The sequence below is a fragment of the Lepidochelys kempii genome, chromosome 22, assembly GCF_965140285.1.
Source record: "Lepidochelys kempii isolate rLepKem1 chromosome 22, rLepKem1.hap1, whole genome shotgun sequence".
Classification (NCBI taxonomy): Eukaryota; Metazoa; Chordata; order Testudines; family Cheloniidae; genus Lepidochelys; species Lepidochelys kempii.
In genome coordinates this window covers 3,687,340-3,758,026 of record NC_136401.1, presented here as the reverse complement: position 1 = coordinate 3,758,026, position 70,687 = coordinate 3,687,340, and the positions used below count along the sequence as shown (strand labels likewise).

At 59.4% G+C, this 70,687-nt stretch overlaps 3 non-coding genes and 1 pseudogene across 3 annotated transcripts; 3 read left to right on the top strand and 1 right to left on the bottom strand.

The window, feature by feature from the left end:
* Window positions 1-10,835: 10,835 nt before the first annotated feature.
* TRNAR-CCU (transfer RNA arginine (anticodon CCU)) lies at window positions 10,836-10,908 on the bottom strand. The gene has a single exon. It is a non-coding gene; the product is annotated as a tRNA-Arg (tRNA).
* A 9,625-nt stretch (window positions 10,909-20,533) lies between these two features.
* On the top strand, window positions 20,534-20,607 carry TRNAN-GUU (transfer RNA asparagine (anticodon GUU)). The gene has a single exon. It is a non-coding gene; the product is annotated as a tRNA-Asn (tRNA).
* Window positions 20,608-31,914: 11,307 nt separating this feature from the next.
* TRNAF-GAA (transfer RNA phenylalanine (anticodon GAA)) lies at window positions 31,915-31,987 on the top strand. The gene has a single exon. It is a non-coding gene; the product is annotated as a tRNA-Phe (tRNA).
* A 1,428-nt stretch (window positions 31,988-33,415) lies between these two features.
* Window positions 33,416-33,622, top strand: LOC140901790 (U2 spliceosomal RNA; annotated as a pseudogene).
* Window positions 33,623-70,687: the final 37,065 nt, after the last annotated feature.

Here is a 70,687-nt window from a genome sequence, read left to right as displayed (position 1 = left end):
TTCCTGGCGAAACCGGCTTTGGCTCCAGGCTGGGAAATGGGGACAATGGCTGGTGCTGGTGATGCAAGTGAAGCCGACACACACACTGTGTCTCCCTCACAGGTCGAAACCCGCCCACAGCCCACAGGGCAGCCCCTGCTTCCGGCGCTCCAGTCCTTAGAGCAGTCGGAGGTGAGCCGAGAATGGGAGCCTGCCTAGCAGCCTGGCAGCTGCCTATTTGGGTTCAGCTGGAAGCCCGACAAGCCGGGATCCCCAGAGGCCTCAGCCAGAGATACAGCTATGGCAGAGATGGGGTGGGGCACCCAATTCCTCCCCCTCCTCATATGAACTCTGCTGGAGGGACAGGCCCGGCAGTGCGCATGCCGCACCCTTGATTGGGGCAATGGAAGGGGATTTAGCCCACGTCAATCGGACCCATCAACATTTTTCTGTAGAAGCTATTTTTGATGGAAAAGTTCATTTTCCGTTAAATGCTTTCCACACAAACGTTCGGTTTTTACAGAAAAAATGGAAAACCCCAAATTGAAAACTTTCCACCCAAAACCTTTTGGGTTTGCAATGAAAATGTTCAGTGTGACAACCAAAAGTCGCTCTCAAGTGACCTCGTTCCAGGCTCCGCACAAAGGGGACTGGCTGCTTGGGCCCCAGGTGGGAATCCCCTCTCTTTAGAGCAATGCAAAGTGGGCAGGGGGCGGCTCTGGGCCTGTTCCCACCCATGGCATAGAGGTGCCTTGGTGCAGAATAAAAAGTGCTGTTGGCCTGGAGCAGGAAGGTAACAAGAGAGGCAGAGTCTCTAGGAGAGAAAAGTTCTCCAGCCGCGTATTGCCCAGCACACTTTGGCCAGCCTCCTAGGTAGGGTCTGCTCCTTGAGCTGTACTGGATAGAATTTATTTAGTGCGTGCAACTGGATATATAATGAGCCGACTTCAAAGCACTCGCCCCACACCCCCTTGCAGGTGCAGCATCCTGCTGTCAGTCCCTGCGCTGCAATGCTCGTGTTGGAAACAAACCATCTTCTCCGTGCCTGGGCACAACAATTCCTCTCTGCTGCCAATTCTGCCAGGTCTGGGCAGGTAGCACAGGCCTCCCAGGCTGCTGGAGAGTTCAGGCAGCTCATGGTTGCACATGGTTGTATGTAAGACTGAACAGTCCCCTGGGGTCCCTAGAATGGGCTGCAACAGCACACGGCGTAACTTCGGGGACTCTCAGCAAAAGGGGCTAAGAGCCGTGCTGTTCTCCTTGTAGGACTCACAAGAGATTCTTTCCATACATGGTATTTTGCAAGTTCCCCCCGGCGTGACCAAATCTGCATTTGGAGTTTGAAATGAAGGAATCAAAGCAGAACTCCCAAGCCTGGAAGTCTGGCTCTACACCAGGCAGAAAGGTTCCTCAGCTGGGTTTTTTTAGTTTCTGACCTCTTTGCCCATGTGCAGCAAGTGGATGGACAAGCAGACCCCCGGGGCTCCCAGCATCATGACTGGAGAAGTGAAGAGGATTGTCCCAGTGGGCTTTGAAGACTTCAAAAAAGCTGGGATCATCTGTTCTACTCAAAAGCCTTTCTATTGGCAGTGCCTAGCTGGGGGGTCACATCACGGACAGAACCTGCTCTCGGGAAAGTAAGTGACTCCAAAGCGACAGGGGCTCCTCTTGGGGTATCATTTATTCAAAGAGACCAACATCCTACGGGCCTGGCTATGCTATGGGTGCGACAACAACACAGCGACATATCGCAGCATCTGTAGCGCTGGAGTGTAGACACTTCCTGCATTGAGAGATGGGGGTTACCGCGATGGTGGGAATCCACTTCTCCAAGTGGTGGTAGCTAGGTTGATAGAAGAATTCTGCTGTCACCCCTCACCATGTCTACACCAGGGGCTAGGTCGGCTTAGCTACGGCGCTCGGGTGGGTAAATTCCCGCCCCGCCCAAGACATAGCTAGGTCAATCTGAATTTTAAGTGTAGACCAGCCCTGAAACAGACAAATAAATGCACATGGCCATAAAACAATCAGGTTAGATAGATAGATAGATAGATAGATAGATAGATAGATAGATAGATAGATAGATAGATAGATAGATAGATAGATAGATAGATAGATAGATATCTGAGTGAGTGAGTTTTGGTTTGCTCACATCTAATTCTCAGTTGCTGATCTCTGGGGTCCAGAGGCACCATTTCTTTCATGCTCCATGCATTTTAAGATACAGCTTCAATGTCTTTCTTTCATTTTTATAACTAGGGGGATGCCATTTGAGGGCTGTGAAGCCTTCCCCACTTCAGCTTGGAAATTGTGAATACTTTGCCGGACACTTTAGTTCTGAGGTAACTAAATATTAATACAATAATGTTACATGATCAAACATTTAATTCTTTCCCCCCCAGTATTTCTACCCATATAGATGCCCGTATAGCTGCTACACTTTGTCCTGCTTTCCCTCCAGCTGCATAACTCCTTCTAATGGAGGAAATTGGGTATCCAGAAAATGAACACAGTGGCCACTTGTCAAAATTTTGGTTTACATGACTTGCCAAACGTAACACAAGAACTCTGGGGCAGAGGCAAAATCCAGTTTACCTGGGCAGCATTCATCTGTCTAAACTATGGGACCAGCCTTTCTCCTTCTGAAATTCTCTGCCTCCTTCACTGCGCACTTTCCAACTTCTGCAGCACATGAGGCTGGGGTCCTACAGACGACAGCCTCCTTCAGTCCACAGCTTGATTTGTCCCCGCAGCACTATCCATTCTGTGCACTGGATGAGGCCGGGATTCCGTGGGAAAGTGTGTGACCGTGCAACTAACGCATATGCTTCCTGGCAGGTGCCATCCACAGATGCTCCTTACAACCTGCCTGAGCAGCGTCTACTCAGCCTGAGTTGCGAGCGGGTGCACAAGGCGCCAGCCCTGCTTTCAATCTGTTTTATGCACGTTTAAAAGAAGACAGGTGCCCACACGGATGGCCACATTTTAGCAGTGTCAGGCCAAGGACCGAATGTCTCTTTCACCCCAACGGGTGACCCTCCAAGGTGAGTTCTGGTGAAGAGCCAGAGGCCCTGGGACTTGGTGCCCCAGCTGATGGCAGGACCCAAAGCTCCCAGCAGAGAGGGCAGCTTTTGGTGACCCGAACCTCCATCTTGTTGAGCCTGTTGGCTCTGTAGCTGCTTCCGCACTCGGGGGTGGTTTGCCAAATTCTGCTGTGGAATCAGTCGGCCTCGGTGTCATTTGCTGCACTGCCCCCTGCTCAGAACTGCTCTCTTCAGCCCTGGTGAGAGGGACTGCATCTAGTCGTTTCATTCCACCCCAACACAGGGAAATAAACTTCCCCTTTCCCCCGGGCCTTAGGCCAACCCCTGTCACTGGCTACATGTGAAACAAGAGCTGATGGAGATTATTCAAACTATTTCATGTTGCCAGGTGTTGTAAAGCATGAGAAAAATCTTTGCCACCACCTGACATATCTCTCATTACCATGGAATTTGGCTTCTACATGAGACAGGTATAAAAGCTGGGATTGATCACGCGTGGCACAGAATGCCTGCTTTCCTCCTTTCATGTACGCAGGGCACCCCAAACAGTCCAGCATGGCTGACCTGCCACATCTGAGCCAAGGGATAGCAGGGGAATCTCACTGGCCCACTTTGGAGTGGCCCCTGTATTAGAGAGTTGGAATCACAACTGGTTTAGAAATCGAACCATGCACTGATGTCCCATTCTGGTTGTCAGGGGCTCCCAGGAACACATGGGAATGGGAGATGCAAATAGAAGAAAAGTGAATGAGTGCTGGTGTAAGGAAATCTGCAGGAGCCTCCGGGAGTTCACTGTCCACATCCAGAGGGACTTTGGATCCATTTAGACAAATTGCCTTTGAAAATCTCAGCCTAGATCATCAACACTTTAAGCACAAAGAAAAGGAGTACTTGTGGCACCTTAGAGACTAACCAATTTATTTGAGCATGAGCTTTCGTGAGCTACAGCTCACTTCATCGGATGCATACCGTGGAAACTGCAGCAGACTTTATATACATACAGAGAATATGAAACAATACCTCCTCCCACCCCACTGTCCTGCTGGTAATAGCTTATCTAAAGTGATCATCAAGTTGGGCCATTTCCAGCACAAATCCAGGTTTTCTCACCCTCCACCCCCCCACACAAATTCACTCTCCTGCTGGTGATAGCCCATCCAAAGTGACAACTCTCCACACAATGTGCATGACAATCAAGTTGGGCCATTTCCTGCACAAATCCAGGTTCTCTCACCCCCCCACACCCCTCCCAAAAACCACACACACAAACTCACTATCCCACTGGCAATAGCTCATCCAAAGTGACCACTCTCCCCACAATGCGCATGATAATCAAGGTGGGCCACCCCCAGTACAAATCCAGGCCTTCTCACCCCCCCCCCCACCTCCATACACACACAAACTCACTTTCCTGCTGGCAATAGCTCATCCAAACTGACCACTCTCAAAGTTTAAATCCAAGTTAAACCAGAACATCTGGGGGAGGGGGGGTAGGAAAAAACAAGGGGAAATAGGCTACCTTGCATAATGACTTAGCCACTCCCAGTCTCTATTTAAGCCTAAATGAATAGTATCCAATTTGCAAATGAATTCCAATTCAGCAGTTTCTCGCTGGAGTCTGGATTTGAAGTTTTTTTGTTTTAAGATAGCGACCTTCATGTCTGTGATTGCGTGACCAGAGAGATTGAAGTGTTCTCCGACTGGTTTATGAATGTTATAATTCTTGACATCTGATTTGTGTCCATTTATTCTTTTACGTAGAGACTGTCCAGTTTGACCAATGTAAATGGCAGAGGGGCATTGCTGGCACATGATGGCATATATCACATTGGTGGATGTGCAGGTGAACGAGCCTCTGATAGTGTGGCTGATGTTATTAGGCCCTGTGATGGTGTCCCCTGAATAGATATGTAGGCACAGTTGGCAACGGGCTTTGTTGCAAGGATAGGTTCCTGGGTTAGTGGTTCTGTTGTGTGGTATGTGGTTGTTGGTGAGTATTTGCTTCAGGTTGCAGGGCTGTCTGTAGGCAAGGACTGGCCTGTCTCCCAAGATTTGTGAGAGTGTTGGGTCATCCTTTAGGATAGGTTGTAGATCCTTAATAATGCATTGGAGGGGTTTTAGTTGGGGCTGAAGGTGACGGCTAGTGGCGTTCTGTTATTTTCTTTGTTAGGCCTGTCCTGTAGTAGGTAACTGCTGGGAACTCTTCTGGCTCTATCAATCTGTTTCTTTACTTCCGCAGGTGGGTATTGTAGTTGTAAGAAAGCTTGACAGAGATCTTGTAGGTGTTTTTCTCTGTCTGAGGGGTTGGAGCAAATGCGGTTGTATCGCAGAGCTTGGCTGTAGACGATGGATCGTGTGGTGTGGTCAGGGTGAAAGCTGGAGGCATGCAGGTAGGAATAGCGGTCAGTAGGTTTCCGGTATAGGGTGGTGTTTATGTGACCATTGTTTATTAGCACTGTAGTGTCCAGGAAGTGGATCTCTTGTGTGGACTGGACCAGGCTGAGGTTGATGGTGGGATGGAAATTGTTGAAATCATGGTGGAATTCTTCAAGGGCTTCTTTTCCATGGGTCCAGATGATGAAGATGTCATCAATATAGCGCAAGTAGAGTAGGGGCTTTAGGGGACGAGAGCTGAGGAAGTGTTGTTCTAAGTCAGCCATAAAAATGTTGGCATACTGTGGGGCCATGCGGGTACCCATAGCAGTGCCGCTGATCTGAAGGTATACATTGTCCCCAAATGTAAAATAGTTATGGGTAAGGACAAAGTCACAAAGTTCAGCCACCAGGTTAGCCGTGACATTATCGGGGATAGTGTTCTTGACGGCTTGTAGCTCCATCTTTGTGTGGAATGTTGGTGTAGAGGGCTTCTACATCCATAGTGGCCAGGATGGTGTTATCAGGAAGATCACCGATGGATTGAAGTTTTCTCAGGAAGTCAGTGGTGTCTCGAAGGTAGCTGGGAGTGCTGGTAGCGTAGGGCCTGAGGAGGGAGTCTACATAGCCAGACAATCCTGCTGTCAGGGTGCCAATGCCTGAGATGATGGGGCGCCCAGGATTTCCAGGTTTATGGATCTTGGGTAGTAGATAGAATATCCCAGGTCGGGGTTCCAGGGGTGTGTCTGTGCGGATTTGATCTTGTGCTTTTTCAAGAAGTTTCTTAAGCAAATGCTGTAGTTGCTTTTGGTAACTCTCAGTGGGATCATAGGGTAATGGCTTGTAGAAACTCGTGTTGGAGAGCTGCCGAGCAGCCTCTTGTTCATATTCCGACCTATTCATGATGACAACAGCACCTCCTTTGTCAGCCTTTTTGATTATGATGTCAGAGTTGTTTCTGAGGCTGTGGATGGCATTGCGTTCCGCATGGCTGAGGTTATGGGGCAAGTGATGCTGCTTTTCCACAATTTCAGCCCGTGCACGTCGGCGGAAGCAGTCTATGTAGAAGTCCAGTCTGCTGTTTCGACCTTCAGGAGGAGTCCACCTAGAATCCCTCTTTCTGTAGTGTTGGTAGGGAGACCTCTGTGGATTAGTATGTTGTTCAGAGGTATTTTGGAAATATTCCTTGAGTCGGAGATGTCGAAAATAGGATTCTAGGTCACCACAGAACTGTATCATGTTCGTGGGGGTGGAGGGGCAGAAGGAGAGGCCCCGAGATAGGACAGATTCTTCTGCTGGGTTAAGAGTATAGTTGGATAGATTAACAATATTGCTGGGTGGGTTAAGGGAACCATTGCTGTGGTCTCTTGTGGCATGTAGTAGTTTAGAAAGTTTAGTGTCCTTTTTCTTTTGTAGAGAAGCAAAGTGTGCGTTGTAAATCGCTTGTCTAGTTTTAGTAAAATCCAGCCACGAGGAAGTTTGTGTGGAAGGTTGGTTTTTTATGAGAGTATCCATTTTTGAGAGCTCATTCTTAATCTTTCCCTGTTTGCTGTAGAGGATGTTGATCAGGTGATTCCGCAGTTTCTTTGAGAGCGTGTGGCACAAGCTATCAGCGTAGTCTGTGTGGTATGTAGATTGTAATGGATTTTTTACCTTCAGTCCTTTTGGTACGATGTCCATCTGTTTGCATTTGGAAAGGAAGATGATGTCTGTCTGTATCTGTACAAGTTTTTTCATGCAGTTGATAGATTTCCACTCCATACGGCTAAATGCAGTGCCTTGCATAATGACAGGTTTCAGAGTAACAGCCGTGTTAGTCTGTATTCGCAAAAAGAAAAGGAGGACTTGTGGCACCTTAGAGACTAACCAATTTATCTGAGCATGAGCTTTCGTGAGCTACAGCTCACTTCATCGAATGCATACCGTGGAAACTGCAGCAGACTTTATATACACACAGAGAATATGAAACAATACCTCCTCCCACCCCACTGTCCTGCTGGTAATAGCTTATCTAAAGTGATCATCAAGTTGGGCCATTTCCAGCACAAATCCAGGTTTTCTCGCCCTCCACCCCCCCACACAAATTCACTCTCCTGCTGGTGATAGCCCATCCAAAGTGACAACTCTCCACACAATGTGCATGACAATCAAGTTGGGCCATTTCCTGCACAAATCCAGGTTCTCTCACCCCCCACACCCCTCCCAAAAACCACACACACAAACTCACTATCCCGCTGGCAATAGCTCATCCAAAGTGAAGAGTGTCTTTAACAGCCATAAGATAAAGTGCCATTCGATACCTGTTAACTGCAGGCAGCCCCAGGTGTGCCAGAGATGCGGCGTCTGCAGTCACTCGCATGTTCAGAGACACTCTACCTGGACGATTGCCTGAGGGCAGTAGGTTTGTGGGTCGTTTCGCAGGAGGAGTCAGTGTTCATGAGGACAGACTAGTTTTGCCAGGGACTCTCAGGATAGAACCTTTCTGTTCTTTAAACAGGCATGAGACGCTGTTAGAACAGAGCATTGTCTGAATGTTGGAACCTATAGAAATTGTAAATATGGGCACCTGGAGCCGTAATGACTAGTGCACTTGTCATAGCACGCGCCAGTGTCCCACTCCACACGCCTGAATGCTTGGGGTGAGCACTGAGCACGCCAGCTCTTCTAATGGGTTAGATTTCAGAAGATCTCCAGGCTGTCCTCTGTCAGTGACATGCTCATCACAAAGGAAAAGGACAATATTTTACTAGAAAGTCCTGATGATTTTGTAAAGCTTTAGAGATACAAGTTCACAGATAGTGTTAATGAGCTTTGGTTCTGCTGCCAACATCCACTGAAGCCAAACCATGCCGTGAATCATTTTGCGATCTGCCGTCGTTGCGGTTGTGAGGTTTTCCACCCAGAGGAATTGTTCCCTGGTTGGGATGGGGAACGGTGAAGTGCTGGCTGGGTCTGCCAGCTAGCTCTGCAGATGTGAATCCCCTCCGCTGTCTTGCATCTTCCACCATTTCCCTTGACACCCAGTGTGCACTCGCACTCTGCATGCCCCTTGCCAGAGGGTCCGGGGGGGCACTCAGATTCTGAGCTGGGACCCTGTCTATTGTCTGTATTCTACTGGAGATGTCTATTATAGACCCTGGGGCTGGCTTCTCTATGGAGACTGACTGCTCTATGGGGCAGGGACTGTGTGCTACAGTGTTTGTACAGCCCCTGGCCCAATGGCACTGCATGCTGGGTTGATCTCTAGGCACCACTGTAATAACTGTGATTAAAAATAATATCAGAGTCCAGTTGAGATCCTCCTGCAGAGATCGAGAGCTACAGGTCCTCCCCTCACCCTGGAACTGAGTCAATCCATTGAGTATTATATGCTCAGGACTGCGACATATAATAATTGTAAGGGACTCACTTATTACAGAATTAGTTTTATTCATCATTAATAAAGACATCTTGGAAAAGATTGAAAAGCCCAGATTTGGAGCTAGTCTCCTTTCAGACATAGCAAGGCAACAAAAATGATACAAGGTTTAAAAAAACCTGATCTCTGAGGAATGATTTAAAAAATGAGGCACATTGAGGCCTTGTCTACACTAAAAAATTGTTTGTTCGATGTACAAAGTTCCACGGAGCTGCCAGTGCCAGGGAACCCAGAGATCCCGATGATATTTGGATGACAGTTTCAGGAAAGAAGGTAGAAAGTGGCCCAGGGAGGCGGAGTGAGTGGTATCTCGTAGCTGTGTAAGGTCAGGATGTTGCAGTAGGATCTCAGTTGGCTGGGTGGCAAATGCACTTAACTTGAGAGGGCCTTGGGCTGGGACCCGGTGGAGTTAGCTGGGCCCTTCCAAAGTGGCCCCTGGATCTGGCAATTAGGCCTTGCAACCCTGAACCAAAGGGTGGCCATATTGACACTGGCCATTAGGTCATTCATCCCTGTACTTCACGGTGCCATATTGACTCAAGCCGTTAGACCACACAATCCTGAACCCAAGGACAGCCATGTTGACTCTGGACTTAGTGCACCTAAATCTTGAGTTCAAGAACAGTCTAACCTTTCCAGTGATATCTCACATGACCCATCTTGCATAAAACACATATTAGTAATGCCATATGTATATCATAACAATATCTCTCTGAAGAATATGGGGCATAGGATCACAGCACCTCTGGCAGAGCAACTGCTAGCAGGGACCAGGGGAAGCTAGAGAGAGCTCCTGGCTGGTTGTTGGGACTTGCAGGCTTGAGACCCTGAGAAAAGGGCGAACAACATGCTGGGACTGCATGAAGAAGCTGTTTCTACAGGATGCCTGGGCTGGAACCCAGAGTACTGTGGGCCTGGTTCCCTGCCACTCACCACTGGGGACATGGCTGGATTTGGAGATACCCACCCCCTGCCCCATCACCCTGGAAGGAAGGAGCACAGATCACGGCATGGCCGGATGGCCGAGTCATAAAGAGGATGCCGCTGTACTTGGACTAAGGTGGGTCTGCAAGCGGCGACAACGATGGACAAGGCACCACCAGGAGAGGGAACTCCGGCTGAGTGAGCTAATCACTGAGACAAACAGCGGGAGGCGCCACCCTGGTGAGTGAACCCCCTTACAGGGCCTGAGTGCACGCCCTCCTCTTTCTGGGGTCTGGCCACTCTCTGCCAAGCGAGGCTGAGCTGCTCTGTGAGCCCGTCCAGAGATCTGATACTACCCAGATACATGAGTGTCCTCAGGGCAACACGGTTGCAAAAGTGAGTAGCAGCACGCTGCAGCACACACCACACTTGCTGGCTCAGCCATGTGCACGCTGGGGTGGCCACCTCCCCATTGATGAGACCTGGTACCACCATCTTCCTGGAGCTGCAGCCTGCCCTGCTGCCATCCCTGCCTGTGTTGCTGTTGTCTTCTCTAGCAGTTGACTGGAAGGTGCGCATTGGCCCATGCCATGTGGCCATGTTGTCTCGAAGGGCAAGACACCCTTTATTCCATAACATAATTAAGGAAAATATTTCTCAATGAACTCTCAGTAAAAGGTCAGAAACAGCCAGTGTCTGCATCATGCTAAGGGCATTGGTATTTTCTTTAAATTTGCCAGACTAACCTAACTAACATCTAACACACATTTGAACCTCTTCTTTTCACACCATTGCTCATCCTCAAGCTCTGCTTTGTCTCCAGACAGATCCATTCTCTTTCAGGACGGCCTTGCTCTTTCCATCTGTTTTGTTCATTGACACATTGGAGTAAACACTCCCCTTCACTCTGTTCTCAGACAAACACTAATATTAACTGTTTGCTACTGATGGGTTTAGAAAGCGTTTGTCAAGTGGAAGATGATATTTGTGGGGGATTGTTCCCAAGATCCAGTACTTTGTGTTTCAACATCTCCCAGCTTCCTTGGTGAAAATAAGACCAAGGTTTCCTTGCAATATAGAAGAAGAAAGCAGCTTTTCACCCCAGATGGGACTTGGACCCACAATCTCTGGCTTAGGAAGCCAATGCCTTATCCATTTGGCCACTGGGGCCCTGCTGCATAAGTGAAGGAGGGATGGAAATTCCCTCTCATAATTGCACATTCCTCACATTCACTTGGAACCAAATACTCCCTTTATGCACTTTACATAACTGTCTGCATCCCCTGGCACGAGGCAACGAGCACCACCTTTCTGCCAGCCATCTTTAGAGAAGAACCCCACCCTAGAGTCACACCTCCCTCCTCCAGCACCTCCATGTCCTGGCTCTGCGTGCCAGTAGGATGATTAGTGGGCGAATCTGGGGCTGGAAGGGGGGTCAGGTCAGCCTGTAAGGAATAACCAGGTGAGACAGACCCAGGGGGAGGCTGTGGGCTGCTGTACAATTGGATCAAGTGACAGCTGGCCGAGTTCCAGGAGATGAGGCTGCAGCTGGACGATTTGAGCAGGATCACCAAGTGAGGGGAGGGGCGGCCTCTCCGAACATTTTTGCGGCCTGCAGGGAATGGAGGCAAAGCAGGGGGATGCAGGGACTCAGGGCAGGACCCTCAGATCCGGTACTGCAGGGCTACAGTTGATGGAGGAGAGAGAGTCCTGCAAGAGGAAGCAGCCGGAGGGAAGCAATAAGTGCAGAGTGCTAGCCAGCCAGCTGAGAATCACAGGGGTCCAGAAATGGAAATGCTAGCAGGTCCCATGGTGTAATGGTCAGCACGCAAAACTCTGAATCCTGCGATCTGAGTTCAAATCCCAGTGGGACCTCCTGGGGCTATGTTGGTTTGCTGCAAAGCCTTAGAGTTTAGGGTGCTTGGTTTCTGTGTCTCTGGGTAAACCAGAGTGATTTTTTTCCCTCTTCCTGGGCGACTGATGCCCACTGGAGATAGGTCTTTGGTCCAGCTGGTTCAATGGTCTGGCCACAATAGGTTGGGGCCCTGGAACTTAACAGTCTGGCTAGAGACACCTGAACATTGTGTTTCTTGCTGCTTCACCTGATGCACACAAGTTTGGTCCTTGTACCTGCAGTTGCCAACCTCTTCCTCTTGCCCACATGGTGCCTGAATAAAGAAGTGCCAGGGACAGGCTTCATAGTCAGGGCTAGGCAGGAGGGAGGAAGTGTCCCACGCTGGAGCCCAGCACACCTCTCCTCATCTGGGCACCTAGAGCAGAGGCGGCTGGTGCTGACAGCTCCAAGGGAAGGCTTAAAAGGCACAGAGCAACCGTGGGTGGGGCAAGAGGAGAGGAGGAACATGCCTATGTGTGGCCAGCAGACAGCCACAGAGACAAACAGACAGCCTACTCCCTGCTCCCTGGCATGCCGATCCCACACTGAAGGCCACCCACAGACCAGCATTCTCTCTGAGGCCAGCATCACAAGGTGGTAGGAAACCACGGCCAGTCCAGCAGTGAGGCCTCTGACCGTTCCCGCTCAAGGGGTACTTTTGGTGGTGGCGCAGGAGATATTTCCCCAAGAGGCTTTTCCCCAGCTTCTGAGAAGCACCCAGGGCTTGCTCTTGCGGTGGACGGGTGAATACATTTAGGCAGCCTGGCTAGTTCAGCTGGCTGCACATAGAATCATAGAATCACAGAATATCCGGGTTGGAAGGGACCTCAGGAGGTCATCTAGTCCAACGCCCTGCTCAAAGCAGGACCAATCCCCAAGTAAATCATCCCAGCCAGGGCTTTGTCAAGCCTGACCTTAAAAACTTCGAAAGAACGAGATTCCACCACCTCCCTAGGTAATGCATTCCAGTGTTTCACCACCCTCCTAGTGAAAAAGGTTTTCCTAATATCCAACCTAAACCTCCCCCACAGCAACTTGAGACCATTACTCCTTGTTCTGTAATCCGCTACCACTGGGAACAGTCTAGATCCATCCTCTTTGGAACCTCCTTTCAGGTAATTGAAAGCAGCTATCAAATCCCCCCTCATTCTTCTCTTCTGCAGACTAAACAATCCCAGTTCCCTCAGCCTCTCCTCATAAGTCATGTGTTCCGGTCCCCTAATCATTTTTGTTGCCCTCTGCTAGACTCCTTCCAATTTTTCCACATCCTTCTTGTAGTGTGGGGCCCAAAACTGGACACAGTACTCCAGGTGAGGCCTCACCGATGTCAAAGAGAGGGGAACGATCACGTCCCTCGATCTGCTGGCAATGCCCCTATTTATACATCCCAAAATGCCATTGGCCTTCTTGGCAACAAGGGCACACTGCTGACTCATATCCAGTTCTTGTCCACTGTAACCCCTCGGTCCTTTTCTGCAGAACTGCTGCCTAGCCATTCGGTCCCTAGTCTGTAGCAGTGCATGGGATTCTTCCGTCCTAAGTGCAGGACTCTGCACTTGTCTTTATTGAACCTCATCAGATTTCTTTTGGCCCAATCCTCCAATTTGTCTAGGTCCCTCTGTATCCTACCCCTACTCTCCAGTGTATCTACCTCTCCTCCCAGTTTAGTGTCATCTGCAAACTTGCTGAAGGTGCAATCCACACCATCCTGCAGATCATTTATGAAGATATTGAACAAAACTGGCCCCAGGACCGACCCTTGGGGCACTCCACTTGATACCGGCTGCCAACTAGACATGGAGCCGTTGATCACTACCTGACAATCTAGCCAACTTTCTATCCACCTTATCGTCCATTCATCCAGCCCATACTTCTTTCACTTGCTGGCAAGAATACTGTGGGAGACCGTGTCAAAAGCTTTGCCAAAGTCAAGGAACAACACGTCCACTGCTTTCCCCTCATCCACAGAACCAGTTATCTCATCATAGAGGGCAATTAGATTAGTCAGGCATGACTTGCCCTTTGTGAATCCATGCTCACTGTTCCTGATCACTTTCCTCTTCTCTAAGTGCTTCAGAATTGATTCCTTGAGGACCTGCTCCATGATTTTTCCAGGAACTGAGGTGAGGCTGACTGGCCTGTAGTTCCCAGGATCCTCCTTCTTCCCTTTTTTAAGTTGGGCACTACAGTCACCTTTTTCCAGTTGTCTGGGACTTCCCCCGATCACCACGAGTTTTCAAAGATAATGGCCAATGACTCTGCAATCACATCTGCCAACTCCTTTAGCACTCTCAGATGCAGCGCATCCGGCCCCATGGACTTGTGCTCATCCAGCTTTTCTAAATAGTCCTGAACCATGTCTGTCTTCACAGGGGTCTGGTGACCTCCTCTCCATGCTGTGCTGCCCAGTGCAGTAGTCTGGGAGCTGACCTTGTTCGTGAAGACAGAGGCAAAAAAAGCATTGAGTACATTAGCTTTTTCCACATCCTCTGTCAGTAGGTTGCCTCCCTCATTCAGGAAGGAGCCCACACTTTCCTTGACTTTCTTCTTGTTGCTAACATACCTGAAGAAACCCTTCTTGTTACTCTGAACATCTCTTGCTAGCTGCACCTCCAGGTGTGATTTGGCCTTCCCGATTTCACTCCTGCATACCCGAGCAATACCTTTATACTCTTCTCTGGTCATTTGTCCAATCTTTCACTTCTTATAAGCTTCTTTTTTGAGTTTAATATCAGCAAGGATTTCACTGTTAAGCCAAGTTGGTCGCCTGCCATACTTACTATTCTTTCTGCACATTGGGATGGTTTGTCCCTGTAACCTCAATAAAGATACTTTAAAATTCAGCCAACTCTCCTGGACTCCTTTCCCCATCATGTTATTCTCCCAGGGGATCCTGCCCATCAGTTCCCTGAGGGAGTCAAAGTCTGCTTTTCTGAAGTCCAGGGTCCGTATTCTGCTTCTCTCCTTTCTTCCCTGTGTCAGGATCCTGAACTTGACCATCTCATGGTCACTGCCTCCCAGGTTCCCATCCACTTTTGCTTCCCCTACTAATTCTTCCCGGTTTGTGAGCAGCAGGTCAAGAAGAGCTCTGCCCTTAGTTGGTTCCTCCAGCACTTGCACCAGGAAATTGTCCCCTACACTTTCCAAAAACTTCCTGGATAGTCTGTGCACCACTGCATTGCTCTCCCAGCAGATATCAGGGTGGTTGGAGTCTCCCATGAGAACCAGGGCCTGCGATCTTGTACCTTCCGTTAGTTTCCAGACGAAAGCCTCGTCCACCTCATCCCCCTGGTCCGGTGGTCTATAGCAGACTCCCACCACCACATCACCCTTGTTGCTCACACTTCTAAGCTTAATCCAGAGACTCTCAGGTTTTTCTGCAGTTTCATACTTGAGCTCTGAGCAGTCATACTGCTCCCTTACATACAGTGCAACTCCCCCACCTTTTCTGCCCTGCCTGTCCTTCCTCAACAGTTTATATCCATCCATGACAGTACTCCAGTCATGTGAGTTATCCCACCAAGTCTCTGTTATTCCAATCAGATCCTAATTCCTTGACGGTGCCAGGACTTCCAGTTCTCCCTGCTTCTTTCCCAGGCTTAGAATCATAGAATCATAGAATATCAGGGTTGGAAGGGACCCCAGAAGGTCATCTAGTCCAACCCCCTGCTCGAAGCAGGACCAATTCCCAGTTAAATCATCCCAGCCAGGGCTTTGTCAAGCCTGACCTTAAAAACCTCTAAGGAAGGAGATTCTACCACCTCCCTAGGTAACGCATTCCAGTGTTTCACCACCCTCTTAGTGAAAAAGTTTTTCCTAATATCCAATCTAAACCTCCCCCACTGCAACTTGCATTTGTGTATAGGCACTTGAGATAACTCGCTGATCGTCTCTCTTTCTCAGTATTAGGCAGGAGCCCTCCCCTCTCGCACGCTCCTGCTTATGCTTCCTCCCGGTATCCCACTTCCCCACTTACCTCAGGGCTTTGGTCTCCTTCCCCTGGTGAACCTAGTTTAAAGCCCTCCTCACTAGGTTAGCCAGCCTGCTTGCGAAGATGCTCTTCCCTCATCTGGCTCTTAATCTGAAGGCTGAAGTTACAATTCCCTGTTCGGGTGCTTGGGGCTCCTCTTCAACAGTACAGCACACAATCCGCTTAAGCCCCCACCCAGTAATCTGGGGAAACTAACCAGGGCCACTGGCTGCCTCTAAGAGGCAATACTTTCCTCACTCACCAGCACGGAGTGGAGAAAAGAAACTTTAATAAAAAGGAGGAAAATCACCTTGTCTTAACTTTGGAAAACACCACAATCAGGATTCATAACACGACACTATGAGCAAAACACCCGCCCACAGTACGCCGGGCGGTGTCCTTTTGCCTCGGGCTCTGAAATCCAGAGACCAAAAGCTCTTTGGAAGTGCCCCTCCCTTCACTGCACCTTACTCCCAGCTGCTGTCCTGGGTCAATGAAAACCCAGTGATCACCTCTCACCTCCTGGGGGGAAAGCCCCTTTCTCCCTCCCCTGTCTGCCCACATTGTCAGTCATTTGCTGTTCCACCCTGTCACTGCTCTGCTGGCCACCTTCTCTCCTCTGGGATGTCTTGTGGTCCCACTAAGAGCGGTGCAGGCTCCCTAAAATTAGCGGCCACCAGAGCCCGAACAGTAGCCCCATCCCTTCTTCTTGAGGCCACACACCTGCATCACCCCTTCTCCCCGAGGCCCCACTCCTGTGCTGACTAGGAGGTAAGGCGGGTCATATCCCCAGGATCATTTGGATCCCACTTGGGGTCTGCTCGGGGGACTTGTGCATCCGGGTCAGGGACATTAATACGATCCCGGTCGTACCGTTTCTGCGCCTCCTCCCTTGCCTTGGACATAACTTGTTTTCTTTAAACCTCAGACAATAGGGTTCGCAGGAGGATCTTACAATCATCCCAGTCCGGCTTGTGGCTGCTAAGATATCCCCCAAAAACTGAAATAAACCTGCTTGGGTTGGTGGAAAACTCTACTCCCTATGCTTTGTAAGCAGCCAAATCCCCAGGGTTAAAGGGCACATGAGCATAAACCTGCATAGTCGTGGCCAGACACCTATCCGATTCAGACCGGGTGACTTTAATTTCGGTGATTAAGGGGTATAGGCCAACCATTGGGGACTTACAAGGTGTGGGTGTAGGGGCCGAAGGGGACACCGGCTCTGCCATTACAGTGGGGGTGGGGGTCTGGGGACTAACATTAGCTGCTACCGAACCAGTCGGAGTCAGATTACAGTGCTGTAAAATATCTGGTTGAGCACATAAAGCCAAAAACAAATGTGCATACATATGTTCATTCCACTTCCTTGTTCTCTGACAGAACAGGAGTAACTGGAGGATCGTGTTGTAATTAATTGACCCTCCTAGTGGCCACCACTCCTGGTCCTCTAGTTGATATTGAGGCCAGTCAACTGTACAGAATCGTTTTAATTGGCTCTTAGTCATCGGATCCGCACCAAATACCTTCCAGTTTGCTAGAATGCACTCTAGGGGCATACATTGTGCCCTAACTCCAGAGCTCTGTCCCTGTCCCATACCTACAGGGTAACTCTGGGCGTCCCCAGGTTCCAAAAGAGCATACAATCCGGATCTCAAAAGGTTCCTACCTTATCCAAGGGACCGGTTCCTCACCGTCGCCCGCAGCTGCTACTCCCCTATGTCTAAGGGACCGGATCCTCACCATCGCCCACAGCTGCTTCTCCACTATATGAGTGTGTTGCATCATTGTGCCCTCCGGAGTCAATCAAATCGCGTCTCCTCCGAGGCCCCCGATGAACTCACCGGTGCGCGCTGGGCGTCAGTTCTCGCCGCAATCCTCGACCTCCAGGAAGGTTCTGGGCAAGGCTAAATAGCAGCCTCGTTGCCCACCCAGGAATGCCAAAAGCTGTTGCCGGCACCCAGTGCCAGAGGCAAGCAACAGCAGGGGTTCGTTGCCTGGCGTGCGTCACCCAATAATCACAACGGGGTGGAGAGGCAGAAAAGTTTATTTGAAGCTTCAAAGAAGGTACAGGGAGAATAGAATCTCACATCCTGCACACAGAGCAGGAAGTTACACAGGCTTTTATACATCCTTTCTTCAGCATACTTATCCAATAGCAAGCTGCCCTAAGTATCCATATAGCCAGCCAATCCAGTTACCAGCTAGTTCCCTTGTTCTCTGTACCATCTGTTAAACCATACATAAAGCTGCTTTATTCAGCATTGTTCTTCCATATCTGCCCTCTTTGGCCTTGTTTAGTTTCAGGCAGTCTGACTCTGCAACATATTGTTGCAGATCCTCAGCATAACTACTGCGAGTGCCTCCAGGCAGGGGGCCAAGGACACTTGGGCCTAGTGCGAGGGGGCTTCATCGACACTCGTGGTCTTCCATCCCCTCGAGTTACCGAGTGGCCATGCCCAGTGTCCCCAACACCAACACTCTGCCCCAGCCTGGAGCCCCCTCCTGCACCAAGCTCCCTCCCAGAGCCTGCACCCCTCACTCCCTCACTCCCCGACACTCTGTCCCACACGTGCAGGCTGCTAGGCAGCAGCTTTGGTAACAGCACATCAGTCTCTAGGTGTCTCTGTGGTGCAAGGGGTCAGCGCGTTCAGCTGTTAACCGAAAGGATGGTGGTTGGAGCCCACCCCGGGAGGACAATAAGCCTGGGCTACTTCCTCGCTCCTCAAGATCTGCTGGGATCCTCAAAGGCTCTTTTTTGCCACCTCAAAACCATCCCTCTTGGCCTCAGTGGTTTCAGCTGGTGGCCCTCAGAGTGCGCTGGATGCGACCCGGAATCCCATCTCCCAGCAGCCATGCCGGGGGCTCGGGCTTAATCCTCAAGGCCAAGTGCAAAACCTTCAGCCGGGAACAATTCACTTCCTTCCCACCCAAGCAGCAAGGGAGAAACGGACGAGACATGCCAGCTCGAAGAAGCCTTCCTCCCACTTCCCTGTTGCCTGCGCAAAGCTCTTGGCCAGCCTCATGCCTCGTCAGGGAAGCACGGCCATGCTGCCCCAGCCTGAGTCCCGGCCGCAGCCTGGCCCGCCCCAGCTGACGGAGTGCAGAGCCCCATGAGTCAATGGCAGGTCGAGTCGGGAGCCTTGGCTCTTTCCCTAGACAGCCACACAGAGCTGCCCAGAGCTGCCCAGTGTCCTGAGAGCCTCCGTCGTATTCTCCTGCAGGAGCCGCCTGCCGGTGCGGGTGGGAGAAGGGGACGAGGAAGCACGGCTGTCTCAGGCTGGGACAGTAGCCCTCACCACATGCAGGCCTCTTGCCTTCAGCCCAGACAGCCAGAGGTGCCAGGGAGCTCCCTGGCAGGCCCCCGCCTCAGCCACCTCCGGCCTCATGGCCTAGGCTCTTGGCGTTCTGCTGGTCGCCGACTCACTTGAAGGCCCAGAGCAAAAAGAAACAAGTGCATCCTTAGCAGAGGATGGTTTCGATCCACCGACCTCTGGGTTATGGGCCCAGCACAGTGCTGCTGCGCCACTCTGCTGGGTCTGCACCCATAGCCCCCAGCATCTGGATTTAGGGGCAGATTAACCTTTTGTGGGCCCTGGTGCCAAACATATTTGTGGGCCCCATGTCGTCATTGTGGGCTCCGAGCATGGGTCTGGTGTGGCAGGGCCATTGGTGCCCTAGTGTCCCCGGTCCTGAATCTCAGAGACATTTTTCATTTTGATCACACACCTCTACATGACTAGCTGCATTGCCATACACAGCTCCCTCAGCCCCCAGTTCTTCTCATTGCGCTCTACCCATGTGGGTTTACCAGTGTCCACAGTGAACAGAACTTTCAGAGTGATCAGGGAAGCTCCTCACAGATTTATCTCCTTCCTCATTCAGACCTTCTATAGCCACATCTCCAGTGCCACCCCATGTCACCAGTCACTGTGTGTGGTCCCATTCTCAGCTCAAAGATCCAAATCCAGCAGATACCTGGTCAGTTCTGACAAATCCCTTCCCCAGCACCCATCCTCTCATTTGAGCAAGCCCCTTGCAAACACCATTTTCCCAAAGTGAAGACTTAGCCCTTGGGAATCTGAAGACACCAGCCTTTCTCCCTCTGCTCCCATCTACAGGCTAGTCTACTGCCTGGTCCCCACCACCTCTCCCCATGCTTGTTTCCTTTCTACTTTGGAGATGCTTCCCAACCAGCTGGGACTATTCTCCCACTGCAAGCCTCATCTGCTTTCTCATTCCCTGGGCCCCTTAACATTCCTTTCCTATGGGTGACCTCTGTTCCTTGAGCTTAATTCCACTTTCTTTATCTTCTCTAGTTTTATGGCCCCCAGTAGTCACAGAGACACCTGCAGCTTCTCTGACTATAGCCATGAGGCCAATTGTCAGAGGCCAGCCTTAGATAGCCACAGCTACTAGTCAAGGGAGGGGTGGCAATTCCAAGGCTGAGCATGCTTGAACCTAGCAACGGCGGCACTAGGGCCTCTAAATCCTCAGCACTGGCCCTAGGCAGCTGCAGACTCTGCAGTTAAGCGTTTCCCTCCTCTAGGCCATGGCTTTAAGTGTCTGAGATGCCCATCACCTGCAGCAGAGGCCACCAATTCCCACGCACCCTCAGCTGGCATGTAGTCATGCAGAAAGTGCAGCCTGGATGATTTTGGAGGCTGGGGTACCAGGAAGTTCCCATCCCTGAGCAGCAGCTCTGCAACAAGCTCACATGGCCCCCCTCCACTGTGGGACCAGGACCACTTTGGCAGCGCTGCGAGAGGGGAGGAAGTGAGTGTTATGGGCCCATCTGAGCTTGGGCCTGCACGGTGGAGCCATTGGTGCCACGGTGAAATCGGTCCTCTCCGGACTAGCACCTTGCAAGCTCTAGCGTGGGCAGGAGATCTGCAGGCTGCACAGCCTTGGTAACAGGAGCCAGGTCTCTAGGTGTCTCTGTGGCACAATGGGTCAGCGCATTCGGCTGTTAACCGAGAGGATGGTGGTTCGAACCCACCCAGGGACGCTAGTAACTCATGCTATTTCCTTGCTCCTCAAGATGTGCTGGGAGTCTCAAAGGCCCCTTTTTGCCACCTCAAAGCCATCCCTCTTGGCCTCAGGGGGTTCAGTTGGTTGCCCGAAGAGTGCGCTGGATGCGAATCAGAAACCCATCTCCCTGCAGTCACGCCGGGCACTTGGGCTTAATCCTCAAGGTCGAGGGCTAAACCTTCAGCCAGGAATGTTTGGTCCCTTCCTGTCTCCACCAAGCAGCAAGGGAGAAGTGGACGAGACGTGCCAGCTAGAAGACGCCTCGCTCCCATTTCCCTGTTGGCTGCGCAAAGCTCTTGGCGTGTCTCATGCCTCGTCAGGGAAGCGTGGCCATGCTGGGTCCCGGCTGCAGCCTGGCCCGCCCCAGCTGATGGAGTGCAGAGCCCTGCGAGTCAACGGCAGGTCGAGTCAGGGCCGCATAACCCGCCCTTTCCGTGCTCCGGGGCTGGGGAGGCTGGGGCCACACAGCCCACTCTGGGGCTGGGGGGAAACCTCGGGGCACAAGCCTCTGGCGGGAGCTGGCTGCTGCAGTGGAACCCAGGGTGTCTCTAGAAGAACTTTTGGAGCCGACCTGGGGAAAACGCCTTTAATAACAACCAGCTCACGTTTAAACTGACTTTTTTTAAACCATTTTTATCACACTAACTAACCCTTGAATCATAGTGTCACCCCCCATAAAATGGCTTCAACCTTGTATTTTACCCAGGGTAAAACTAAACATCCCTTCAAATACAATGGAGTGGAGATCAATCCCTTTTCAGAGTTAATGCACATGAAAGAACCATGTTATGTTTCATCCCTTATGTCCTGGTCCCATCGCCTTTCCCACCTCTCCGTTACAAGTTGTGGTATTTTGCATAGAAACTTTATTTCCTCAGAGAGACCTGGGAACAAGGGCTGCTTGCTACACGGTACCAGATAAACACCTTTAATAGGAGACAGCTGTCCCTGTCAGCAAATCATCTCCCATCTTCAGAGATGCAGGTGGGAGGAAAGCAACAGCCTCTCCCTGCAGCACCCAGCTGTTGCTCCTGGATGCATGGCCTTGGTGTTTGAGGGCGCTATCAGCAGGGGATCGGCGTCATGTACCTCCCAGCCCCGTGGGGCTCCAGGCAGCGCATCTGCAGGCATGTGGGGCTGGGGGTGTTCTTGACGGGGTAGGAACCTTCAACTCTGCAGGCAGCTGGTGAGTTCCCAACTCACCTACCAGGGGGCTGAGAGGCTCTGGGGGAAGACTTTGGGCTCCAGCTTGCCAGGGCTCCAGGAGTGGGCTTGGGGTTTCAGGGCCCCTCCCTCCCTTGTGTCAGCTCCGGGGCTCTGGGCTTTAGCCTACCCACCTCCAGTTCTCCCCAGCTCCAGCCACAGGGCTTCAGCAGAGGGCTCTGGGCTTCAGCCCATGGGCTATGGCTTCGGACTTCAACCCCCGGGGCAGTGGGGCTCCGGCTTGGAAAAATTGCCACAGTTGCCACCAGCAAATGTTGGTGGCCACACTCGGAGGCCACCAAAAAAATCGTGATGCAACCCCTGCTTCAGAGCACGGAGGGGCAGCAGCTCAGGCCAGCGGGCAGCCTGGGCTGGGCAGATGCTCAGAGCAGAGCCCCAAAGGGCTGTCCTGTCTCCCTCCTCAGCAGCAAACCATCAATGCCCCCGACCCCTGAGACAGCAGCCTGGGGCTAAGGGCAGCACCCACTGGGGATTTCTCAACTTGCTCACACTGGGGTGAGCAGGGACTTGGGGGTGTTTCTAGCAGAGCCGTTGGAACTGAAGTGGGGAACCAACCTTTTATAACAGGCAGCTCAAGAATGGCATCAGATGAGCAGACTATTGCTTTAACTACTAGGCCACCTTGCCCAATGAATGGCCTCTTATTTCCTTGTTTCTAAGGTCTCTGCTTCCTGCAACCTTTCCCCCAGTTCATTGGCTGGCTGGGCAAAGGGAGGGTCTGTACTATTGAAAAAGACCAAATGCCAGGGACAAAACACTTTAATCCGGCCTGGTGCGGGGAGCTGGGTTTGCTCTTCAAATTCTGTCGTTCGTAAATGTCCAGGTCTGGGAATGTCCCACAGAAGCATTTCTAATGGGCAGCTGGCTGCAGAGCAGTTAAACTGCACAGAGCTCCTGTGGAGGACAGATGGGAATTAGAAACATTTTGATGATCGTTTGGGAAATTAGCCTTTGTTGACAAGGTTTGTCTCTGTTCCTATTTCACCTTCCTGTGTTATGCAGAGGGATCTTTGGCTTATTTTTGTGAGTTTAATAACTATCTCCAAAACTTTATTTACTCAAACCGGCACTGACGGGATAAGGAACAATTCAGTTCACTGAACTGAAGGTGGGAGATCATTTTTTGACCGGGAGAGGGACACCTCCTCTTAAAGGTGTTTGTCTGGCTGGCAGCCCTGGTTCCCAGGTCTCTCTTGAGGGAAGAAAGTTTCTATGAAAAATACCAAAACTTGTAAGGGAGAGGAGGGAAAGGTGATGGCCACACGATGGCGCCAGCATGGACCATAATATGGTGCTTTCATGTGGGACGACTCTGAACATTGACTGATCTCCACTCCTTGGATTTGAAGAGATGTTTACTTTTGGACTTGGAAAACTACAAGGTTGAAGCAATTATATCAGGGGTCTCAAACTCCCAGCCTCCGGGACATTTGCGGCCCGCGAACCTCCCGAATGTGGCCTGCAGGGCTTTAGCAGTTTTGCTGCCAGGTCTCTCCCTTGGCCCCACCTGCTTCCCCCAGACACTCCCCCTGCCCCCCGACTCCAGGGGCCCGGGCAGCACAGCGGAACTGAGCGGCGTCTTCCTGCTCACTCCAGTGGCTGCCGGCCCCTCCCTGTGGCCCCGGGGCGGGGGGGAGGGCTGTGCCTACACATGCTGCCCCTCCCTGAGTGCCCCTGCAGCCAATGGGGCACTGTGGGGGTGGTGCCTACGGCCAACAGGGGGCGGAGGCTCCCCCCGGACCTTGGAAACTCAGGTAATCATGGCACCTCCAACCCCCTCCCAGAGTCTGCATCCCCACCCCACATACCCCCTCCCATCCCCAACTCTCTCCCAGAGCCTGCATCACATCCCCCAGCCTCCAAACTCCCTCCCAGACCTGCACCCCCTTCCTCTGCACATCCCCCGAGCCTCCAAACTCCCTCCCAGAGCCTGCACCATAGAATCATAGAATCATAGAATATCAGGGTTGGAAGGGACCCCAGAAGGTCATCTAGTCCAACCCCCTGCTCGAAGCAGGACCAATTCCCAGTTAAATCATCCCAGCCAGGGCTTTGTCAAGCCTGACCTTAAAAACCTCTAAGGAAGGAGATTCTACCACCTCCCTAGGTAACGCATTCCAGTGCTTCACCACCCTCTTAGTGAAAAAGTTTTTCCTAATATCCAATCTAAACCTCCCCCACTGCAACTTGAGACCATTACTCCTCGTTCTGTCATCTGCTACCATTGAGAACAGTCTAGAGCCATCCTCTTTGGAACCCCCTTTCAGGTAGTTGAAAGCAGCTATCAAATCCCCCCTCATTCTTCTCTTCTGCAGGCTAAACAATCCCAGCTCCCTCAGCCTCTCCTCATAAGTCATGTGTTCTAGACCCCTAATCATTTTTGTTTCCCTTCGCTGGACTCTCTCCAATTTATCCACATCCTTCTTGTAGTGTGGGGCCCAAAACTGGACACAGTACTCCAGATGAGGCCTCACCAATGTCGAATAGAGGGGGACGATCACGTCCCTCGATCTGCTCGCTATGCCCCTACTTATACATCCCAAAATGCCATTGGCCTTCTTGGCAACAAGGGCACACTGCTGACTCATATCCAGCTTCTCGTCCACTGTAACCCCTCGGTCCTTTTCCGCAGAACTGCTGCCGAGCCATTCGGTCCCTAGTCTGTAGCGGTGCATTGGATTCTTCCATCCTAAGTGCAGGACCCTGCACTTATCCTTATTGAACCTCATCAGATTTCTTTTGGCCCAATCCTCCAATTTGTCTAGGTCCTTCTGTATCCTATCCCTCCCCTCCAGCGTATCTACCACTCCTCCCAGTTTAGTATCATCCACAAATTTGCTGAGAGTGCAATCCACACCATCCTCCAGATCATTTATGAAGATATTGAACAAAACCGGCCCCAGGACCGACCCTTCGGGCATTCCACTTGATACCGGCTGCCAACTAGACATGGAGCCATTGATCACTACCCGTTGAGCCCGACAATCTAGCCAGCTTTCTACCCACCTTATAGTGCATTCATCCAGCCCATACTTCCTTAACTTGCTGACAAGAATACTGTGGGAGACCGTGTCAAAAGCTTTGCTAAAGTCAAGAAACAATACATCCACTGCTTTCCCTTCATCCACAGAACCAGTAATCTCATCATAAAAGGCGATTAGATTAGTCAGGCATGACCTTCCCTTGGTGAATCCATGCTGGCTGTTCCTGATCACTTTCCTCTCATGCAAGTGCTTCAGGATTGATTCTTTGAGGACCTGCTCCATGATTTTTCCAGGGACTGAGGTGAGGCTGACTGGCCTGTAGTTCCCTGGATCCTCCTTCTTCCCTTTTTTAAAGATTGGCACTACATTAGCCTTTTTCCAGTCATCCGGGACTTTCCCCGTTCGCCACGAGTTTTCAAAGATAATGGCCAATGGCTCTGCAATCACAGCCGCCAATTCCTTCAGCACTCTCGGATGCAACTCGTCCGGCCCCATGGACTTGTGCACGTCCAGCTTTTGTAAATAGTCCCTAACCACCTCTATCTCCACAGAGGGATGGCCATCTCTTCCCCATTTTGTGATGCCCAGCGCAGCAGCCTGGGAGCTGACCTTTTTCGTGAAAACAGAAGCAAAAAAAGCATTGAGTACATTAGCTTTTTCCACATCCTCTGTCACTAGGTTGCCTCCCTCATTCAGTAAGGGGCCCACACTTTCCTTGGCTTTCTTCTTGTTGCCAACATACCTGAAGAAACCCTTCTTGTTACTCTTGACATCTCTTGCTAGCTGCAGCTCCAGGTGCGATTTGGCCCTCCTGATATCATTCCTACATGCCCGAGCAATATTTTTATACTCTTCCCTGGTCATATGTCCAACCTTCCACTTCTTGTAAGCTTCTTTTTTATGTTTAAGATCTGCTAGGATTTCACCATTAAGCCAAGCTGGTCGCCTGCCATATTTACTATTCTTTCAACTCATCGGGATGGTTTGTCCCTGTAACCTCAACAGGGATTCCTTGAAATACAGCCAGCTCTCCTGGACTCCTTTCCCATTCAATTTAGTCCCCCAAGGGATCCTGGCCATCCGTTCCCTGAGGGAGTCGAAGTCTGCTTTCCTGAAGTCCAGGGTCCGTATCCTGCTGCTTACCTTTCTTCCCTGCGTCAGGATCCTGAACTCAACCAACTCATGGTCACTGCCTCCCAGATTCCCATCCACTTTTGCTTCCCCCACTAATTCTACCCGGTTTGTGAGCAGCAGGTCAAGAAAAGCGCCCCCCCTAGTTGGCTCCTCTAGCACTTGCGCCAGGAAATTGTCCCCTACGCTTTCCAAAAACTTCCTGGATTGTCTATGCACCGCTGTATTGCTCTCCCAGCAGATATCTGGAAAATTAAAGTCACCCATGAGAATCAGGGCATGCGATCTAGTAGCTTCCGTGAGCTGCCGGAAGAAAGCCTCATCCACCTCATCCCCCTGGTCCGGTGGTCTATAACAGACTCCCACCACTACATCACTCTTGTTGCACACACTTCTAAACTTAATCCAGAGACACTCAGGTTTTTCTACAGTTTCGTACCGGAGCTCTGAGCAGTCATACTGCTCCCTTACATACAGTGCTACTCCCCCACCCCTTTCCCACACACCCCCTCCCGACCCAAAACACCCTCCCAGAGCCTGCACCCCCACCCCCTCCTCCTGCACCCCCACACCCTGCCCCAGGCCAGAGCCTGCACCCAGGACCCGAACTGCATCCCAGAGCCTGCACCCCAGACCCCCCTCTCCCACCCAAACTCCCTCCCAGAGCCCAACCTCTCACCCCTTCTGCACCCAAAGTCCCTTCCAGAGCACGCACCCCAATCCCCTACCCCAGACCTCTTCTCCCACACAAACTCCCTCCCAGAGCCTTAGGTAGGTGGGGGGTGGAGTTTTTTGGGGGGTGGAGTTTTGTGGAGCTTGTTCTGGGCAGCATAAATGACATTATTGGCCCACTGGGAGATTTTGAGGATTTTCACTGGCCCTAAGGTAAAGTGAGTTTGAGACCCTGCTTTAAGGGATTGGAGCAATGCTGGGGAGATGGAAGGGCACAGAGCTGGGGAGCAGTGTGTGCTCCAAGGAAAGTTGTTGTTGTGCTCTGGTGACACAGGGCGGGTGTGGGGATCTTGTAAGCTGTGGGGTTTGTGTAGAGATAAAGTTCACTAACCCCCAGGTTCAAAGCCGTTCCTGCTCTGGGCTATACAGGGCAGTCTTTATTGAGAGTGTAGCTCACTGGTTGAATAGTTGCCTGCAGGGCAATGGGTTCCTAGTTCAAATCCAAGCACTTCCCTTTAAAAATTTTTTCAAATGAAAATCGATTTCCGGACCCATCTCCAGTGTGTTCAGGAGTCCGCTGAATGGGGATGCTTGAAATGAATGTAAACACTCAGCAGTTCCCCTTGCAAATGTGGAAAACGCAGCAGAGCTGTCCAGCAGCTGAAATCCGATCCAGTCCTCGCGTCTCCAAGAGGGACACTCTGTATTTGGGGCTTGTGCGACACCTCTGGGACGGTGACAGGTGAAAAAATGCTGGATTCAATGACAGCTGAGATCACAGGAGGGGAAGGTGAATGGCAGAACTGCACAGGGTCATAACACTCAGACCCGGGGCTTCACTGTCATTACCCCTGTGTTTGCCCTCATTTATATCCTAAGAAACACACCCTTCCCCCACCCCCACACACTGTCACACCCACCTTTTCCCCTGGAGCCCACCCCACCCCAACCCTGCCCTACCCCTCTCCCACACACACGCCATGGGACACAGCCTCTCCGTGACTCACCCAGGTCGGGACTTGCCTCTGGATCGCCCCTCCTGGCTGTGAGACTCAAACCCTGCCTGACTTCTGTATGTTGGTCTGTTTTGTGTCTGTCGTGTTGATGTGCATGTGGGTCCTGGGTGATTTTTGTGAATGCCTTGCCCAGTTTTGTGTGCATGTGTGTATGATTTTTGCATGCATATTCTTTTTTGCTTAGTATTCTTTTGGTATGTGGATTTTGTGTTTTCATGTTGTGTGCTTTTTCTGTGTTTTTTGGTGTGGATTTGTTCTTTGTATGTTTTGAGCCATTAATTAACTCTAAGCGATGCTTTGTAATTGATATGGACACCTTACAACACAAACCGCTCAATTGACACTACTCTCTCTGAAAAAGGAAAAGGAGTACCTGTGGCACCTTAGAGACTAACAAATTGATTTGAGCATAAGCTTCCGTGAGCTACAGCTCACTTCATCCGATGCAGTGAGCTGTAGCTCATGAAAGCTTATTCTCAAATAAATTGGTTAGTCTCTAAGGTGTCACAAGTCCTCCTGTTCTTTTTGTGGATACAGATTAACACGGCTGCTACACTGGATACTCTCTCTGAGTTGACACTTTTGCTTGCTTGTAATTGAGATTGACCCTGTCAAGGTTCCTTCCCCACTCTGAATGCTAGGGTACAGATGTGGGGACCTGCATGAAAACCTCCTAAGCTTACGTTTACCAGCTTATGTTAAAACTTCCCCAAGGTACAAACTATTTTACCTTTTGCCCTTGGACTTTCGCTGCCACCACCAAACATCTAACACCATTTATTGGGAAAGAGTTCGTTTGGAAACGTCTTTTCCCCCAAAATCCTCCCACATCTTACCCCCTTTTTTCTCGGGAAGGTTTGATAAAAATCCTCACCAATTTGCATAGGTGACCACAGACCCAAACCCTTGGATCTTAAGAACAATGAAAAAGCATTCAGTTTCTTAAAAGAAGAATTTTAACAGAAGAAAAAGTAAAAAGAATCACCTCTGTAAAATCAGGATGGTAAATACCTTACAGGGTAATTAGATTCAAAACATAGAGAATCCCTCGAGGCAAAACCTTAAGTTACAAAAAGACACAAAAACAGGAATATCCATTCCATTCAGCACAGTTTATTTTCTCAGCCATTTAAAGAAATCAGAATCTAACGCATATCTAGCTAGATTACTTACTAAGTTCGAAGACTCCATTCCTGTTCTGTCCCTGGCAAAAGCATCACACAGTGAGACCCAGACCCTTTGTTTCTCCCCGCCTCCAGCTTTGAAAGTATCTTGTCTCCTCATTGGTCATTTTGGTCAAGTGCCAGCGAGGTTATCCTAGCTTCTTAACCCTTTTCAGGTGAAAGGGTTTTTCCTCTGGCCAGGAGGGATTTTAAAAGGATTTACCCTTCCCTTTATATTTATGACAACGCTTATGAACGCAAACTGCTCAATTGACTTGACTTGCTCAATTGGTTCTGCTCAATTGACTCTACTCTGTAAACTGATACTTTGTAATGGAGATTGGCACTTTTTGTAACAACAACCGCAGAAAGCCCTTAACTGGCGCAGCTGGCATAGGACTAAATTCCTTTAAAAATGGACTCTGCAAACTGAGAACTTTCAGTCTCCGGTTGTGCCACCACCCTCCAGGAGCATCGGAGGTGCATCTGACACGGACTTGGCTCCATTCTCGTGTCCAGGCCACCTGGCCAGTGCTCTGTCATGGGCAACCTCTAGGCTGGTCACTATAACCTCTATGCAGAACTTGTATGACTCAATGTATGAATGTATCTGCAGATAAGTAAGGAATAAGTAGTGACATAGTTGTGTGTGAAAAGAAAAGGAGGACTTGTGGCAGCTTAGAGACTAACCAATTTATTTGAGCATAAGCTTTTGTGAGCTACAGCTCACTGTGTGTGTTTTCTATATTTTTATTATATTTACAATAAATGTGGCATTTTGCCTTGTCCCTTTTACAAGATCCTGTTGGTCTTATTTTATTAATATAACACAGACACCCTCCCCCAGCTCTCCCTGTGCCCTGGGCTCACACCTGGGTGTCTCCCGAATCCTTGGCGTTGTCCAGCATGTCTCCCTCCACAGAAGTCACCTGGCCTCATCTTAGACGCCATCTTCATATTGCTCTTCTCCATCCCAGAGCTCCTGCTCTGCTCCTCAGACCCATCTTCCTCAGCTTTGCAGGCAGAGGGGAAGGGGCACCGTGGGAATCACACATGCCCCATTCCAGACACCCCATCACATCCACAGGGCTCCCAAACCAGGACACCAGGCCCCATCCCGAGGGAGCAAAAAGCCTTTGTGAGCCCAGCACACACCAGACAGGAAAAGATTAACACCCACACCCAGCTGTGACGGTGCTGCCTGTGAGAGCCAGCTGAGGTCACTCAATCATGGTGAACTGCAAACAGACCAGGGCAGACAAACCCCAAACACTGGTGGATATTCCAATGGTTAGATTTACCCAGCCAGCCTGAAACAGCTGCTATAGCACCTCCCTGGTTACTCAGACGTCCAAATAATGCAGTTCCCTTAAGGTGCCCAGCCTCAGGCCTCCATCCAGATACACATGTCAAGCATATGATGATCAATTCTGAAAATCTTCTTTCATCACACAAAAGAAAAGGTTCTCCTGACCCCAAAGGACCAAGCCCCAGACCCAGGTCAAATGAGAACTCAGATCTTTCCCCAAATACACGCTTACAGTCAATTCTTATTAACTAATTAAAATTTATTAGAAAAGAAGAGAATTGGTTAAAAGATCAATATACAGACAGACTTGAGTTCAATTCTTGAGGTTCAGACACACAGCAGAGACGAGCTTGTAGTCGCCAAAAGTCCTTTTAGAAATAGTCCTCAGGTTACAGTCCGATGTCCATATTCAGGGTGACTCCAATCAATGACTGGGGATCTCAATCCTTATGGCTCCGGGTTTCCCGCTCTTGAAACCCAAAGCAGATCTGAGATGAAGAAGGATCATGTCCCAAGGTTTTTATATATTTCCTGTCTGAGAAAACAATTGGCTTAACTTTCCTTCTTCCAAAGATCATGGCAATTAGCACAGGATAATTTATCCATTATACAGTTCAGATACAGGTGATCACAACCTTCAAAGAGACATAGACAATAATACTATGTCACTCAAGAGTCTTCCTAAATGTTAATATTCCCTTTTTGATCTTTGAATCAAAGCTTTGGCCCTAGATAAGACTTCTTTGCTTACATCACAAGACCTGAGCAAACATCTACACTTCTACCTCTAACAATGCAGACTTGCATTTCAAAGCTCTATTCAATTACGTCTCTCCCTACCCAGTCTTTAAAGTTCGGGGGAGGAGGAGGTCGGGGGCGGGGTGCTGAGGATGGTGGGGAGAGAAGGAGGAAGTTGGGGGAGGGGTGCTGAGTATGGTGGGGGTAGGAGGAGGTTGGGGGATGGGTGCTTAGTGCGGGGGGGGAGGAGGCGGTCGGGGGAGGGGCGCTGAAGACAGGGGGAGGAGGAGGTTGGGGGCGGAGTGCTGAGAATGGGGGAGGAGGTCGGAGGTCGGGGGCACAGCACTGAGGACGGGGAGGGGTTTGGGGGCAGGGGGGTTGTGGGGTGCAGGCTCCAGGAGGGGTTTTGGGGTGGGAGGGATTGGGGTGGGAGGGCGGGGCAGTTGGAGGTTCAGGGTCCAGCTGGGTGGCGCTTGGCTCAGGTAGCTCCCGATTGGCAGCTCCGCGGGACTCAGGCTGGCCCCACACTCGTGGGGTGACTCCAGATTCACCCCGAGGCAGCTGATCCTAATCTGGCAGAGGCCCCAACTCTGTGGGTGCTCTGGGGCTGGAGCACCAGGGGGAAGAAGAGGGGTGCTCAGCACTGACTGGGGTGACCAGCCATCAGGTGATCAAGGGAGCCCAGCTAGCCTAGGGCTGGTTGGGGCAGGGTGGTTTACGCAGGGAAGCCCCAACAGGAGACAGGGGAATCCAGGACAACAGGGTGGGGTGGCAAGTGGTGGCCAGACTCTCTCCACCAGGGTCTAGTCTAGCTCAGGCTCCAGCTCAACTTCCTCCCTGCGTCACTGGTCCCCAGTCCACTTCTGCCACCAGGTCAACCCAGGAACTAAGGCAGGAACGGGGTGAGGCAGCAAGTCAAGCTGAGCAAGGCAGGCAAAAGTGCATCTTGCCTTCATGGGCCTCTCACAACGATGTCCTTTTTGTGTGCCATGGCTGACAAAACATCCCTGACAGAGAAGCAGCGGGCCAAAGGGGAGCCATGGAGCTGCCGAAGTAGCTCAGTTGGGAGAGCATTAGACTGAAGATCTAAAGGTCCCTGGTTCAATTCTGGGCTTTGGCATGTCCTTTTCTCCCTCTTTGGTGCAGAGGTGGCTTGTTTTCTGGAGCACAGCAGCACCTTTCCCTGCTACAGTGTCCAGTCCAAACTATCAGCCCCCCGATGCAAAAATGCTATCTTAGGATGTAAACAGGAGGCTTCCAGCACTGGGACACCTGACAGAGAGCTCAGTGGGGGGTGTAATAGCTGCTGACTCTGAGGGTCCTGGGCTAAATCCACTTGGAGGTGGAAGCATTTCAATTTATTTCACTGACAATGAGTAAGGTGATGATTTAATCACAGGTATTTTTCATAAAAGTCACTGGCAGCTCCCCGCCCCGCCCCACCCCCGGCCCCAGCTCACCTCCGCCTCTGCCTCCTCCCCTGAACGCGCTGCCCCGCTCTGCTTCTCCAACCCCCCCACCCCGGCTTCCCTCAAATCAGCTGTTTGCACGGAAGCCGGGACAGGCTGAGAAGCGGGCGGCAGCTTCGCGCTCAGGCCCAGGGAGGCGGAGGTGAGCTGGGGTGCGGGGGTGGAAGGAGGGCCACCCACACCGCAGCAGGTAACAAGGGGAGGGCACGCAGGGGAACCGCTCCTCGCCTCAGCTCACCTCCGCCTCCCTGGGCCTGAGTGTGAAGCTGCGGCCTGCTTCTCAGCCCTCCCCGGCTTCCGCGCAAACAGCTGATTCACGGGGAGCCAGGGTGTGGGGACAGAGAAGCAGAGCGGGGCAGCGCGTTCAGGGGAGGAGGCGGAGCGTAGGTGAGCTGGGGGTGGGGCGGGAAGCTGCTAGTGGGTGCTCTGCACCCACCAAATTTTCCCCGTGGGTGCTCCAGCCCTGGCGCACCCACGGAGTCGGCGCCTAAGGCACCACTTTTGATGTGATCAGTGTGGGGAGCGGCTCCCAGCTCCCATCTTCCCCCAGTAGCTCCTACAAGGCAGCTGCCCCTCAGTTGTGTCGTGCATCCAGCACCCGCAGAACAGGGCCCTGATCCCTGTGTGGGACCCAGTTGTGCTACTGCAATCCCCATAAGAAGGATACCCGCCTCACCCAGCTCCGGGCCACTTGGGGGCAGTGCAAAAGAAATCCAATCTACTGTCAAACCGTGGGGGAGAGGGCGAGGGTTTGGGGATGGCAGTGCTGGGTAATTGCAGGGTATCTGCCAGGTGGTATAAAGTGCTGCCTAGAGCTGCTATTTACCCCTTTCCATTGTAAAAACTGACTATTTCTTCCTACCCTTTGTTTCCTATCTGCTAACCAGTTACTGATCCATGAGAGGGCTGGAGCCATCTGGAGCAGCTCGTAACTGTGAGTGCCAACCTCAGGGCAGACTGTGAAGGAGCAGGTCACAATCCCCAAATTGCTTGGGTGTTCTATACTTAGATTTCACCAAGTATCAGATCATGGGTGATGTGCCTTTTATGACTTTTTAAACCAAATGTGCTATTTTTGGATAATTTAAGCATTATATGCAGAGGACTAGCTTGAATACAAATGTTAAATCTGTTCCTATCACTTTAATAACTGAGACTTCCTCTATCTGAGGTCTATCTATTCAACTGATTTTTGGAACCGGGAGATGGAATAGCAACTGGCTCCATCCACTGCACACATCACCCTGTTATTGCAGTACTGAACCTCCAGGACCGGTGGACCTCCGTATGGGGAGAATATCATGGTTGAAGAGCAGCAAAGAAATGTGGTGTTGTCCATGTCAACATTTGGTTTGTACGAAGAGTATGGTTTGAGTCATTTCTAACCCTTTGGTTAGTTATTAGTAACATCTTATTATTAGGCCTCTCAGTTGAAAGGCTGCTCTTGCAGATTTTCCTTTGTCATTGTTTGCAGGTTAGTAACCAGTTTAATAGTTTCTTACTCTACTCTATTTAGGTTCCTAAACCGCTCTCCTTAGAACCCTTCCAGAACTGACAGCACGCTGCAAGATGCTCTGAGGCGAGCACCTCCCACGCCCCGCAGCTGCCCAGGTCCCCGAAGCTGGTGGTGCTCTCGCTGCTCTACACACCGTCAGAGAGGAATCTCCATAGACGGGACCAGCATCTCTCCAGAGACCACCCAGAGGGTCACCAGCGCCTCGCCGGACACCTGCCTAGCCTCTGAAACCACCCAGAGAGACACCAGGTCCCTGCCGGATGCCCGCCCAGCCGGACCTCTCGACCCCACCCGCCCACATCAGGATGAACCAGCCAGCGATGCCGCTGATGCTGCTGGAACCCCCCCTCGCTGCGGACATGCTCATCTCCCCATCTGCTCTCCGCCCCGAAGCTTCCACCTCCTCGGTGGCGTCACCAGGCACCTGAAGAGATGCCACAGCAAGCTGGTCACCTTCAGCTGTGCCCTCTGCAGCCTGCCCTTCGAGACGCAGAAGCAATGCAAGATGCACCAAGTCACCTGCAGGAAACGCCTCAAGGGAACAACACAGTCTCCTGCCCCAGCTCCCAGCCCTCCTGCTGCGCGCCGGCCCACCGCTCCTGAGCCTCAACAAAGAACAGCGATTGTGCAAGCTGCCATCAAGAAGCCTGCCCCCGTCGCCAGGCCAGTGCAATGGGGTGCTGTGATCGAGAAGGTACCTGCTGCCTCGGGAAAAACCACCCAGGTCCTCACCAGCAGGAGGCCCGTCTCACCCTCTCACACTGCCAAGCAAATCTACATACTGAGACGACTCAGTACTACCCTGCCCCCTGCCCAGCACATCCCCGTCCCCAGAAGGATCAGTGCCCCATTGCGCAGAGCTGCTCGAGATACTGTCGCCAGAAGAGCCAGCACCGCCCCTCAGACCGCCCCGCGAACTCCAACTGCCGGAGGAACCAGAGCCGCTCCTCAGACCGCCCCGCGAACTCCAACTGCCGGAGGAGCCAGAGCCACCCCTCAGACCGCCCTGCGAACTCCAACTGCAGGAGGAACCAGAGACGCCCCTCAGACCGCCCTGCGAACGCCAACTGCTGGAGGAGCCAGAGCCGCCCCTCAGACCGCCCCGCGAACTCCAACTGCCGGAGGAGCCAGAGCCGCTCCTCAGACTGCCCCGCGAACTCCAACTGCCGGAGGAGCCAGAGCCACCCCTCAGACCGCCCCGCGAACTCCAACTGACGGAGGAGCCAGAGCCGCCCCTCAGACGGCCCCGTGAACTCCAACTGCCGGAGGAGCCAGAGAAGCTCCTCAGACCGCCCCGCGAACTCCAACTGCCGGAGGAACCAGAGACGCCCCTCAGACCGCCCTGCGAACGCCAACTGCCGGAGGAGCCAGCGCCGCCCCTCAGACCGCCCCGTGAACTCCAACTGCCGGAGGAGCCAGCGCCGCCCCTCAGACCGCCCCGTAAACTCCAACTGCCGGAGGAACCAGAGCCACCCCTCAGAGCGCCCCGCGAACTCCAACTACCGGAGGAGCCAGAGCTGCTCCTCAGACCGCCCCACGAATGCCAACTGCCGGAGGAGCAAGCGCCGCCCCTTAGGCTGCCCCATGAACTCCAACTGCCGGAGGAGACAGCGCCGCCCCTCAGACCACCCCATGAACTCCAACTGCCGGAGGAGCCAGAGCCGCCCATCAGACCGCCCTGCGAACTCCAACTGCCGGAGGAACCAGAGCCGCTCCTCAGACCGCCCAGCAAACTCCAACTGCCGGAGGAGCCCGAGCCGCTCCTGAGACCGCCCAATGAACTCCAACTGCCAGAGGAGCCAGAGCCGCCCCTCAGACCGCCCCGCGAACTCCAACTGCCGGAGGAGCCAGCGACGCCCCTCAGACCGCCCCGCAAACTCCAACTGCTGGAGGAGCCAGCGCCGCCCCTCAGACCGCCCCGTGAACTCCAACTGCCGGAGGAACCAGAGCCGCCCCTCAGACCGCCCTGCGAACTCCAACTGCCGGAGGAACCAGCGCCGCTCCTCACACCGCCCCGTAAACTCCAACTGCCGGAGGAACCAGCGCCGCCCCTCAGACCGCCCTGCGAACTCCAAATGCTGGAGGAGCCAGCGCCGCCCCTCAGACCGCCCCACGAACTCCAATTGCCGGAGGAACCAGAGCCACCCTTCAGACCACCCCGTGAACTCCAACTGCCGGAGGAACCAGAGCCACACCTCAGACCGCCCTGCGAACTCCAACTGCCGGAGGAGCCAGAGCCGCCCCTCAGACCGCCCCGTCAACTCCAACTGCCGGAGGAACCAGAGCCGCTCCTCAGACCGCCCCATGAACTCCAACTGCCGGAGGAGCCAGAGCCACACCTCAGACCGCCCCGCGAACTCCAACTGCCGGAGGAACCAGAGCCGCCCCTCAGACCGCCCTGCAAACGCCAGCTGCCGGAGGAGCCAGCGCTGCCCCTCAGACCACCCCGTGAACTCCAACTGCCGGAGGAGCCGGCGCCGCCCCTCAGACCGCCCCGTAAACTCCAACTGCCGGAGAAACCAGAGCCGCCCCTCAGACCGCCCCGCGAACGCCAACTGCCGGAGGAGCCAGCGCCGCCCCTCAGACCGCCCCTTGAACTCCAACTGCCGGAGGAGCCAGCGCCGCCCCTCAGACCACCCCGTGAACTCCAACTGCCGGAGGAGCCAGAGCCGCCCCTCAGACCGCCCCGCAAACTCCAACTGCCGGAGGAGCCCGAGCCGCTCCTCAGACCGCCCTTCGAAATCCAACTGCTAGAGGAACCAGAGCCGCCCCTCAGACCGCCCTGCGAACTGCAACTGCCGGAGGAGCCAGAGCCGCCACTCAGACCGCCCCGTGAACTCCAACTGCCGGAGGAATCAGAGCCGCCCCTCAGACCGCCCCGCGAACTCCAACTGCCGGAGGAACCTAGCAGCTCCTCAGACCGCCCCACGAACTCCTACCGCCGTAGGAACCAGAGCCGCTCCTCAGACCGCACTGCGAACTCCAACTGCCGGAGGAGCCAGAGTCACACCTCAGACAGCCCCGTGAACTCCAACTGCCGGAGGAACCAGCGCCGCTCCTCAGACCGCACCGCAAACTCCAACTGCCGGAGGAGCCCGAGCCGCTCCTCAGACCGCCCCGTGAACTCCAACTGCCGGAGGAGCCAGAGCCGCCCCTCAGACCGCTCCGTGAACTCCAACTCCCAGAGGAGCGAGAGCCGCCCCTCAGACCGCCCCGCGAACTCCAACTGCCGCAGGAACCAGAGCCGCTCCTCACACCGCCCCGTAAACTCCAACAGCCGGAGGAACCGGAGCCACCCCTCAGACCGCCCCGCGAACAGCAACTGCCGGAGGAACCAGAGCCGCTCCTCAGACCGCACTGCGAACTCCAACTGCCGGAGGAGCCAGAGCCGCCCCTCAGACCGCCCCACGAACTCCAATTGCCGGAGGAAACAGAGCCATCCTTCAGACCGCCCCATGAACTCTAACTGCCGGAGGAACCAGAGCCACACCTCAGACCGCCCTGCGAACTCCAACTGCCGGAGGAACCAGAGCCACCCCACAGACCGCCCCGTGAACTACAACTGCCGGAGAAACCGGAGCCGCTCCTCAGACCGCCCCGCAAATTCCAACTGCCGGACGAACCAGAGCCGCCCCTCAGACCGCCCCGCGAACTCCAACTACCGGAGGAGCCAGAGCCGCTCCTCAGACCGCCCCACGAACGCCAACTGCGGGAGGAGCCAGCGCCGCTCCTTAGGCCGCCCCGTGAACTCCAACTGCCGGAGGAGTCAGCGCCGCCCCTCAGACCACCCCATGAACTCCAACTGCCGGAGGAGCCAGAGACGCCCCTCAGACCGCCCTGCGAACTCCAACTGCCGGTGGAACCAGCGCCGCTCCTCAGACCGCCCCGCGAACTCCAACTGCCGGAGGAGCCCGAGCCGCTCCTCAGATCGCCCCATCAACTCCAACTGCCGGAGGAGCCAGAGCCGCTCCTCAGACCGCCCCGCGAACTCCAACTGCCGGAGGAGCCAGAGCCACACCTCAGACCGCCCCGTGAACTCCAACTGCCGAAGAAACCAGAGCCGCTCCTCAGACCGCCCCGCGAACTCCAACTGCCGGAGGTACCAGAGCCGCTCCTCACACCGTCCCGTGAACTCCAACAGCCGGAGGAACCAGAGCCACCCCTCAGACCGCCCCGCGAACTCCAACTGCCGGAGGAACCAGAGCCGCCCCTCAGACCGCCCCGCAAACGCCAACTGCCGGAGGAACCAGAGCCGCCCCTCAGACCGCCCCGTGAACTCCAACTGCCGGAGGAACCAGAGCCACCCCTCAGACCGCCCCGCGAACTCCAATTGCCGGAGGAGCCAGAGCCGCTCCTCAGACCGCCCCACAAACTGCAACTGCCGGAGGAGCCAGAGCCGCTCCTCAGACCGCCCCGCGAAATCCAACTGCCGGAGGAGCCAGAGCCACCCCTAAGACCGCCCCGCGAACTCCAACTGCCGGAGGAGCCAGAGACGCTCCTCAGACCGCCCCGCGAACTCCAACTACCGGAGGAGCCAGAGCCGCTACTCAGACCGCCCCGCGAACGCCAACTGCCGGAGGAGCCAGCGCCGCCCCTTAGGCCGCCCCGTGAACTCCAACTGCCGGAGGAGCCAGCACCACCCCTCAGACCGCCCTGTGAACTCCAAATGCCGGAGGAACCAGAGCCGCTCCTCAGACCGCCCAGCGAACTCCAAGTGCCGGAGGAGCCAGCGCCGCCCCTCAGACCGCCCCGCGAAAACCAACTGCCGGAGGAACCAGAGCCCCCCTCAGACCGCCCCGTGAACTCCAACTGCCGTAGGAACCAGAGCCGCTCCTCAGACCGCACTGCGAACTCCAACTGCCGGAGGAGCCAGAGTCACACCTCAGACAGCCCCGTGAACTCCAACTGCCGGAGGAACCAGCGCCGCTCCTCAGACCGCACCGCAAACTCCAACTGCCGGAGGAGCCCGAGCCGCTCCTCAGACCGCCCCGTGAACTCCAACTGCCGGAGGAGCCAGAGCCGCCCCTCAGACCGCTCCGTGAACTCCAACTCCCAGAGGAGCGAGAGCCGCCCCTCAGACCGCCCCGCGAACTCCAACTGCCGCAGGAACCAGAGCCGCTCCTCACACCGCCCCGTAAACTCCAACAGCCGGAGGAACCGGAGCCACCCCTCAGACCGCCCCGCGAACAGCAACTGCCGGAGGAACCAGAGCCGCTCCTCAGACCGCACTGCGAACTCCAACTGCCGGAGGAGCCAGAGCCGCCCCTCAGACCGCCCCACGAACTCCAATTGCCGGAGGAAACAGAGCCATCCTTCAGACCGCCCCATGAACTCTAACTGCCGGAGGAACCAGAGCCACACCTCAGACCGCCCTGCGAACTCCAACTGCCGGAGGAACCAGAGCCACCCCACAGACCGCCCCGTGAACTACAACTGCCGGAGAAACCGGAGCCGCTCCTCAGACCGCCCCGCAAATTCCAACTGCCGGACGAACCAGAGCCGCCCCTCAGACCGCCCCGCGAACTCCAACTACCGGAGGAGCCAGAGCCGCTCCTCAGACCGCCCCACGAACGCCAACTGCGGGAGGAGCCAGCGCCGCTCCTTAGGCCGCCCCGTGAACTCCAACTGCCGGAGGAGTCAGCGCCGCCCCTCAGACCACCCCATGAACTCCAACTGCCGGAGGAGCCAGAGACGCCCCTCAGACCGCCCTGCGAACTCCAACTGCCGGTGGAACCAGCGCCGCTCCTCAGACCGCCCCGCGAACTCCAACTGCCGGAGGAGCCCGAGCCGCTCCTCAGATCGCCCCATCAACTCCAACTGCCGGAGGAGCCAGAGCCGCTCCTCAGACCGCCCCGCGAACTCCAACTGCCGGAGGAGCCAGAGCCACACCTCAGACCGCCCCGTGAACTCCAACTGCCGAAGAAACCAGAGCCGCTCCTCAGACCGCCCCGCGAACTCCAACTGCCGGAGGTACCAGAGCCGCTCCTCACACCGTCCCGTGAACTCCAACAGCCGGAGGAACCAGAGCCACCCCTCAGACCGCCCCGCGAACTCCAACTGCCGGAGGAACCAGAGCCGCCCCTCAGACCGCCCCGCAAACGCCAACTGCCGGAGGAACCAGAGCCGCCCCTCAGACCGCCCCGTGAACTCCAACTGCCGGAGGAACCAGAGCCACCCCTCAGACCGCCCCGCGAACTCCAATTGCCGGAGGAGCCAGAGCCGCTCCTCAGACCGCCCCACAAACTGCAACTGCCGGAGGAGCCAGAGCCGCTCCTCAGACCGCCCCGCGAAATCCAACTGCCGGAGGAGCCAGAGCCACCCCTAAGACCGCCCCGCGAACTCCAACTGCCGGAGGAGCCAGAGACGCTCCTCAGACCGCCCCGCGAACTCCAACTACCGGAGGAGCCAGAGCCGCTACTCAGACCGCCCCGCGAACGCCAACTGCCGGAGGAGCCAGCGCCGCCCCTTAGGCCGCCCCGTGAACTCCAACTGCCGGAGGAGCCAGCACCACCCCTCAGACCGCCCTGTGAACTCCAAATGCCGGAGGAACCAGAGCCGCTCCTCAGACCGCCCAGCGAACTCCAAGTGCCGGAGGAGCCAGCGCCGCCCCTCAGACCGCCCCGCGAAAACCAACTGCCGGAGGAACCAGAGCCCCCCTCAGACCGCCCCGTGAACTCCAACTGCCGGAGGAACCAGAGCCGCCCCTCAGACTGCCCTGCGAACTCCAACTGCCGGAGGAACCTGCGACGCTCCTCACACTGCCCCGTGAACTCCAACTGCCGGGGGAACCAGAGTCACACCTCAGACCGCCCTGTGAACACCAACTGCCGGAGTAGCCAGAGCCGCCCCTGAGACCGCCCCGCGAACTCCAACTGCTGGAGGAACCAGAGCCACCCCTCAGACCGCCCCGCGAACTCCAACTGCCGGAGGAACCAGAGCCACCCCTCAGACCGCCCCGCGAACTCCAACTGCCGGAGGAGCCAGAGCCACCCCTCAGACGGCCCCATGAACTCCAACTGCCGGAGGAGCCAGAGATCTCTTCAGACTGCCCCGCAAACTCCAACTGCCGGAGGAACCAGAGCCGCCCCTCAGACCGCCCTGCGAACGCCAACTGCCGAAGGAGCCATCGCTGCCCCTCAGACCGCCCCGTGAACTCCAACTGCCGGAGGAGCAAGCGCCGCCCCTCTGACCGCCCCGTAAACTCCAACTACCGGAGGAGCCAGAGCCGCTCCTCAGACCGCCCCACAAACGCCAACTGCGGGAGGAGCCAGCGCCGCCCCTTAGGCCGCCCCGTGAACTCCAACTGCCGGAGGAGTCTGCCCCGCCCCTCAGACCACCCCATGAACTCCAACTGCCGGAGGAGCCAGCGCCACCCCACAGACCGCCCCGTGAACTACAACTGCTGGAGGAACCAGAGCCGCCCCACAGACCGCCCCGTGAACTACAACTGCCGGAGGAACCAGAGCCGCTCCTCAGACCGCCCCGTGAACTCCAACTGCCGGAGGAGCCAGAGCCGCTCCTCAGACCGCCCCGCAAACTCCAACTGCAGGAGGAACCAGAGCCACCCCTCAGACCGCCCCGTGAACTCCAACTGCCGGAGGAACCAGAGCCACCCCTCAGACCGCCCCGCGAACTCCAATTGCCGGAGGAGCCAGAGCCGCTCCTCAGACCGCCCCGCAAACTCCAACTGCCGGAGGAGCCAGAGCCACCCCTCAGACCGCCCCGCGAACTCCAAATGCCGGAGGAGCCAGAGCCGCCCCTCAGATGGCCCCGTGAACTCCAACTGCCGGAGGAGCCAGAGATCTCCTCAGACCGCCCCGCAAACTCCAACTGCCGGAGGAACCAGAGCCGCCCCTCAGACCGCGCTGCGAACGCCAACTGCCGGAGGAGCCATCGCTGCCCCTCAGACTGCCCCGTGAACTCCAACTGCCGGAGAAGCCAGCGCCGCCCCTCAGACCGCCCCGTAAACTCCAACTGCCGGAGGAACCAGGGCCACCCCTCAGACCGCCCCGCGAACTCCAACTTCCGGAGGAGCCAGAGCGGCTCCTCAGACCGCCCCCCGAATGCCAACTGCGGGAGGAGCCAGCGCCGCCCCTCAGACCGCCCCGTGAACTCAACTGCTGCAGGAGCCAGAGCCGGCCCTCAGACCGCCCTGCGAACTCCAACTGCCGGAGGAACCAGAGCCGCTCCTCAGACCGCCCCGCGAACTCCAACTGCCGGAGGAACCAGAGCCGCTCCTCAGACCGCCCCGTGAACTCCAAATGCCGGAGGAGCCAGAGCCGCCCCTCAGACCGCTCCGTGAACTCCAACTCCCAGAGGAGCGAGAGCCGCCCCTCAGACCGCCCCGCGAACTCCAACTGCCGCAGGAACCAGAGCCGCTCCTCACACCGCCCCGTAAACTCCAACAGCCGGAGGAACCGGAGCCACCCCTCAGACCGCCCCGCGAACAGCAACTGCCGGAGGAACCAGAGCCGCTCCTCAGACCGCACTGCGAACTCCAACTGCCGGAGGAGCCAGAGCCGCCCCTCAGACCGCCCCACGAACTCCAATTGCCGGAGGAAACAGAGCCATCCTTCAGACCGCCCCATGAACTCTAACTGCCGGAGGAACCAGAGCCACACCTCAGACCGCCCTGCGAACTCCAACTGCCGGAGGAACCAGAGCCACCCCACAGACCGCCCCGTGAACTACAACTGCCGGAGAAACCGGAGCCGCTCCTCAGACCGCCCCGCGAACTCCAACTACCGGAGGAGCCAGAGCCGCTCCTCAGACCGCCCCACGAACGCCAACTGCGGGAGGAGCCAGCGCCGCTCCTTAGGCCGCCCCGTGAACTCCAACTGCCGGAGGAGTCAGCGCCGCCCCTCAGACCACCCCATGAACTCCAACTGCCGGAGGAGCCAGAGACGCCCCTCAGACCGCCCTGCGAACTCCAACTGCCGGTGGAACCAGCGCCGCTCCTCAGACCGCCCCGCGAACTCCAACTGCCGGAGGAGCCCGAGCCGCTCCTCAGATCGCCCCATCAACTCCAACTGCCGGAGGAGCCAGAGCCGCTCCTCAGACCGCCCCGCGAACTCCAACTGCCGGAGGAGCCAGAGCCACACCTCAGACCGCCCCGTGAACTCCAACTGCCGAAGAAACCAGAGCCGCTCCTCAGACCGCCCCGCGAACTCCAACTGCCGGAGGTACCAGAGCCGCTCCTCACACCGTCCCGTGAACTCCAACAGCCGGAGGAACCAGAGCCACCCCTCAGACCGCCCCGCGAACTCCAACTGCCGGAGGAACCAGAGCCGCCCCTCAGACCGCCCCGCAAACGCCAACTGCCGGAGGAACCAGAGCCGCCCCTCAGACCGCCCCGTGAACTCCAACTGCCGGAGGAACCAGAGCCACCCCTCAGACCGCCCCGCGAACTCCAATTGCCGGAGGAGCCAGAGCCGCTCCTCAGACCGCCCCACAAACTGCAACTGCCGGAGGAGCCAGAGCCGCTCCTCAGACCGCCCCGCGAAATCCAACTGCCGGAGGAGCCAGAGCCACCCCTAAGACCGCCCCGCGAACTCCAACTGCCGGAGGAGCCAGAGACGCTCCTCAGACCGCCCCGCGAACTCCAACTACCGGAGGAGCCAGAGCCGCTACTCAGACCGCCCCGCGAACGCCAACTGCCGGAGGAGCCAGCGCCGCCCCTTAGGCCGCCCCGTGAACTCCAACTGCCGGAGGAGCCAGCACCACCCCTCAGACCGCCCTGTGAACTCCAAATGCCGGAGGAACCAGAGCCGCTCCTCAGACCGCCCAGCGAACTCCAACTGCCGGAGGAGCCAGCGCCGCCCCTCAGACCGCCCCGCGAAAACCAACTGCCGGAGGAACCAGAGCCCCCCTCAGACCGCCCCGTGAACTCCAACTGCCGGAGGAACCAGAGCCGCCCCTCAGACTGCCCTGCGAACTCCAACTGCCGGAGGAACCTGCGACGCTCCTCACACTGCCCCGTGAACTCCAACTGCCGGGGGAACCAGAGTCACACCTCAGACCGCCCTGTGAACACCAACTGCCGGAGTAGCCAGAGCCGCCCCTGAGACCGCCCCGCGAACTCCAACTGCTGGAGGAACCAGAGCCACCCCTCAGACCGCCCCGCGAACTCCAACTGCCGGAGGAACCAGAGCCACCCCTCAGACCGCCCCGCGAACTCCAACTGCCGGAGGAGCCAGAGCCACCCCTCAGACGGCCCCATGAACTCCAACTGCCGGAGGAGCCAGAGATCTCTTCAGACTGCCCCGCAAACTCCAACTGCCGGAGGAACCAGAGCCGCCCCTCAGACCGCCCTGCGAACGCCAACTGCCGAAGGAGCCATCGCTGCCCCTCAGACCGCCCCGTGAACTCCAACTGCCGGAGGAGCAAGCGCCGCCCCTCTGACCGCCCCGTAAACTCCAACTACCGGAGGAGCCAGAGCCGCTCCTCAGACCGCCCCACAAACGCCAACTGCGGGAGGAGCCAGCGCCGCCCCTTAGGCCGCCCCGTGAACTCCAACTGCCGGAGGAGTCTGCCCCGCCCCTCAGACCACCCCATGAACTCCAACTGCCGGAGGAGCCAGCGCCACCCCACAGACCGCCCCGTGAACTACAACTGCTGGAGGAACCAGAGCCGCCCCACAGACCGCCCCGTGAACTACAACTGCCGGAGGAACCAGAGCCGCTCCTCAGACCGCCCCGTGAACTCCAACTGCCGGAGGAGCCAGAGCCGCTCCTCAGACCGCCCCGCAAACTCCAACTGCAGGAGGAACCAGAGCCACCCCTCAGACCGCCCCGTGAACTCCAACTGCCGGAGGAACCAGAGCCACCCCTCAGACCGCCCCGCGAACTCCAATTGCCGGAGGAGCCAGAGCCGCTCCTCAGACCGCCCCGCAAACTCCAACTGCCGGAGGAGCCAGAGCCACCCCTCAGACCGCCCCGCGAACTCCAAATGCCGGAGGAGCCAGAGCCGCCCCTCAGATGGCCCCGTGAACTCCAACTGCCGGAGGAGCCAGAGATCTCCTCAGACCGCCCCGCAAACTCCAACTGCCGGAGGAACCAGAGCCGCCCCTCAGACCGCGCTGCGAACGCCAACTGCCGGAGGAGCCATCGCTGCCCCTCAGACTGCCCCGTGAACTCCAACTGCCGGAGAAGCCAGCGCCGCCCCTCAGACCGCCCCGTAAACTCCAACTGCCGGAGGAACCAGGGCCACCCCTCAGACCGCCCCGCGAACTCCAACTTCCGGAGGAGCCAGAGCGGCTCCTCAGACCGCCCCCCGAATGCCAACTGCGGGAGGAGCCAGCGCCGCCCCTCAGACCGCCCCGTGAACTCAACTGCTGCAGGAGCCAGAGCCGGCCCTCAGACCGCCCTGCGAACTCCAACTGCCGGAGGAACCAGAGCCGCTCCTCAGACCGCCCCGCGAACTCCAACTGCCGGAGGAACCAGAGCCGCTCCTCAGACCGCCCCGTGAACTCCAAATGCCGGAGGAACCGGTGCCGCTCCTCACACCGCCCCGTGAACTCCAACAGCCGGAGGAACCAGAGCCACCCCTCAGACCGCCCCGTGAACTCCAACTGCCGGAGGAACCAGAGCCGCTCCTCAGACCGCCCCGCGAACTCCAACTGCCGGAGGAACCAGCACAGCACCTCACACCGCCCCGTAAACTCCAACAGCCGGAGGAACCAGAGCCACCCCTCAGACCGCCCCGCGCACACCAACTGCCGGAGGAACCAGAGCCGCTCCTCAGACCGCACTGCGAAGTCCAACTGCCGGAGGAGCCAGAGCCCCCCCTCAGACCACCCCACGAACACCAATTGCCGGAGGAAACAGAGCCACCCTCAGACCGCCCCGTGAACTCCAACTGCCGGAGGAACCAGAGCCACACCTCAGACCGCCCTGCGAACGCCAACTGCCGGAGGAGCCAGAGCCGCTCCTCAGACCGCCCAGCGAACTCCAAATGCCGGAGGAACCAGTGCCGCTCCTCACACCGCCCCGTGAACTCCAACAGCCGGAGGAACCAGAGCCACCCCTCAGACCGCCCCGTGAACTCCAACTGCCGGAGGAACCAGAGCCGCTCCTCAGACCGCCCCGCGAACTCCAACTGCCGGAGGAACCAGCGACGCTCCTCACACCGCCCCGTAAACTCCAACAGCCGGAGGAACCAGAGCCACCCCTCAGACCGCCCCGCAAACAGCAACTGCCGGAGGAATCAGAGCCGCTCCTCAGACCGCCCCGTAAACTCCAACTGCCGGAGGAACCAGAGCCGCCCCTCAGACCGCCCTGCGAACTCCAACTGCCGGAGAAACCAGCGCCGCTCCTCACACCGCCCCATAAACTCCAACTGCCGGAGGAACCAGAGTCACACCTCAGACCGCCCTGTGAACTCCAACTGCCGGAGGAGCCAGAGCCGCCCCTCAGACCGACCCGTGAACGCCAACTGCCGGAGGAGCCAGTGTTGCCCCTCAGACCGCCCCGTGAACTCAACTGCTGGAGGAGCCAGAGCCGGCCCTCAGACCGCCCTGCGAACTCCAACTGCCGGAGGAACCAGAGCCGCTCCACACACCGCCCCGCGAACTCCAACTGCCGGAGGAGCCAGAGCCGCTCCTCAGACCGCACTGCGAACTCCAACTGCCGGAGGAGCCAGAGCCGCCCTTAGACCGCCCTGCGAACTCCAACTGCCGGAGGAGCCAGAGCCGCCCCTCAGACCGCCCCGTCAACACCAACTGCCGGAGGAACCAGAGCCGCCCCACAGACCGCCCCGTGAACTACAACTGCCGGAGAAACCAGAGCCGCTCCTCAGACCGCCCCGTGAACTCCAACTGCCGGAGGAGCCAGAGCCGCTCCTCAGACCGCCCCGCAAACTCCAACTGCCGGAGGAACCAGAGCCGCCCCTCAGACCGCCCTGCGAACGCCAACTGCCGGAGGAACCAGAGCCGCCCCTCAGACCGCCTCGTGAACTCCAACTGCCGGAGGAACCAGAGCCACCCCTCAGACCGCCCCGCGAAATTCAACTGCCGGAGGAGCCAGAGCCGCTCCTCAGACCGCTCCGCGAACTCCAACTGCCGGAGGAGCCAGAGCCACCCCTCAGACCGCCCCGCGAACTCCAACTGCCGGAGGAGCCAGAGCCGCCCCTCAGACCGCCCCGCGAACTCCAAATGCTGGAGGAGCCAGCGCTGCACCTCAGACCGCCCCACGAACTCCAATGGCCAGAGGAACCAGAGCCACCCTTCAGACCACCCCGTCAACTCCATCTGCCGGAGGAACCAGAGCCGCTCCTCAGACCGCCCCATGAACTCCAACTGCCGGAGGAGCCAGAGCTACAGCTCAGACCGCCCCACGAACTCCAACTGCCGGAGGAACCAGAGCTGCCCCTCAGACCGCCCTGCGAACGCCAACTGCCGGAGGAGCCAGCGCTGCCCCTCAGACCACCCCGTGAACTCCAACTGCCGGAGGAGCCGGCGCCGCCCCTCAGACCGCCCCGCGAACGCCAACTGCCGGAGGAGCCAGCACCGCGCCTCAGACCGCCCCGTAAACTCCAACTGCCGGAGGAACCAGAGCCGCCCCTCAGACCGCCCCGTGAACTCCAACTGCCGGAGGAGCTAGTGCCGCCCCTCAGACCACCCCGTGAACTCCAACTGCCGGAGGAGCTAGTGCTGCCCCTCAGACCACCCCGTGAACTCCAACTGCCGGAGGAGCCAGAGCCGCCCCTCAGACCGCCCTGCGAACTCCAACTGCCGGAGGAACCAGCGCCGCTCCTCACACCGCCCCGTAAACTCCAACTGCCGGAGGAACCAGCGCCGCCCCTCAGACCGCCCTGCGAACTCCAACTGCCGGAGGAACCAGCGCCGCTCCTCACACCGCCCCGTAAACTCCAACTGCCGGAGGAACCAGCGCCGCCCCTCAGACCGCCCTGCGAACTCCAAATGCTGGAGGAGCCAGCGCCGCCCCTCAGACCGCCCCACGAACTCCAATTGCCGGAGGAACCAGAGCCACCCTTCAGACCACCCCGTGAACTCCAACTGCCGGAGGAACCAGAGCCACACCTCAGACCGCCCTGCGAACTCCAACTGCCGGAGGAGCCAGAGCCGCCCCTCAGACCGCCCCGTCAACTCCAACTGCCGGAGGAACCAGAGCCGCTCCTCAGACCGCCCCATGAACTCCAACTGCCGGAGGAGCCAGAGCCACACCTCAGACCGCCCCGCGAACTCCAACTGCCGGAGGAACCAGAGCCGCCCCTCAGACCGCCCTGCAAACGCCAGCTGCCGGAGGAGCCAGCGCTGCCCCTCAGACCACCCCGTGAACTCCAACTGCCGGAGGAGCCGGCGCCGCCCCTCAGACCGCCCCGTAAACTCCAACTGCCGGAGAAACCAGAGCCGCCCCTCAGACCGCCCCGCGAACGCCAACTGCCGGAGGAGCCAGCGCCGCCCCTCAGACCGCCCCTTGAACTCCAACTGCCGGAGGAGCCAGCGCCGCCCCTCAGACCACCCCGTGAACTCCAACTGCCGGAGGAGCCAGAGCCGCCCCTCAGACCGCCCCGCAAACTCCAACTGCCGGAGGAGCCCGAGCCGCTCCTCAGACCGCCCTTCGAAATCCAACTGCTAGAGGAGCCAGAGCCGCCCCTCAGACCGCCCTGCGAACTGCAACTGCCGGAGGAGCCAGAGCCGCCACTCAGACCGCCCCGTGAACTCCAACTGCCGGAGGAATCAGAGCCGCCCCTCAGACCGCCCCGCGAACTCCAACTGCCGGAGGAACCTAGCAGCTCCTCAGACCGCCCCACGAACTCCTACCGCCGTAGGAACCAGAGCCGCTCCTCAGACCGCACTGCGAACTCCAACTGCCGGAGGAGCCAGAGTCACACCTCAGACAGCCCCGTGAACTCCAACTGCCGGAGGAACCAGCGCCGCTCCTCAGACCGCACCGCAAACTCCAACTGCCGGAGGAGCCCGAGCCGCTCCTCAGACCGCCCCGTGAACTCCAACTGCCGGAGGAGCCAGAGCCGCCCCTCAGACCGCTCCGTGAACTCCAACTCCCAGAGGAGCGAGAGCCGCCCCTCAGACCGCCCTGCGAACTCCAACTGCCGCAGGAACCAGAGCCGCTCCTCACACCGCCCCGTAAACTCCAACAGCCGGAGGAACCGGAGCCACCCCTCAGACCGCCCCGCGAACAGCAACTGCCGGAGGAACCAGAGCCGCTCCTCAGACCGCACTGCGAACTCCAACTGCCGGAGGAGCCAGAGCCGCCCCTCAGACCGCCCCACGAACTCCAATTGCCGGAGGAAACAGAGCCATCCTTCAGACCGCCCCATGAACTCTAACTGCCGGAGGAACCAGAGCCACACCTCAGACCGCCCTGCGAACTCCAACTGCCGGAGGAACCAGAGCCACCCCACAGACCGCCCCGTGAACTACAACTGCCGGAGAAACCGGAGCCGCTCCTCAGACCGCCCCGCAAATTCCAACTGCCGGACGAACCAGAGCCGCCCCTCAGACCGCCCCGCGAACTCCAACTACCGGAGGAGCCAGAGCCGCTCCTCAGACCGCCCCACGAACGCCAACTGCGGGAGGAGCCAGCGCCGCTCCTTAGGCCGCCCCGTGAACTCCAACTGCCGGAGGAGTCAGCGCCGCCCCTCAGACCACCCCATGAACTCCAACTGCCGGAGGAGCCAGAGACGCCCCTCAGACCGCCCTGCGAACTCCAACTGCCGGTGGAACCAGCGCCGCTCCTCAGACCGCCCCGCGAACTCCAACTGCCGGAGGAGCCCGAGCCGCTCCTCAGACCGCCCCATCAACTCCAACTGCCGGAGGAGCCAGAGCCGCTCCTCAGACCGCCCCGCGAACTCCAACTGCCGGAGGAGCCAGAGCCACACCTCAGACCGCCCCGTGAACTCCAACTGCCGAAGAAACCAGAGCCGCTCCTCAGACCGCCCCGCGAACTCCAACTGCCGGAGGTACCAGAGCCGCTCCTCACACCGTCCCGTGAACTCCAACAGCCGGAGGAACCAGAGCCACCCCTCAGACCGCCCCGCGAACTCCAACTGCCGGAGGAACCAGAGCCGCCCCTCAGACCGCCCCGCAAACGCCAACTGCCGGAGGAACCAGAGCCGCCCCTCAGACCGCCCCGTGAACTCCAACTGCCGGAGGAACCAGAGCCACCCCTCAGACCGCCCCGCGAACTCCAATTGCCGGAGGAGCCAGAGCCGCTCCTCAGACCGCCCCACAAACTGCAACTGCCGGAGGAGCCAGAGCCGCTCCTCAGACCGCCCCGCGAAATCCAACTGCCGGAGGAGCCAGAGCCACCCCTAAGACCGCCCCGCGAACTCCAACTGCCGGAGGAGCCAGAGACGCTCCTCAGACCGCCCCGCGAACTCCAACTACCGGAGGAGCCAGAGCCGCTACTCAGACCGCCCCGCGAACGCCAACTGCCGGAGGAGCCAGCGCCGCCCCTTAGGCCGCCCCGTGAACTCCAACTGCCGGAGGAGCCAGCACCACCCCTCAGACCGCCCTGTGAACTCCAAATGCCGGAGGAACCAGAGCCGCTCCTCAGACCGCCCAGCGAACTCCAACTGCCGGAGGAGCCAGCGCCGCCCCTCAGACCGCCCCGCGAAAACCAACTGCCGGAGGAACCAGAGCCCCCCTCAGACCGCCCCGTGAACTCCAACTGCCGGAGGAACCAGAGCCGCCCCTCAGACTGCCCTGCGAACTCCAACTGCCGGAGGAACCTGCGACGCTCCTCACACTGCCCCGTGAACTCCAACTGCCGGGGGAACCAGAGTCACACCTCAGACCGCCCTGTGAACACCAACTGCCGGAGTAGCCAGAGCCGCCCCTGAGACCGCCCCGCGAACTCCAACTGCTGGAGGAACCAGAGCCACCCCTCAGACCGCCCCGCGAACTCCAACTGCCGGAGGAACCAGAGCCACCCCTCAGACCGCCCCGCGAACTCCAACTGCCGGAGGAGCCAGAGCCACCCCTCAGACGGCCCCATGAACTCCAACTGCCGGAGGAGCCAGAGATCTCTTCAGACTGCCCCGCAAACTCCAACTGCCGGAGGAACCAGAGCCGCCCCTCAGACCGCCCTGCGAACGCCAACTGCCGAAGGAGCCATCGCTGCCCCTCAGACCGCCCCGTGAACTCCAACTGCCGGAGGAGCAAGCGCCGCCCCTCTGACCGCCCCGTAAACTCCAACTACCGGAGGAGCCAGAGCCGCTCCTCAGACCGCCCCACAAACGCCAACTGCGGGAGGAGCCAGCGCCGCCCCTTAGGCCGCCCCGTGAACTCCAACTGCCGGAGGAGTCTGCCCCGCCCCTCAGACCACCCCATGAACTCCAACTGCCGGAGGAGCCAGCGCCACCCCACAGACCGCCCCGTGAACTACAACTGCTGGAGGAACCAGAGCCGCCCCACAGACCGCCCCGTGAACTACAACTGCCGGAGGAACCAGAGCCGCTCCTCAGACCGCCCCGTGAACTCCAACTGCCGGAGGAGCCAGAGCCGCTCCTCAGACCGCCCCGCAAACTCCAACTGCAGGAGGAACCAGAGCCACCCCTCAGACCGCCCCGTGAACTCCAACTGCCGGAGGAACCAGAGCCACCCCTCAGACCGCCCCGCGAACTCCAATTGCCGGAGGAGCCAGAGCCGCTCCTCAGACCGCCCCGCAAACTCCAACTGCCGGAGGAGCCAGAGCCACCCCTCAGACCGCCCCGCGAACTCCAAATGCCGGAGGAGCCAGAGCCGCCCCTCAGATGGCCCCGTGAACTCCAACTGCCGGAGGAGCCAGAGATCTCCTCAGACCGCCCCGCAAACTCCAACTGCCGGAGGAACCAGAGCCGCCCCTCAGACCGCGCTGCGAACGCCAACTGCCGGAGGAGCCATCGCTGCCCCTCAGACTGCCCCGTGAACTCCAACTGCCGGAGAAGCCAGCGCCGCCCCTCAGACCGCCCCGTAAACTCCAACTGCCGGAGGAACCAGGGCCACCCCTCAGACCGCCCCGCGAACTCCAACTTCCGGAGGAGCCAGAGCGGCTCCTCAGACCGCCCCCCGAATGCCAACTGCGGGAGGAGCCAGCGCCGCCCCTCAGACCGCCCCGTGAACTCAACTGCTGCAGGAGCCAGAGCCGGCCCTCAGACTGCCCTGCGAACTCCAACTGCCGGAGGAACCAGAGCCGCTCCTCAGACCGCCCCGCGAACTCCAACTGCCGGAGGAACCAGAGCCGCTCCTCAGACCGCCCCGTGAACTCCAAATGCCGGAGGAACCGGTGCCGCTCCTCACACCGCCCCGTGAACTCCAACAGCCGGAGGAACCAGAGCCACCCCTCAGACCGCCCCGTGAACTCCAACTGCCGGAGGAACCAGAGCCGCTCCTCAGACCGCCCCGCGAACTCCAACTGCCGGAGGAACCAGCACAGCACCTCACACCGCCCCGTAAACTCCAACAGCCGGAGGAACCAGAGCCACCCCTCAGACCGCCCCGCGCACACCAACTGCCGGAGGAACCAGAGCCGCTCCTCAGACCGCACTGCGAAGTCCAACTGCCGGAGGAGCCAGAGCCCCCCCTCAGACCACCCCACGAACACCAATTGCCGGAGGAAACAGAGCCACCCTCAGACCGCCCCGTGAACTCCAACTGCCGGAGGAACCAGAGCCACACCTCAGACCGCCCTGCGAACGCCAACTGCCGGAGGAGCCAGAGCCGCTCCTCAGACCGCCCAGCGAACTCCAAATGCCGGAGGAACCAGTGCCGCTCCTCACACCGCCCCGTGAACTCCAACAGCCGGAGGAACCAGAGCCACCCCTCAGACCGCCCCGTGAACTCCAACTGCCGGAGGAACCAGAGCCGCTCCTCAGACCGCCCCGCGAACTCCAACTGCCGGAGGAACCAGCGACGCTCCTCACACCGCCCCGTAAACTCCAACAGCCGGAGGAACCAGAGCCACCCCTCAGACCGCCCCGCAAACAGTAACTGCCGGAGGAATCAGAGCCGCTCCTCAGACCGCCCCGTAAACTCCAACTGCCGGAGGAACCAGAGCCGCCCCTCAGACCGCCCTGCGAACTCCAACTGCCGGAGAAACCAGCGCCGCTCCTCACACCGCCCCATAAACTCCAACTGCCGGAGGAACCAGAGTCACACCTCAGACCGCCCTGTGAACTCCAACTGCCGGAGGAGCCAGAGCCGCCCCTCAGACCGACCCGTGAACGCCAACTGCCGGAGGAGCCAGTGTTGCCCCTCAGACCGCAGCGTGAACTCAACTGCTGGAGGAGCCAGAGCCGGCCCTCAGACCGCCCTGCGAACTCCAACTGCCGGAGGAACCAGAGCCGCTCCACACACCGCCCCGCGAACTCCAACTGCCGGAGGAGCCAGAGCCGCTCCTCAGACCGCACTGCGAACTCCAACTGCCGGAGGAGCCAGAGGCGCCCTTAGACCGCCCTGCGAACTCCAACTGCCGGAGGAGCCAGAGCCGCCCCTCAGACCGCCCCGTCAACACCAACTGCCGGAGGAACCAGAGCCGCCCCACAGACCGCCCCGTGAACTACAACTGCCGGAGAAACCAGAGCCGCTCCTCAGACCGCCCCGTGAACTCCAACTGCCGGAGGAGCCAGAGCCGCTCCTCAGACCGCCCCGCAAACTCCAACTGCCGGAGGAACCAGAGCCGCCCCTCAGACCGCCCTGCGAACGCCAACTGCCGGAGGAACCAGAGCCGCCCCTCAGACCGCCTCGTGAACTCCAACTGCCGGAGGAACCAGAGCCACCCCTCAGACCGCCCCGCGAAATTCAACTGCCGGAGGAGCCAGAGCCGCTCCTCAGACCGCTCCGCGAACTCCAACTGCCGGAGGAGCCAGAGCCACCCCTCAGACCACCCCGCGAACTCCAACTGCCGGAGGAGCCAGAGCCGCCCCTCAGACCGCCCCGCGAACTCCAAATGCTGGAGGAGCCAGCGCTGCACCTCAGACCGCCCCACGAACTCCAATTGCCAGAGGAACCAGAGCCACCCTTCAGACCACCCCGTCAACTCCATCTGCCGGAGGAACCAGAGCCGCTCCTCAGACCGCCCCATGAACTCCAACTGCCGGAGGAGCCAGAGCTACAGCTCAGACCGCCCCACGAACTCCAACTGCCGGAGGAACCAGAGCTGCCCCTCAGACCGCCCTGCGAACGCCAACTGCCGGAGGAGCCAGCGCTGCCCCTCAGACCACCCCGTGAACTCCAACTGCCGGAGGAGCCGGCGCCGCCCCTCAGACCGCCCCGCGAACGCCAACTGCCGGAGGAGCCAGCGCCGCGCCTCAGACCGCCCCGTAAACTCCAACTGCCGGAGGAACCAGAGCCGCCCCTCAGACCGCCCCGTGAACTCCAACTGCCGGAGGAGCTAGTGCCGCCCCTCAGACCACCCCGTGAACTCCAACTGCCGGAGGAGCTAGTGCTGCCCCTCAGACCACCCCGTGAACTCCAACTGCCGGAGGAGCCAGTGCCGCCCCTCAGACCACCACGCAAACTCCAACTGCCGGAGGAGCCCGAGCCGCTCCTCAGACCGCCCTGCGAACTCCAACTGCTAGAGGAGCCAGAGCCGCCCCTCAGACCGCCCCGTGAACTCCAACTGCCGGAGGAACCTAGCAGCTCCTCAGACCGCCCCGCGAACTCCTACCGTCGGAGGAACCAGAGCCGATCCTCACACCACCCCGCGAACTCCAACTGCCGGAGAACCGAGAGCCACACCTCAGACCGCCCCGTGAACTCCAACTGCCGGAGGAACCAGAGCCGCTCCTCAGACCGCACTGCGAACTCCAACTGCCGGAGAGGCCAGAGCCGCCCCTCAGACCGCCCCGTGAACTCCAACTGCCGGAGGAGCCAGAGCCGCTCCTCAGACCGCCCCGCGAACTCCAACTGCCGGAGAACCGAGAGCCACACCTCAGACCGCCCCGTGAACTCCAACTGCCGGAGGAACCAGAGCCGATCCTCAGACCGGCCTGCAAACTCCAACTGCCGGAGGAGCCAGAGTCACACCTCAGACCGCCCCGTGAACTCCAACTGCCGGAGGAGCCAGAGCCGCTCCTCAGACCGCCCCGCGAACTCCAACTGCTGGAGGAGCCAGCGCCACCCCTCTGACCGCCCCAAGAACTCCAATTGCCGGAGGAACCAGAGCCACCCTTCAGACCGCCCCGTGAACTCCAACTGCCGGAGGAACCAGAGCCGCACCTCAGACCGCCCTGCGAACTCCAACTGCCGGAGGAGCCCGAGCTGCCCCTCAGACCGCCCCGTCAACTCCAACTGGCGGAGGAACCAGAGCCGCCCCACAGACCGCCCCGTGAACTACAACTACCGGAGAAACCAGAGCCGCTCCTCAGACCGCCCCGTGAACTCCAACTGCCGGAGAAAGCAGAGCCGCTTCTCACACTGCCCCGCGAACTCCAACTGCCGGAGGAACCAGAGCCGCTCCTCAGACCGCACTGCGAACTCCAACTGCCGGAGGAGCCAGAGCCGCCCCTCAGACCGCCCTGCGAACTCCAACTGCCGGAGGAGCCAGAGCCGCCCCTGAGACCGCCCCGTCAACTCCAACTGCCGGAGGAACCAGAGCCGCCCCACAGACCGCCCCGTGAACTACAACTACCGGAGAAACCAGAGCCGCTCCTCAGACCGCCCCGTGAATTCCAACTGCCGGAGGAGCCAGAGCCGCTCCTCAGACCGCCCCGCAAACTCCTAATGCCGTAGGAACCAGAGCTGCCCCTCAGACCGCCCTGCGAACGCCAACTGCCGGAGGAACCAGAGCCGCCCCTCAGACTGCCCCGTGAACTCCAACTGCCGGAGGAACCAGAGCCACCCCTCAGACCGCCCCGCGAAATTCAACTGCCGGAGGAGCCAGAGCCGCTCCTCAGACCACCCCGTGAACTCCAACTGCCGGAGGAGCCAGAGCCACCCCTCAGACCGCCCCACGAACTCCAACTGCCGGAGGAGCCAGAGCCGCTCCTCAGACCGCCCCGCAAACTCCTAATGCCTTAGGAACCAGAGCCGCCCCTCAGACCGCCCTGCGAACGCCAACTGCCGGAGGAACCAGAGCCGCACCTCAGACTGCCCCGTGAACTCCAACTGCCGGAGGAACCAGAGCCACCCCTCAGACCGCCCCGCGAAATTCAACTGCCGGAGGAGCCAGAGCCACTCCTCAGACCGCCCCGAGAACTCCAACTGCCGGAGGAGCCAGAGCCACCCCTCAGACCGCTCCACGAACTCCAACTGCCGGAGGAGCCAGAGCCGCCCCTGAGACCGCCCCGCAAACTCCAAATGCTGGAGGAGCCAGCGCTGCCCCTCAGACCGCCCCACGAACTCCAATTGCCAGAGGAACCAGAGCCACCCTTCAGACCACCCCGTGAACTCCAACTGCCGGAGGAACCAGAGCCACACCTCAGACCGCCCTGCCAACTCCAACTGCCGGAGGAGCCAGAGCCACCCCTCAGACCGCCCCGTCAACTCCATCTGCCGGAGGAACCAGAGCCGCTCCTCAGACCGCCCCGTGAACTCAAACTGCCGGAGGAGCCAGAGCCACACCTCAGACCGCCCCGCGAACTCCAAATGCCGGAGGAACCAGAGCTGCCCCTCAGACCGCCCTGCGAACGCCAACTGCCGGAGGAGCCAGCGCTGCCCCTCAGACCACCCCGTGAACTCCTACTGCCGGAGAAGCCGGCGCCGCCCCTCAGACCGCCCCGCGAACGCCAACTGCCGGAGGAGCCAGCGCCGCTCCTCAGACCGCCCCGCAAACTCCTAATGCCTTAGGAACCAGAGCCGCCCCTCAGACCGCCCTGCGAACGCCAACTGCCGGAGGAACCAGAGCCGCACCTCAGACTGCCCCGTGAACTCCAACTGCCGGAGGAACCAGAGCCACCCCTCAGACCGCCCCGCGAAATTCAACTGCCGGAGGAGCCAGAGCCACTCCTCAGACCGCCCCGAGAACTCCAACTGCCGGAGGAGCCAGAGCCACCCCTCAGACCGCTCCACGAACTCCAACTGCCGGAGGAGCCAGAGCCGCCCCTGAGACCGCCCCACGAACTCCAAATGCTGGAGGAGCCAGCGCTGCCCCTCAGACCGCCCCACGAACTCCAATTGCCAGAGGAACCAGAGCCACCCTTCAGACCACCCCGTGAACTCCAACTGCCGGAGGAACCAGAGCCACACCTCAGACCGCCCTGCGAACTCCAACTGCCGGAGGAGCCAGAGCCACCCCTCAGACCGCCCCGTCAACTCCATCTGCCGGAGGAACCAGAGCCGCTCCTCAGACCGCCCCGTGAACTCCAACTGCCGGAGGAGCCAGAGCCACACCTCAGACCGCCCCGCGAACTCCAAATGCCGGAGGAACCAGAGCTGCCCCTCAGACCGCCCTGCGAACGCCAACTGCCGGAGGAGCCAGCGCTGCCCCTCAGACCACCCCGTGAACTCCTACTGCCGGAGGAGCCGGCGCCGCCCCTCAGACCGCCCCGCGAACGCCAACTGCAGGAGGAGCCAGCGCCGCGCCTCAGACCGCCCCGTAAACTCCAACTGCCGGAGGAACCAGAGCCGACACTCAGACCGCCCCGCGAACGGCAACTGCCGGAGGAGCCAGCGCCGGCCCTCAGACCACCCCGTGAACTCCAACTGCCGGAGGAGCTAGTGCCGCCCCTCAGACCACCCCGTGAACTCCAACTGCCGGAGGAGCCAGAGCCGCCCCTGAGACCACCCCGCAAACTCCAACTGCTGGAGGAGCCCGAGCCGCTCCTGAGACCGCCCTGCGAACTCCAACTGCTAGAGGAGCCAGAGCCGCCCCTCAGACCACCCCGCAAACTCCAACTGCCGGAGGAACCTAGCAGCTCCTCAGACCGCCCCGCGAACTCCTACCGTCGGAGGAACCAGAGCCGCTCCTCACACCACCCCGCGAACTCCAACTGCCGGAGAAGCGAGAGCCACACCTCAGACCGCCCCGCGAACTCCAACTGCCGGAGGAACCAGCGCCGCTCCTCACACCGCCCCGCGAACTCCAACTGCCGGAGGAACCAGAGCCGCTCCTCAGACCGCACTGCGAACTCCAACTGCCGGAGGAGCCAGAGCCGCCCCTCAGACCGCCCCGCGAACTCCAAATGCCGGAGGAGCCAGAGCCGATCCTCAGACCGCCCTGCGAACTCCAACTGCCGGAGGAGCCAGAGTCACACCTCAGACCGCCCCGTGAACTCCAACTGCCGGAGGAGCCAGAGCCACACCTCAGACCGCCCCGCGAACTCCAACTGCCGGAGGAACCAGAGCCGCCCCTCAGACCGCCCTCCGAACGCCAACTGCCGGAGGAGCCAGCGCCGCCCCTCATACCGCCCCGTGAACGCCAACTGCTGGAGGAGCCAGCGCCACGCCTCAGACCGCCCCATAAACTCCAACTGCCGGAGGAACCAGAGCCGCCCCTCAGACCGCCCCGCAAATTCCAACTCTCGGAGGAGCCCGAGCCGCTCCTCAGACCGCCCTGCGAACTCCAACTGCTAGAGGAGCCAGAGCCGCCCCTCAGACCGCCCTGCGAACTCCAACTGCCGGAGGAGCCAGAGCCGCCCCTCAGACCGCCCCGTGAACTCCAACTGCCGGAGGAACCAGTGACGCCCCTCAGACCACCCTGCGAACTCCAACTGCCAGAGAAGCGAGAGCCACACCTCAGACCGCCCCGCGAACTCCAACTGCCGGAGGAACCAGCGCCGCTCCTCAAACTACCCCGCGAACTCCAACTGCCGGAGGAACCAGAGCCGCTCCTCAGACCGCACTGCGAACTCCAACTGCCGGAGAGGCCAGAGCCGCCCCTCAGACCGCCCCGCGATCTCCAAATGCCGGAGGAGCCAGAGCCGATCCTCAGACCGGCCTGCAAACTCCAACTGCCGGAGGAGCCAGAGTCACACCTCAGACCGCCCCGTGAACTCCAACTGCCGGAGGAGCCAGAGCCGCTCCTCAGACCGCCCCGCGAACTCCAACTGCTGGAGGAGCCAGCGCCACCCCTCTGACCGCCCCAAGAACTCCAATTGCCGGAGGAACCAGAGCCACCCTTCAGACCGCCCCGTGAACTCCAACTGCCGGAGGAACCAGAGCCGCCCCTCAGACCGCCCTGCGAACTCCAACTGCCGGAGGAGCCCGAGCTGCCCCTCAGACCGCCCCGTCAACTCCAACTGGCGGAGGAACCAGAGCCGCCCCACAGACCGCCCCGTGAACTACAACTACCGGAGAAACCAGAGCCGCTCCTCAGACCGCCCCGTGAACTCCAACTGCCGGAGAAACCAGAGCCGCTTCTCACACTGCCCCGCGAACTCCAACTGCCGGAGGAACCAGAGCCGCTCCTCAGACCGCACTGCGAACTCCAACTGCCGGAGGAGCCAGAGCCGCCCCTCAGACCGCCCTGCGAACTCCAACTACCGGAGGAGCCAGAGCCGCCCCTGAGACCGCCCCGTCAACTCCAACTGCCGGAGGAACCAGAGCCGCCCCACAGACCGCCCCGTGAACTACAACTACCGGAGAAACCAGAGCCGCTCCTCAGACCGCCCCGTGAATTCCAACTGCCGGAGGAGCCAGAGCCGCTCCTCAGACCGCCCCGCAAACTCCTAATGCCGTAGGAACCAGAGCTGCCCCTCAGACCGCCCTGCGAACGCCAACTGCCGGAGGAACCAGAGCCGCCCCTCAGACTGCCCCGTGAACTCCAACTGCCGGAGGAACCAGAGCCACCCCTCAGACCGCCCCGCGAAATTCAACTGCCGGAGGAGCCAGAGCCGCTCCTCAGACCACCCCGCGAACTCCAACTGCCGGAGGAGCCAGAGCCACCCCTCAGACCGCCCCACGAACTCCAACTGCCGGAGGAGCCAGAGCCGCTCCTCAGACTGCGCCGCAAACTCCTAATGCCTTAGGAACCAGAGCCGCCCCTCAGACCGCCCTGCGAACGCCAACTGCCGGAGGAACCAGAGCCGCACCTCAGACTGCCCCGTGAACTCCAACTGCCGGAGGAACCAGAGCCACCCCTCAGACCGCCCCGCGAAATTCAACTGCCGGAGGAGCCAGAGCCACTCCTCAGACCGCCCCGAGAACTCCAACTGCCGGAGGAGCCAGAGCCACCCCTCAGACCGCTCCACGAACTCCAACTGCCGGAGGAGCCAGAGCCGCCCCTGAGACCGCCCCGCGAACTCCAAATGCTGGAGGAGCCAGCGCTGCCCCTCAGACCGCCCCACGAACTCCAATTGCCAGAGGAACCAGAGCCACCCTTCAGACCACCCCGTGAACTCCAACTGCCGGAGGAACCAGAGCCACACCTCAGACCGCCCTGCGAACTCCAACTGCCGGAGGAGCCAGAGCCACACCTCAGAGCGCCCCGCGAACTCCAACTGCCGGAGGAACCAGAGCCGCCCCTCAGACCGCCCTCCGAACGCCAACTGCCGGAGGAGCCAGCGCTGCCCTTCAGACCACCCCGTGAACTCCAACTGCCGAAGGAGCCGGCGCCGCCCCTCAGACCGCCCCGTGAACGCCAACTGCTGGAGGAGCCAGCGCCACGCCTCAGACCGCCCCGTAAACTCCAACTGCCGGAGGAACCAGAGCCGCCCCTCAGACCGCCCCGCAAATTCCAACTCTCGGAGGAGCCCGAGCCGCTCCTCAGACCGCCCTGCGAACTCCAACTGCTAGAGGAGCCAGAGCCGCCCCTCAGACCGCCCTGCGAACTCCAATTGCCGGAGGAGCCAGAGCCGCCCCTCAGACCGCCCCGTGAACTCCAACTGCCGGAGGAACCAGTGACGCCCCTCAGACCACCCTGCGAACTCCAACTGCCAGAGAAGCGAGAGCCACACCTCAGACCGCCCCGCGAACTCCAACTGCCGGAGGAACCAGCGCCGCTCCTCACACTGCCCCGCGAACTCCAACTGCCGGAGGAACCAGAGCCGCTCCTCAGACCGCACTGCGAACTCCAACTGCCGGAGGAGCCAGAGCCGCCCCTTAGACCGCCCTGCGAACTCCAACTGCCGAAGGAGCCAGAGCCGCCCCTCAGACCGCCCCGTCAACACCAACTGCCGGAGGAACCAGAGCCGCCCCACAGACCGCCCCGTGAACTACAACTGCCGGAGAAACCAGAGCCGCTCCTCAGACCGCCCCGTGAACTCCAACTGCCGGAGGAGCCAGAGCCGCTCCTCAGACCGCCCCGCAAACTCCAACTGCCGGAGGAACCAGAGCCGCCCCTCAGACCGCCCTGCGAACGCCAACTGCCGGAGGAACCAGAGCCGCCCCTCAGACCGCCTCGTGAACTCCAACTGCCGGAGGAACCAGAGCCATCCCTCAGACCGCCCCGCGAAATTCAACTGCCGGAGGAGCCAGAGCCGCTCCTCAGACCGCCCCGCAAACTCCAACTGCCGGAGGAACCAGAGCCGCCCCTCAGACCGCCCTGCGAACGCCAACTGCCGGAGGAACCAGAGCCGCCCCTCAGACCGCCTCGTGAACTCCAACTGCCGGAGGAACCAGAGCCACCCCTCAGACCGCCCCGCGAAATTCAACTGCCGGAGGAGCCAGAGCCGCTCCTCAGACCGCTCCGCGAACTCCAACTGCCGGAGGAGCCAGAGCCACCCCTCAGACCACCCCGCGAACTCCAACTGCCGGAGGAGCCAGAGCCGCCCCTCAGACCGCCCCGCGAACTCCAAATGCTGGAGGAGCCAGCGCTGCACCTCAGACCGCCCCACGAACTCCAATTGCCAGAGGAACCAGAGCCACCCTTCAGACCACCCCGTGAACTCCAACTGCCGGAGGAACCAGAGCCACACCTCAGACCGCCCTGCGAACTCCAACTGCCGGAGGAGCCAGAGCCACCCCTCATACCGCCCCGTCAACTCCATCTGCCGGAGGAACCAGAGCCGCTCCTCAGACCGCCCCATGAATTCCAACTGCCGGAGGAGGCAGAGCCACACCTCAGACCGCCCCACGAACTCCAACTGCCGGAGGAACCAGAGCTGCCCCTCAGACCGCCCTGCGAACGCCAACTGCCGGAGGAGCCAGCGCTGCCCCTCAGACCACCCCGTGAACTCCAACTGCCGGAGGAGCCGGCGCCGCCCCTCAGACCGCCCCGCGAACGCCAACTGCCGGAGGAGCCAGCGCCGCGCCTCAGACCGCCCCGTAAACTCCAACTGCCGGAGGAACCAGAGCCGCCCCTCAGACCGCCCCGCGAACGGCAACTGCCGGAGGAGCCAGCGCCGCCCCTCAGACCGCCCGGTGAACTCCAACTGCCGGAGGAGCTAGTGCCGCCCCTCAGACCACCCCGTGAACTCCAACTGCCGGAGGAGCCAGAGCCACACCTCAGACCGCCCCGCGAACTCCAACTGCCGGAGGAACCAGAGCCGCCCCTCAGACCGACCTGCAAACGCCAACTGCCGGAGGAGCCAGCGCTGCCCCTCAGACCACCCCGTGAACTCCAACTGCCGGAGGAGCCGGCGCCGCCCCTCAGACCGCCCCGCGAACGCCAACTGCTGGAGGAGCCAGCGCCACGCCTCAGACCGCCCCGTAAACTCCAACTGCCGGAGGAACCAGAGCCGCCCCACAGACCGCCCCGTGAACTACAACTACCGGAGAAACCAGAGCCGCTCCTCAGACCGCCCCGTGAATTCCAACTGCCGGAGGAGCCAGAGCCGCTCCTCAGACCGCCCCGCAAACTCCTAATGCCGTAGGAACCAGAGCTGCTCCTCAGACCGCCCTGCGAACGCCAACTGCCGGAGGAACCAGAGCCGCCCCTCAGACTGCCCCGTGAACTCCAACTGCCGGAGGAACCAGAGCCACCCCTCAGACCGCCCCGCGAAATTCAACTGCCGGAGGAGCCAGAGCCGCTCCTCAGACCACCCCGTGAACTCCAACTGCCGGAGGAGCCAGAGCCACCCCTCAGACCGCGCCACGAACTCCAACTGCCGGAGGAGCCAGAGCCGCTCCTCAGACCGCCCCGCAAACTCCTAATGCCTTAGGAACCAGAGCCGCCCCTCAGACCGCCCTGCGAACGCCAACTGCCGGAGGAACCAGAGCCGCACCTCAGACTGCCCCGTGAACTCCAACTGCCGGAGGAACCAGAGCCACCCCTCAGACCGCCCCGCGAAATTCAACTGCCGGAGGAGCCAGAGCCACTCCTCAGACCGCCCCGAGAACTCCAACTGCCGGAGGAGCCAGAGCCACCCCTCAGACCGCTCCACGAACTCCAACTGCCGGAGGAGCCAGAGCCGCCCCTGAGACCGCCCCGCAAACTCCAAATGCTGGAGGAGCCAGCGCTGCCCCTCAGACCGCCCCACGAACTCCAATTGCCAGAGGAACCAGAGCCACCCTTCAGACCACCCCGTGAACTCCAACTGCCGGAGGAACCAGAGCCACACCTCAGACCGCCCTGCCAACTCCAACTGCCGGAGGAGCCAGAGCCACCCCTCAGACCGCCCCATCAACTCCATCTGCCGGAGGAACCAGAGCCGCTCCTCAGACCGCCCCGTGAACTCAAACTGCCGGAGGAGCCAGAGCCACACCTCAGACCGCCCCGCGAACTCCAAATGCCGGAGGAACCAGAGCTGCCCCTCAGACCGCCCTGCGAACGCCAACTGCCGGAGGAGCCAGCGCTGCCCCTCAGACCACCCCGTGAACTCCTACTGCCGGAGGAGCCGGCGCCGCCCCTCAGACCGCCCCGCGAACGCCAACTGCAGGAGGAGCCAGCGCCGCTCCTCAGACCGCCCCGCAAACTCCTAATGCCTTAGGAACCAGAGCCGCCCCTCAGACCGCCCTGCGAACGCCAACTGCCGGAGGAACCAGAGCCGCACCTCAGACTGCCCCGTGAACTCCAACTGCCGGAGGAACCAGAGCCACCCCTCAGACCGCCCCGCGAAATTCAACTGCCGGAGGAGCCAGAGCCACTCCTCAGACCGCCCCGAGAACTCCAACTGCCGGAGGAGCCAGAGCCACCCCTCAGACCGCTCCACGAACTCCAACTGCCGGAGGAGCCAGAGCCGCCCCTGAGACCGCCCCGCGAACTCCAAATGCTGGAGGAGCCAGCGCTGCCCCTCAGACCGCCCCACGAACTCCAATTGCCAGAGGAACCAGAGCCACCCTTCAGACCACCCCGTGAACTCCAACTGCCGGAGGAACCAGAGCCACACCTCAGACCGCCCTGCGAACTCCAACTGCCGGAGGAGCCAGAGCCACCCCTCAGACCGCCCCGTCAACTCCATCTGCCGGAGGAACCAGAGCCGCTCCTCAGACCGCCCCGTGAACTCCAACTGCCGGAGGAGCCAGAGCCACACCTCAGACCGCCCCGCGAACTCCAAATGCCGGAGGAACCAGAGCTGCCCCTCAGACCGCCCTGCGAACGCCAACTGCCGGAGGAGCCAGCGCTGCCCCTCAGACCACCCCGTGAACTCCTACTGCCGGAGGAGCCGGCGCCGCCCCTCAGACCGCCCCGCGAACGCCAACTGCAGGAGGAGCCAGCGCCGCGCCTCAGACCGCCCCGTAAACTCCAACTGCCGGAGGAACCAGAGCCGACACTCAGACCGCCCCGCGAACGGCAACTGCCGGAGGAGCCAGCGCCGGCCCTCAGACCACCCCGTGAACTCCAACTGCCGGAGGAGCTAGTGCCGCCCCTCAGACCACCCCGTGAACTCCAACTGCCGGAGGAGCCAGAGCCGCCCCTGAGACCACCCCGCAAACTCCAACTGCTGGAGGAGCCCGAGCCGCTCCTGAGACCGCCCTGCGAACTCCAACTGCTAGAGGAGCCAGAGCCGCCCCTCAGACCACCCCGCAAACTCCAACTGCCGGAGGAACCTAGCAGCTCCTCAGACCGCCCCGCGAACTCCTACCGTCGGAGGAACCAGAGCCGCTCCTCACACCACCCCGCGAACTCCAACTGCCGGAGAAGCGAGAGCCACACCTCAGACCGCCCCGCGAACTCCAACTGCCGGAGGAACCAGCGCCGCTCCTCACACCGCCCCGCGAACTCCAACTGCCGGAGGAACCAGAGCCGCTCCTCAGACCGCACTGCGAACTCCAACTGCCGGAGGAGCCAGAGCCGCCCCTCAGACCGCCCCGCGAACTCCAAATGCCGGAGGAGCCAGAGCCGATCCTCAGACCGCCCTGCGAACTCCAACTGCCGGAGGAGCCAGAGTCACACCTCAGACCGCCCCGTGAACTCCAACTGCCGGAGGAGCCAGAGCCACACCTCAGACCGCCCCGCGAACTCCAACTGCCGGAGGAACCAGAGCCGCCCCTCAGACCGCCCTCCGAACGCCAACTGCCGGAGGAGCCAGCGCCGCCCCTCAGACCGCCCCGTGAACGCCAACTGCTGGAGGAGCCAGCGCCACGCCTCAGACCGCCCCATAAACTCCAACTGCCGGAGGAACCAGAGCCGCCCCTCAGACCGCCCCGCAAATTCCAACTCTCGGAGGAGCCCGAGCCGCTCCTCAGACCGCCCTGCGAACTCCAACTGCTAGAGGAGCCAGAGCCGCCCCTCAGACCGCCCTGCGAACTCCAACTGCCGGAGGAGCCAGAGCCGCCCCTCAGACCGCCCCGTGAACTCCAACTGCCGGAGGAACCAGTGACGCCCCTCAGACCACCCCGCGAACTCCAACTGCCAGAGAAGCGAGAGCCACACCTCAGACCGCCCCGCGAACTCCAACTGCCGGAGGAACCAGCGCCGCTCCTCAATCTACCCCGCGAACTCCAACTGCCGGAGGAACCAGAGCCGCTCCTCAGACCGCACTGCGAACTCCAACTGCCGGAGAGGCCAGAGCCGCCCCTCAGACCGCCCCGCAATCTCCAAATGCCGGAGGAGCCAGAGCCGATCCTCAGACCGGCCTGCAAACTCCAACTGCCGGAGGAGCCAGAGTCACACCTCAGACCGCCCCGTGAACACCAACTGCCGGAGGAGCCAGAGCCGCTCCTCAGACCGCCCCGCGAACTCCAACTGCTGGAGGAGCCAGCGCCACCCCTCTGACCGCCCCAAGAACTCCAATTGCCGGAGGAACCAGAGCCACCCTTCAGACCGCCCCGTGAACTCCAACTGCCGGAGGAACCAGAGCCGCCCCTCAGACCGCCCTGTGAACTCCAACTGCCGGAGGAGCCCGAGCTGCCCCTCAGACCGCCCCGTCAACTCCAACTGGCGGAGGAACCAGAGCCGCCCCACAGACCGCCCCGTGAACTACAACTACCGGAGAAACCAGAGCCGCTCCTCAGACCGCCCCGTGACCTCCAACTGCCGGAGAAACCAGAGCCGCTTCTCACACTGCCCCGCGAACTCCATCTGCCGGAGGAACCAGAGCCGCTCCTCAGACCGCACTGCGAACTCCAACTGCCGGAGGAGCCAGAGCCGCCCCTCAGACCGCCCTGCGAACTCCAACTACCGGAGGAGCCAGAGCCGCCCCTGAGACCGCCCCGTCAACTCCAACTGCCGGAGGAACCAGAGCCGCCCCACAGACCGCCCCGTGAACTACAACTACCGGAGAAACCAGAGCCGCTCCTCAGACCGCCCCGTGAATTCCAACTGCCGGAGGAGCCAGAGCCGCTCCTCAGACCGCCCCGCAAACTCCTAATGCCGTAGGAACCAGAGCTGCCCCTCAGACCGCCCTGCGAACGCGAACTGCCGGAGGAACCAGAGCCGCCCCTCAGACTGCCCCGTGAACTCCAACTGCCGGAGGAACCAGAGCCACCCCTCAGACCGCCCCGCGAAATTCAACTGCCGGAGGAGCCAGAGCCGCTCCTCAGACCACCCCGCGAACTCCAACTGCCGGAGGAGCCAGAGCCACCCCTCAGACCGCCCCACGAACTCCAACTGCCGGAGGAGCCAGAGCCGCTCCTCAGACTGCCCCGCAAACTCCTAATGCCTTAGGAACCAGAGCCGCCCCTCAGACCGCCCTGCGAACGCCAACTGCCGGAGGAACCAGAGCCGCACCTCAGACTGCCCCGTGAACTCCAACTGCCGGAGGAACCAGAGCCACCCCTCAGACCGCCCCGCGAAATTCAACTGCCGGAGGAGCCAGAGCCACTCCTCAGACCGCCCCGAGAACTCCAACTGCCGGAGGAGCCAGAGCCACCCCTCAGACCGCTCCACGAACTCCAACTGCCGGAGGAGCCAGAGCCGCCCCTGAGACCGCCCCGCGAACTCCAAATGCTGGAGGAGCCAGCGCTGCCCCTCAGACCGCCCCACGAACTCCAATTGCCAGAGGAACCAGAGCCACCCTTCAGACCACCCCGTGAACTCCAACTGCCGGAGGAACCAGAGCCACACCTCAGACCGCCCTGCGAACTCCAACTGCCGGAGGAGCCAGAGCCACACCTCAGAGCGCCCCGCGAACTCCAACTGCCGGAGGAACCAGAGCCGCCCCTCAGACCGCCCTCCGAACGCCAACTGCCGGAGGAGCCAGCGCTGCCCCTCAGACCACCCCGTGAACTCCAACTGCCGAAGGAGCCGGCGCCGCCCCTCAGACCGCCCCGTGAACGCCAACTGCTGGAGGAGCCAGCGCCACGCCTCAGACCGCCCCGTAAACTCCAACTGCCGGAGGAACCAGAGCCGCCCCTCAGACCGCCCCGCAAATTCCAACTCTCGGAGGAGCCCGAGCCGCTCCTCAGACCGCCCTGCGAACTCCAACTGCTAGAGGAGCCAGAGCCGCCCCTCAGACCGCCCTGCGAACTCCAACTGCCGGAGGAGCCAGAGCCGCCCCTCAGACCGCCCCGTGAACTCCAACTGCCGGACGAACCAGTGACGCCCCTCAGACCACCCTGCGAACTCCAACTGCCAGAGAAGCGAGAGCCACACCTCAGACCGCCCCGCGAACTCGAACTGCCGGAGGAACCAGCGCCGCTCCTCACACTGCCCCGCGAACTCCAACTGCCGGAGGAACCAGAGCCGCTCCTCAGACCGCACTGCGAACTCCAACTGCCGGAGGAGCCAGAGCCGCCCCTTAGACCGCCCTGCGAACTCCAACTGCCGAAGGAGCCAGAGCCGCCCCTCAGACCGCCCCGTCAACACCAACTGACGGAGGAGCCAGCGCCGCGCCTCAGACCGCCCCGTAAACTCCAACTGCCGGAGGAACCAGAGCCGCCCCTCAGACCGCCCCGCGAACGGCAACTGCCGGAGGAGCCAGCGCCGCCCCTCAGACTGCCCGGTGAACTCCAACTGCCGGAGGAGCTAGTGCCGCCCCTCAGACCACCCCGTGAACTCCAACTGCCGGAGGAGCCAGAGCCACACCTCAGACCGCCCCGCGAACTCCAACTGCCGGAGGAACCAGAGCCGCCCCTCAGACCGACCTGCAAACGCCAACTGCCGGAGGAGCCAGCGCTGCCCCTCAGACCACCCCGTGAACTCCAACTGCCGGAGGAGCCGGCGCCGCCCCTCAGACCGCCCCGCGAACGCCAACTGCTGGAGGAGCCAGCGCCACGCCTCAGACCGCCCCGTAAACTCCAAATGCCGGAGGAACCAGAGCCGCCCCTCAGACCGCCCCGCAAATTCCAACTGTCGGAGGAGCCCGAGCCGCTCCTCAGACCGCCCTGCGAACTCCAACTGCTAGAGGAGCCAGAGCCGCCCCTCAGACCGCCCTGCGAACTCCAACTGCCAGAGGAACCAGTGCCGCCCCTCAGACCACCCCGCGAACTCCAACTGCCAGAGAAGCGAGAGCCACACCTCAGACCGCCCCGCGAACTCCAACTGCCGGAGGAACCAGCGCCGCTCCTCACACTGCCCCGCGAACTCCAACTGCCGGAGGATCCAGAGCCGCTCCTCAGACTGCCCCGCAAACTCCTAATGCCTTAGGAACCAGAGCCGCCCCTCAGACCGCCCTGCGAACGCCAACTGCCGGAGGAACCAGAGCCGCACCTCAGACTGCCCCGTGAACTCCAACTGCCGGAGGAACCAGAGCCACCCCTCAGACCGCCCCGCGAAATTCAACTGCCGGAGGAGCCAGAGCCACTCCTCAGACCGCCCCGAGAACTCCAACTGCCGGAGGAGCCAGAGCCACCCCTCAGACCGCTCCACGAACTCCAACTGCCGGAGGAGCCAGAGCCGCCCCTGAGACCGCCCCGCGAACTCCAAATGCTGGAGGAGCCAGCGCTGCCCCTCAGACCGCCCCACGAACTCCAATTGCCAGAGGAACCAGAGCCACCCTTCAGACCACCCCGTGAACTCCAACTGCCGGAGGAACCAGAGCCACACCTCAGACCGCCCTGCGAACTCCAACTGCCGGAGGAGCCAGAGCCACACCTCAGAGCGCCCCGCGAACTCCAACTGCCGGAGGAACCAGAGCCGCCCCTCAGACCGCCCTCCGAACGCCAACTGCCGGAGGAGCCAGCGCTGCCCCTCAGACCACCCCGTGAACTCCAACTGCCGAAGGAGCCGGCGCCGCCCCTCAGACCGCCCCGTGAACGCCAACTGCTGGAGGAGCCAGCGCCACGCCTCAGACCGCCCCGTAAACTCCAACTGCCGGAGGAACCAGAGCCGCCCCTCAGACCGCCCCGCAAATTCCAACTCTCGGAGGAGCCCGAGCCGCTCCTCAGACCGCCCTGCGAACTCCAACTGCTAGAGGAGCCAGAGCCGCCCCTCAGACCGCCCTGCGAACTCCAACTGCCGGAGGAGCCAGAGCCGCCCCTCAGACCGCCCCGTGAACTCCAACTGCCGGAGGAACCAGTGACGCCCCTCAGACCACCCTGCGAACTCCAACTGCCAGAGAAGCGAGAGCCACACCTCAGACCGCCCCGCGAACTCGAACTGCCGGAGGAACCAGCGCCGCTCCTCACACTGCCCCGCGAACTCCAACTGCCGGAGGAACCAGAGCCGCTCCTCAGACCGCACTGCGAACTCCAACTGCCGGAGGAGCCAGAGCCGCCCCTTAGACCGCCCTGCGAACTCCAACTGCCGAAGGAGCCAGAGCCGCCCCTCAGACCGCCCCGTCAACACCAACTGACGGAGGAGCCAGCGCCGCGCCTCAGACCGCCCCGTAAACTCCAACTGCCGGAGGAACCAGAGCCGCCCCTCAGACCGCCCCGCGAACGGCAACTGCCGGAGGAGCCAGCGCCGCCCCTCAGACTGCCCGGTGAACTCCAACTGCCGGAGGAGCTAGTGCCGCCCCTCAGACCACCCCGTGAACTCCAACTGCCGGAGGAGCCAGAGCCACACCTCAGACCGCCCCGCGAACTCCAACTGCCGGAGGAACCAGAGCCGCCCCTCAGACCGACCTGCAAACGCCAACTGCCGGAGGAGCCAGCGCTGCCCCTCAGACCACCCCGTGAACTCCAACTGCCGGAGGAGCCGGCGCCGCCCCTCAGACCGCCCCGCGAACGCCAACTGCTGGAGGAGCCAGCGCCACGCCTCAGACCGCCCCGTAAACTCCAAATGCCGGAGGAACCAGAGCCGCCCCTCAGACCGCCCCGCAAATTCCAACTGTCGGAGGAGCCCGAGCCGCTCCTCAGACCGCCCTGCGAACTCCAACTGCTAGAGGAGCCAGAGCCGCCCCTCAGACCGCCCTGCGAACTCCAACTGCCAGAGGAACCAGTGCCGCCCCTCAGACCACCCCGCGAACTCCAACTGCCAGAGAAGCGAGAGCCACACCTCAGACCGCCCCGCGAACTCCAACTGCCGGAGGAACCAGCGCCGCTCCTCACACTGCCCCGCGAACTCCAACTGCCGGAGGATCCAGAGCCGCTCCTCAGACTGCCCCGCAAACTCCTAATGCCTTAGGAACCAGAGCCGCCCCTCAGACCGCCCTGCGAACGCCAACTGCCGGAGGAACCAGAGCCGCACCTCAGACTGCCCCGTGAACTCCAACTGCCGGAGGAACCAGAGCCACCCCTCAGACCGCCCCGCGAAATTCAACTGCCGGAGGAGCCAGAGCCACTCCTCAGACC